General features: G+C 49.7%; 4 protein-coding genes across 4 annotated transcripts; 1 reads left to right on the top strand and 3 right to left on the bottom strand.

The window, feature by feature from the left end:
• Positions 1–11,929: 11,929 nt before the first annotated feature.
• Positions 11,930–12,865, bottom strand: FOXL1 (forkhead box L1; the record flags this gene model as incomplete). Its single annotated transcript, XM_084270298.1, has 1 exon — positions 11,930–12,865. One exon carries the CDS (start codon positions 12,863–12,865, stop codon positions 11,930–11,932), a length of 936 nt encoding a protein of 311 aa, XP_084126424.1.
• A 7,107-nt stretch (positions 12,866–19,972) lies between these two features.
• FOXC2 (forkhead box C2) lies at positions 19,973–21,445 on the bottom strand (the record flags this gene model as incomplete). The annotated part of the gene is made up of 1 exon (XM_084270156.1): positions 19,973–21,445. The coding sequence occupies one exon, from the start codon at positions 21,443–21,445 to the stop codon at positions 19,973–19,975; it is 1,473 nt and encodes a 490-aa protein (XP_084126282.1).
• A 6,830-nt stretch (positions 21,446–28,275) lies between these two features.
• MTHFSD (methenyltetrahydrofolate synthetase domain containing) lies at positions 28,276–42,853 on the top strand (the record flags this gene model as incomplete). The annotated part of the gene is made up of 8 exons (XM_084270072.1): positions 28,276–28,371; positions 28,468–28,587; positions 30,024–30,137; positions 30,855–30,968; positions 32,976–33,066; positions 33,949–34,061; positions 34,269–34,394; positions 42,296–42,853. The coding sequence occupies 8 exons, from the start codon at positions 28,276–28,278 to the stop codon at positions 42,815–42,817; spliced, it is 1,296 nt and encodes a 431-aa protein (XP_084126198.1). The 3' UTR covers positions 42,818–42,853.
• A 12,695-nt stretch (positions 42,854–55,548) lies between these two features.
• On the bottom strand, positions 55,549–58,500 carry FOXF1 (forkhead box F1; the record flags this gene model as incomplete). Its single annotated transcript, XM_084270296.1, has 2 exons — positions 55,549–55,709; positions 57,441–58,500. The coding sequence occupies 2 exons, from the start codon at positions 58,498–58,500 to the stop codon at positions 55,549–55,551; spliced, it is 1,221 nt and encodes a 406-aa protein (XP_084126422.1).
• Positions 58,501–70,392: the final 11,892 nt, after the last annotated feature.

Here is a 70,392-nt window from a genome sequence, read left to right as displayed (position 1 = left end):
TTTTTATATGTCTGTGACTTTAGGATAGTTTTAGTATTCTCAATAGATTGCTTCTTTGGATGGGTTCCTCCACTCATCGTTAATATTTGGCGTCAACTGTCTTTCTTTCTCATCCATTCCCAGAGACAAGGAAAAATTTTCCCTTCTTTCCACGGATGTATTTATGTTCCCCATGGAAATTCTTCTCTGTGATATATGAACTATTTTCAGAGAAGTTTAGCAAAGCCTAAATCACAAAGGGGAAGAAAACCTCCTCAGCTCGAGTTCAGGAGGGAAAAGTTGGGATTGCAGTGACCTGTAGTGTGAATTTTTTCTCAAGTTTAATTGTTATTTCCATTCAAATCCCTTACATCCCTAGCCATAAATAAGACTTCTGAATATTGCTTAATTTTTTGGTCCCCATATCTTCCTCCAGTAAAATTAGGAGGGAATATTTAGGGTCTGTCAAGATGACAAAGTGTCCTTTATGGTGGCCGAATGAAAGAAAGAATATAACTTTTGGGAGAAAGCAACATGCTTTTCTTCAGCGTAGGATTTCCTCCACGGAGACATCATCACAGACTGTCAGAAGCTGGGCAGCTCTCCAAAGGTTAGAGACAGGGCCAAAACTTATAATTTCTGCTTTACAGAGGCCCGTTTCTGTCTCTGAGATTTTAAATACTGTCTCACCGCAGCTGTGAAATTCAGAGCTTGCAGATTGCAGCTAGTGCAAGACGTCAGCTCGCCAGCCTGGGATATTTCACGTCTAGGGCTGTACGGGCTATTTCTAGTAAACCAGCTGGAAATGAGTTTTAAAGCGTGAATGCCAGGACAAACTCAGCCCCATCTTACGAGATGACTTGAAATCGCTGCAACCACCATGGGAAAGCACAGCCTCCCGCTGCCCTCCCTCTCCTTCCCACCGCTGGGAGACGCGTGGACCTCTCCACGGAGTGCCCACACCAAACCAGCCTCAAACCCGCTTCCCCGAATAACCTCCCCTTGCCCTCCCTTTGCAGAGCAGAGTGTGGTCTGCTCGGTCGGGTGCGTACCTCCGTGCTGGGGGAGCTGAGTCACCTAATTGTTGTTGGGGTGTTGTGAGCAGCGTGGGACACAGGACCCTTTGTGTGAGAGCTGTGCAGAGACACAGGAAGACGTACGGTCTTGACTGTTTTTCATGTGAAGTTTCCGCAGTCTATAAGGTCACTCTCTGGATCCAGCATCCACTTGAGGCTCAACTCCTACGCTTGCCACCATGCCTAAGGCAGAGAGGGATGACAGAGAGGAGCCAGGCTGTTCTCAGGCCACCCAGGAGAGATGCACCACGTACAGGACCCAAATGATTCTCCCATTAGCTGAGCATGGGGTAGGGTGTGACCTCACCTTCGATGCCAGGGCGAGCCGCTCTCATAAAAGCAGGGGGCATCATCTGAAGTTATGGCCCTCACAGGATAAAACACCACATCCATACCTCTGCATCATGTATGCAGGACTGCACAGGACTCTGAACAGCCACGACCTCAGTTTTGCATTCTATCGATGTGATCCAGCAAGAAGCTGAGCCTGGGAAAAGTCTGTGTAGCCCAGCCCAGCTCTGCAGCAGTCATCCTTGGGGTCAAAACAGAGCTGCCGGTCTTACCCCCACTGGGGCAGAGCAGGCCAGGATTTGTGCATTCACAGATGCTGCTCCAAGTGCTGCACACACGCACACATGAACAGAAGGGATCCCCCAGTCCATCGGCTCACAGATCCTTCCCAGCCTTAGGAAATAAGAGGAGATGGATTTTTCCCTTAGACATCGTTACTGCGATAGAGTTTGGGAGGCAAACGCACAGCCCTGGCACTGATCCAGCCAAGTAAGTCTGGGATAGGTTTTCTTTCAAGAATTTCAACCCATTCGTGTACTTTCTTAATGATCCAAAGTCTTTAAGGAGTTGCCTTTTAGCTTTAGCTCCCTTTCAGTATTTGTCATGTGTGTCAAAGTTGGTTCTTCATGTTTCCTCTGCACCTAAACCCTCTCAAGGAGAAACTTAATGTCTTAGACACTTGAAAGATATTTTTCCCCTATTGATTTATTTTATTAATGGAGGAAGAGCTGGTGGCTTTTAAAGTATGCAGCAAGAATATAAAAGTGTAAGAGCAGAGGCAGCATACCTCCTTTGGAGACTTGATGCTAAATGTCCTAGCATGAAGAAATCTTAAACAGTGACAGGCAAAGGCCATGGAGTCACTTATTCCTCATTATGGTTAGACAGACAAGCCAGTTTTGGTGCAAAACTGATTCCTTAAAGTCATCAGAGTGGGGAGAAGGGAATTTATTTTCAATTTTTGGAGTGGGATACTGTTGGGTAGCTCGTGCATGTGTTGCTCACATTCACCAGTGCACCTGTATGAAAGGTGAAAGCTCAGTGGGCCATGCTAGGATGGAATCAAAGCAGGGGCAAAGGGAACCAGAAGTCACACGTGGGACGACGTGTGTACCCTTCACATCAGTCTGAGGTACCAAGAGACTTGGACCTTCTGCAGCATGATTGGTTTGCACGTACCTATTAGCAGCGACCACTTGTCCAGGCTGCTGAGCTCTTGGAAACCCTGTACAAATGCCCTAAACTTGGGGATCCTGCTAAGGAACAGGAATGGGGAGGAAAGCCTCCCACCCTCTGGCTTCTCCAGGAACTTTTCTCACAACATGCCCACACCATTGGAAACTCAAAGAAAGGCCAAGAGGTCTTCAACATCTGCTGAACCACCAGAGTGAAGGATGACGAGTCCTGTCTTGATTAAAGACTTGTCAAAAGCATTTGATAGAACAAGGTTGGGCAAACAATCCAACAAAGCCCTGTTAGATGCCTGCCTGGACAAGCACTCATGGAAGCTTGCCTGAGCCCTGACACTTGGAGAGGGAGAGTCCCCCCTCCAAACGCCGCCTCTTGCTCCTCTTGGCCCTCAGCCCCAAGGAAGTCAGATTGGCAGGAGCTTCTTGAGCCCAGAGCGCAGCCCTGTGTCTGGATTTGGAGGAAAGCTCCTCCAACACCACCTCCCAGTCCTTTCCTGTCAATTCACTTAACTGGGTAGTAGTTTGCTCTGCACCAAAGCTGGGATTCTTCAGCTCTCACACACCCTGCAAACACCCAATCTCTCAGCTCTCTAAGAGATGTCTCCAATTAAAATGCATATTTTTACCTCTGTCATGGGCTTGAGTTTGAGAATTTCTATCTCTTGTTTCTTTTTTTTCCCCCCCAAGCAACCAAAATCATAGATGGATATTAATAGAATTAGTTCATGAGACTTCAAAGGGCTGACTCACATCTCAGTCTGCTCTTGGGCTGTCTCGGTTCAGCCACAAACCTTATCAGACAAAGGTATTTTCTTGCATGTCTTGCTACATGATTGCATTTCACACTCCAAACAAAAATATTTTCTTAAAACCATACAAACTACAGCTACAGCCTCCTTCAGCTCTGTTTTGCTAACATCTGACCTGCTGTTTCTTATTGGTGCTCAATCTATAGGAAAAGATCTGTGAAATAAGCTAAGAAACCCGAACTGGTCAATCAGAGGTTTGAGGAGACCCATCACCCTGCAGAGGAGTGCAGAGCAGCTAGGTGCCCTGTTTTAAGCTCTAGCTTAGTCTGTTGCTATTTACTCTCATTAAATCCAGAGTCATCTGGCTTAATTTGGTTTGCCAGGAATTTACTTTAGGATAATTTAGAGTAGGATCGTAGTCACCAGGCTTTCCCCATCCCCCTCCCCTCCCTTTTAGGACAGAAGATAATAATAGAGCATTTTTTTTCCATGAAAGCATATGCAATTTCCTCTATAGCCATCCAAAACAAATAATCAGGAGATTTCCCCATGTTTACAATGGGGCTTTCTACTGACCTTCCCTGCAAAGCACTTTAGGAGAAATCAGTGAAAAGCACTCCAGAAGTGGGTCACAACTGCTGTTGTTGTTACTTTGAATTGATGTTGGGTCTAATCTGAAACCAGACACAACAATTAAGTGCTTCTCTTTGCCGTTTTCATAACAAAGCAATTCTATTGAACAGTAGGCACAGTTAAATTGGAATAAATCTAGTTTGCATGCAGAGACCTTTCATGTTTATTAATAACCCTTGTGCTCACAGTGTTTAGGCCAATTCCAAATGTAAGTTACAGTATAAAAGTGTAAAAGCTTTTCTTATTAGTAGAAGTTAGCCAACGTGACTGACTGGGCTCTCCCATGTTTTTGAATGACTGTAACCTTGTCAGTGAAAAAACGGATGCTTGAGCCTTGATTTGTAGCAAAGCAAAGATGGGCAGAAGTGAGGGAAAGAGATTTATCAGGCCCATAATTTGATGAGTCTGCGATTTTCTTTATCTGGGACCTCTGGTTGGGCAAAGCATCTACTAGGACACCTTCAAGTCAGGTCACTAGTGGTCTGTTTTGGGAGCTCTAAATCATCGGTGGAAGGAAACTGATGACACCTTACCTCCACTCCAACTAAGAATGGCTTGTAGGGAAAATGAAAGGAGCCTTTTGGGTGAGTTTAGACAGGATACTCTTCAGGCAAGAGTTGCAACCAAGCTGACAACTAGACTGGAAGAAGCAATGTACTGCAAGGGGACTTTACTTCCCCCAATGCTCTAAAGCCCAGACCTTATCTAGCTCCTCATATATAATCAAAGGGAGATGTCACTCACCCTAAAGCTTGTGCCTCAGCTGGTTGGAAGTTCAACTCTCTGAAGGCACCTTGCTTTCCTCACAGATTCTGGAGGTAGCTTCGATGGCCAGCTTAGGTGAGGTATTGAGTTGCTAGGTGACTGGTGTTGATTGAGCTGAATCCCATGCAAAGCGCCCTGCCCAGGTTTGCATGAGTGATGATAGAGGTGTAAAGAGATCTCTGGGAACCAGTATCCTCACCTCTGTGCTTGAATGGTCCACATTGCCTTCAGGACTCAGGTCCTTGTGATGGAAACAAGTCAGTCTGTCTGCTGAGCTAAACAAAAAGCAACTTGAGGATGCTGTTATCAGGGCATGGCTGATCACTGAGTCCCTGTTCCTGCAAAAGCCTCCAGGAAGATCTCGCTCGTGGGAAGCTCTTAGTGAGACAGGGACAAAAAGAGAGACTGTTTATAAATTATAGCTAATTGCTATAAATGAGACATCTTGAGATTTGATGTGGCTCCAAACAGCCCTGCTAGAAAAGAGATGTGCTTTGTCCTGTGAGACTGATGCTGGGACAGGCAGTGGGTGCTGGTATAGGAACATGCAGGACTAGACCTCTCACGTTCTGCAGGACTATCTCTATCATTAACATCAAAGCCAATGCTGCAAAGCTCAAAAATACAGAGGAAGGGATGAAAAGAGATGAGAGAGAAAATGGATGGTGAAATATTACCTTTTGCTGTTCTAGATATTGACTTTTAGGGAGGTAGATGCTGTCAGGTGCTTACTCAGCATCTCTCTCATCAGGCCTCTGCTGTGCTGATGGATGTGTGCACGAACAGCTGGGACAAGTGGAAAGACAACACCAGCTCTTGCGAGAGATGAAGAGCTCCTTACGCACTGCGAGATGGCGAATCCATCACACAAGGGCTAATGAGGGGGCTGAGCCAGTACAAATACAACTGTTTAACAGTTTATTTTAACCATCCAATGAGAATGAAATTACTTAAAAGGCTTCATGTTGCCAACAATCCTTCTCCTTTTTTTTTCTTCTTTCCCCTCCTCCCCTCCTTGCATGGTATTTGTTAGAAATCAGGATTTTCCTTCACTAAATGTCTTGTGGTCTCCTTAGCTTTGTTTCTTAACAGGGTTGTCTTTATGTTAGTTTTCTTTGGCTTCCCAATAGAAGAGTAACAGATTTCTTTTGAAGTTTTTATTGATGAATGAGCTCCTATAAATAACTCTCTGTGGCAGCAGCTTGATCTCAGAGTTTACTCTGGAATAGTAGTAGCAATGGGAATGGAGGAAATTTATGGCAGCATGACATGAAATAGTTTAATGGGCTTCATACTGTTTAACTTAATCTTTACAGATGTAGAAACAGAAATACAATTATTTTAACAACTATTATTACATATTGCTTTCCTAATGAAAGCAGCAACTTAGCAAGCAGTTGAAGATAGGTAGTGAAGAACTGAGGAGTCCTCTCCACTGCAGATTCAGGAAGTAACGTGTTGGGACAGCGTATTTGCAAACCTTCATCTGAAGAGCCAAGGGAGATTTGAGGTGGCTGGGCAGGTCTGCAGGTGGGTCTTGGTACTTGTATGTAGAGCTGAGTCATGGTGCTTCAGGACGTAGATGCTTGAAGGTGCCTAAAGCCAGTAGAAGCGGTGGAGCCCGGTCTTGGAGGAAAAACAAAATAATAAAGACCCTCAGTGTTTTCTTCCATGTCCCCTTATTTCACCTACCTGCTTGGTGAGGAGCTGATCCCAATCCCACCAAAGTCCTTTGACGACACTGGGGGACATTTGGCCACATCCCTTTTGTCCTGTAGTCCCATGAGCAGTGCAGGTGTAATCCTCCCACCTGCGGAGCAGAAACAGGTATTACACTCACATGAAGCAACGGAAAGGATGGAGGGAGGTGATGAAACCTGAATATAATTTCCAGGCTCCAGCCCTTTGATACCGGCCCAATAAAAGAAAATTTAACTCCTTACCATCTCAAGTCTGCTCATCTCTGCTTGTTTCTCTAAGGCAATGCAGCTTGACATAAAGATGACCCACACGTGCCTCTTTCAGTTATATAAACTCAGGAAGGTGATGCTGGAAGAAAGGAAAAGTTCAAAATCATCTATCTTCTCTCTAAATGCTCAACCCACAGCCAGGCTGGCATTGAACCCCACTCAGGATCTGGCCAGAGGACTTTGTGAACTGACATGGGAGGGGTGGGTGTAAAATCCAGCATCGTAATTAGTAGGACGAGCACAAGACCTAATTCAAAGGCAAGAATTCCTTTGCAGGGGTTTGAATGCAGCTTGTAGCCAACCGCAGCTCCATTGAGCTTATGGGTGCTTTGCAAAGAGCTTGAGTAAATATCAAAACATGTCAGGGCTCTGTGCAATTTCTACAACAATAGCTGACTGCTAATAGTGATGTTTCCTCCTTGAGAGCGTCATCTGCAATGAAACTGCAATGAAAATTATTAGCACTGTGTTTCCAGCTGCCTGCTTAGTGGGAAATTTGCATTATTCATAAGACTCTCCCATCCCCAGAAATCGCCCGTGCAAGAAAGAACTTGCAAATTCTTACTCCATTTCCAAAAATGTGGGAAAGTTTATTTATTTCTCCATGCATTCCTGATTTGCAATGTGCTCTCTAAAAATGTCACTAAGATTTAGGCTAACCAAGCTCATGCTAAATTTAGCAACTATATTTTAAATAAACATTCTTTACGCTTTACTGAACCGGCTTTGAAGCTGCCTTAAAACAAATTGTGTTCACATGAACATTAACAATGTTTTACTTTGCACTAAGAGAACATCTGAATAAGTAATAGAGAGTTACTCGGTATAACCTGAAAATGAGATTTGAGAGATCTAATTCAGGCAATTTAGGAAAGATTCCTATAAGGAATAACCAATCAGACTGGGATTTATTTCTGGAAGAGCCCATTCTGACCTCCTCGACCACACAAAATATTCTTCTGGTGTCTTATTAGACACTGGAAGCTGGGAGCCCCGGTGAAATCAGCTGTGACTTAGCACGCATTGCGTTTGAGGAATCTGGCCCATTTTAAAGCACTTAATGATTTGTCTGGATAAAGCACTAAAAATATACTGTGGGGAGCAATTATGCAACGTCCAGACTGATGGATTGCATAACCTCATAGACCTTTTCCATCTGTAACTTCTCTAATTCTGTGATCTTGTCTTCTCGCTCTTTCACTTAAAAATCAAGTATGTGATCTGTTTAATATCCAGAATGCTGTCTTCCAGGAGACCTCTTTTCTGGGTGTGCAGGGCTATGAACCAAGCAGCGAAGCAGACCCTTCTCCCCTTCTCATTTCAGGAATTGGCTGCTCTTCACAACAGGCTTAGAAGCAATTAGCAGGAGGCTGGTGGGTTTTGGTGCAGAAAGGGATGCTCTCTCCATCATGTCTTCCTTGGGAAATTATAACTATTAAAAGTAACTATTAAAAGGATGGAGTAGAAATGGTTATAAAGTCCCTTAGAATAACATCACCGTGGAATCAGTCACAGACAGAGGTGCATTTTGAGTGACAAGTCCTCAAAGTGGCTTCTGCTCCTGCGTAAAATACTCAAAGTTTTTTCTTTTTAATATATATATATGCTATGGGACCAACTTTAAGAGAACACACACCGAGTGTATTTAAAGACTGGAAGCCCCATTTATGAGAAATTAAATTCCTGAATGATTTTAATACGCCAAATTTTCAGTTCCTCTCATAGGAAACCTGTGTTTGGAGCGAAGCTGCTCCATGAACCAGATGACTCCTCTGTGAGGCTCTCATACTGTGCGGCTCTTCTCTGCTCCTATGAGTTAAAATTGGCTGCAGACCTCAGAGACGTGAAACCTTGCTTGGTTGGGAGAGGTCATTCCTCTCCAGCGGGACGGAAAGGCATATATATCGCCCACACAAGAAGTATGCTGTTTATACTGCATCATAGGCTATTTTCTACATTTCTTCACAGTATTTCAGGCTTGTGTTTATAGCCAGCCCTGAGAGGTTGGGAAAGCCAGGAGGGGGAAGATTCCAGGGATGAGTTAAATACTGGGTGGCAGTTTAGCGTTTGGCAGCTGCTTTTTTGGGGGGGCTGGGAAACAGGTGTGAAACCTCTGACATCAATTATTTGCAGCTCATCAAGTCCTTTAGACACGTATTCTGCTTTGTGCACCAGAATTCAGGTGATGTACAGAGGATTAAAGCATGCTCACTCACATCCAAGTGCCAGGTACTGTCGTATTGCCATGTACACTTACTTCCCCACACTGAAGTGGTGATGTTTTTGTTGTACCATTACTTCTTCTCCTCTCTATATAAACAGATGACGTGCAAAAGCTGTGTGTGGTTAGTCATTCCTCGTGCTGGCAAGGAGACCCTGTTTCTCTGTATTCATCCCCCTGCGAGTTGCATCCGTGGCCCAATCCCAATTAATTCCAACTTGCCACTCGTAACTATTCACTGTGTGCCGAGTTCATTCGAGTTAGTGCCACTTTTGTGCAGAGCCTGTTAAGTTTACTGGTTTTATTCTCTTAAGTGAAATCAAAATCAAGCCCAGTGTGGCTTTTAATTACAGCAGCTGCACTTGGTCCTGCTCCACTACAACGAAACAGAAATAAAATCAAATGTCATCATGAGCAAAACGTCATGAAAAATAAATACCCATTGCACAGAAACAGTTGAATCTTGGAAAATAAAGCAAAAATACACATTGTGTACAAATAAAGCTGCGGTCCTTATGTGAGATGATTTTTTTTCTTGTTTTTTTTTGGTGGGTTTTTTTATCAAGACCCACCACTAAAAGCTGTTCTTGTACAGAAAATGCCCTGAGGCAGAGGGGTTACACCTGCAAGAGAAAATAAAGGAATAAAAATCCCAGTTACAGGTCCAAAAAGGGACTTTGGTAGCTGAAATAGGAGTTGAGAGGTGCCAAAATTGGAGGGTTCAAGCTGGAGTGTCAAGTTGGGGGAAAGGGAAGCAGAGGAGACTAAAGATATGTGCTAAAACTACCTTGATGGGGATTAAATGGGTTTTCCTTTGTGTGGGGCTTGCAGAAGCAAGCCCTCAGCTGCTGCAGACACCCAGGGGTGGTGATGCTGGTCCATGCCCCGTACTGCTACTAACGGCAGAGCTCTCCCCATGCCCGATGGGAACATCCACAGCTCCTTCAGGAAAAGGGTTTTTAGAGAAGCATAAAAGGTTTTTCTAGGAATAACTGAGAGTAAAAATAACCACTATCTGGGGACAAAACTCTCCCATGGGCCAGGCTGTGGGGAAACCAGGGATGCAACATCCCCACCTGTGGGATCCAGGTCCAGAGCTTGATGGAGACTCAGCTTCACACATCCTTGGATACAGCATTAACCTCCCATTTCACCCACATGCCCAACTCCTAGCACGTGCAAGCAGCTGGGGGTGGAGAGGTGATTTGAGGTCTCTGCTGAGCAAGAACTAAGCTGAGATTTTATTCTTCAAAAGCCTACCTTGCAAATCTATATTAAAAGCCCCTTTCTCTTTTTTTATCCTCTTTTTTTTCACAGTGAGAAGCTGCAGCTCTGCCTATCTGAGGATCCTTTTGGGAAACTCAACATCAGTTCCCTCCTTTCAGAGTTTTTCTGTGCTTCCCCATGTGAGAGCTCTTTGTCTTATGTTGAAATGAGCCCTCCTGAGCTCCTGCTCCAAATGTCAAGGCAGTTTGATGCCAGCCATCCTTTGCAAAAAGCTATATCACAACTCACCTGAGAAGCCCAGATTTCCAGTAGTCCAGGTGCTAATTTAAGGACAGGCTTTGCTAGTGAGATGGGGTGGGATGGAAGAAGAGAAGGAGAAACAGAATCATTTTGGGAAACATTATCTCACTCACAAGGAATGAGTAGTTTCCCAAGCTCCTCTTTTTAGCCTCTCCCACCTTTCCCCTCCTCCCAGCAGCGTGGTCCATCATACCATCACCAGGACATTTACACCAGAGCTCACTGCTGCATCCAGCAGCAGCCCCGCTCCTCAGCCTTCCAGCTGCATGAGCCAAGGCGTGTTTTACAACACATCAGCCACAGTCTTGAACAAAATACTTTTATTGGATATAGGTTTGGTTCCATAATGAAAATTCAGAATATAGAAAAAAAAATTTTTCCAAAAGGGCATTTTTCCACTAATATACAAAAAGCCTCTATTTATGGCCAAAAAATAATAATAATAATAATAATAAAAAATATCCTGATTGCTTGTAATGTGTTTGGATTCTTCCTTCTTTAAGAAAAGAAGAAAACTTCAGAAACACAGCTGATGCCTTTTCTTTTTCCTGGTAGTTGTCTGGGTTGTTAACACAGCTCCTTCAAAACGCCAAGACCAGCCTCCACAGCCCTGCTTCAGTCTTTTTTTGGCCAGAAGCAACTGATCCCGGCAAAACATGGAAACCAGCCGCATCTCCACATTCACAACGTGTTTGTTCATCCATCCCCTTCTCTCTGGCCAGACAGAAATGCTATCACGATACTGGAGAAGCACAAGCACTAGGCAGGAAACCAGCTTGCATTAACGCCGTGAATTATGTACAGTGCTGGGTCCAAGCAAGCAGGATTGTGCAGAATAAACCTGAAGTCTTTGGTCTAGCCTTATTTCAGCTCTGGTTACCTGCCTTTTACCCACTCAGAAGACTGGGTCAGTGGGGCAATATCAGGAATTGTTATGTGCAGGCACCTCTGGGTATTAATGGCAAAACAAAACTCAGCCTCCTCCCCCCAGAGATGGAAGGGGTGGGTTTGGTTTTCGAAAGGGAAACAAAAAACAATGATAGAATAAGAAAACCAGAGACCCAAAAAGCTTGGCAGAAACCAGGTCTGAGAAAACCTGAGGGATGCAAAGACTAAAGGTGCAGAGCAAACCCAACAGGGCTTGGAAGGCCAGCATGGGACACCCCACCACCACCACCACCCCTGCTGCCTTTCCTGTACCTCCACCACCCAAGGGAAAAGAAAACTGCTTTACCTTTAAAAGTCGATCTGGCAGGGGTGGTGGGAGGCAATAGCTAAAGAGAGCTCCGCAGCAAGATGTGCCTTGAAAATGCCCTGAAATCCTGAGACACCTTTAACACCTTTTTTGGGGGGGCTTTTTCTCTTTTTTTTTCCTTTTTTTTTTTTTTTTGTTTTGTTTTCAGTCTTTACCCGCTTGGTGAGGTCTGAGTCCGGTCTCTCCCTCCCATCGCACTCCCGGGACGGGGCTGGGAAGGGGGAGAAGTGGGGGGGAGGGAGGGAGAGGGGGGAAGGTATAATTAAGGGGCAACTACTGAAAATTAAATACCGCCTCGGAAAAGTGGAGGGGGAAGCAGGAGAGGAAAGGGATGCCGATGTGATAAAGCCTCCCGTGCACCTGGGAGTCGAGCATGAGGGAGGCATTGAGGGCCGGCCCGAAACCGCCGCTGGCGACCAGGGACCCGCCGAGGCAGCTGACCGGGCTCTCCCGGGCCGCCTTGGGGGCTGCCCCCGCGGGCGGCTGCCTCAGCCCCTGGGCAAGGATGCTCTCGATGCTGAAGCTGCGACCCCGAGGGCCGCTCTTATACGGCGGGGCGGCGGCAGCGGCGGCGGCGGCGGGCGGCCGGGGCGCGGCGGGGGCCGGGGCGCCGCCGCAACGGGGGGAACCCCCGGGGGGAGCCGCTTCCCCCGCGCCAGGCCTGGGGACTCCCTCGTCTCCCGAGTCCGCCGCCGCGCTCCCTTTGGCCCTTTTGGGCTCGTCGGGGCGAACGGCCGGTCCCGGGGACCCACCGTCCGCGGGGGCCCCGCCGCCCTTCGCCTCCGGCGGCCCCGGGGCTTTGGGCTTCCTCTTCCTCCGGCGGTAGTTGCCGTTCTCGAACATGTCCAAGCACCGGGGGTCCAGGGTCCAGTAGCTGCCTTTGCCGGGCCGTCCCTTCTCCCGCGGCACCTTGACGAAGCAGTCGTTGAGGGAGAGGTTGTGTCGGATGCTGTTCTGCCAGCCCTGCTTGTTGTCGTGATAGAAGGGGAAGCGGTCCATGATGAACTGGTAGATGCCGCTGAGGGTCACCTTCTGCTCCGGAGCTTCTTTGATGGCCATGGCGATGAGGGCGATGTAGCTGTAGGGGGGCTTCTGCGGGGGGTCCTGCCGGGAGATCGCACCGCTGGGGGCGAAGCTCAGGGCTGCGGGGAGATACACCATGGATGGGCTGGCCATGGCGGAGAGGTGGCTGCCGTAGATGTGGCTCATCGCCGGCGGGCTCGTAACTCCGGATCTTCCACCTCGGAGCCGGGCGAAAGGATGGGGAAGGGAAAGAACCTGGGACGAGTCCACCGGGGAGAGATTTGTGCGAGCTCAGATCCCAGCCCTGCCTGAAGGAACTCGCTCTGCCTCTGTCCCTGCTTCATAGCTCTTAAAAAAAAAAAAAAAAAAAAAAAAAAAAAAGGAGGAAAAAAAAAAGTTAAATAATTGTTGTAAGTTTGCTATTATATGTTGACTTAGCACTGGAAAATAAATTGTCTCTGATAAACAGTCGTTTGTGTTCTCAGCCCACCCACATTAATTAAAATTTCATTGCTACAAAACTCCAAGCTCTCTCCACGTGTCTTGCTGGTACCAGCCAATGGTCTCCGGGTTATTCCTTCATTTGTTTATAGAATTAGTCTGTTGATAAGTCTGCCCACCCAAGTCGAATCAAGCTGTGTTTATTTGGAAAAATTTCCGGGCACCCAATATATAAACGCACTGATCTGATGTTTGAAATATCACGTCCACCCTTTGACGCTGTAAGCACACACAGCAGAGCAGGATGTACACTGCTGGAGCTCGGGGAGCAGCGGGCAAGGATCCCCGCAGGAAAACTGGGGCATTAAACAACACCAAAAAAAAAATCCTATTAAAAATTAAAAGGAAAAAATAAGGGATGGATGAGAAGAGAAAGCAGCGCTGCGGCGGGGAGGGAAGAAGAAGAAGGACTGTCTTCCCGGGGAGGATGGGCGGGGGGGGGGGCAGGTGTGGCGGGGGTCCCTCACCGGTGCCTGCAGCTTTCCCATGCCGGGACCCGGCTGGGAGCAGCGGAGGGGCCCGGCCCTGTGTGTGTCGTGTCCCCCCCTCCTCCTCCATCCCCGCGTCGCGACAGGCCACCCGGGAGCGGGCGGAGGGCAAGCCCCGGGCTCAGTCCCGGGCTCAGCCCCGGGCAAGCAGGGTTGCTCCGGGGGAGACACCCGGGGGCTGCAGCGAGCTTCATAAAAGGGGAATTTGGCAGGCGCGGGGAGGAGGGTCAGTATTTGTGAATGCGGGCCTGTTGCTTTATATTATGTACTTTCCTGTTTATAACAAGGAGGGGGATTATAACAACTTTACAAGTGCACACAGCTGGCCGGTGCTTACATTAGGAATTTGTGATGCTCTTTTTCTGTATAAACGTCCAGGTTTGGGGCTGTGTTTTCTGTTGTTGGAGTTGTGGTGTAGTTTTCAGTTGTGGGGTTGGGTTTTTTTGGGGCTTGGGTGTTGGGGTTTTGGTTTGGTTTTTTGTTTTTTTTTTGGGGGGGGGGGGGGTTGGATTGGTTTTTTTCTTATTTATTTGCTGATGTAACAGCTTCAATCCGAGGCCCCGAGGGATTCCGACGCAGTTGGAGGTGTCGGCTGTTTCCCCAGCCCCCTGCGGCTCAGACCTGCGTTAGACCCCGGGGACACACCGTGGAGCATCATTTCTGCGAGAGAGAGAAGAGAAGGTTTGAGGGGGATTCCTTCCTCCTCCAGGGAGAAATATCCCACCAGTGCAGCTCCCAGGACCGCTGTGGGACTTTTACCTGGCAGAGGAGGAGGTGAAAGTCGGGTTCCGGGGTGTTCCCCACCCAGCATCGCACCGCCCTGGCGATGCCCACTCCCACTGGACACTCCCGGACTCTCCTGCGAGCTTCCCTTCACCCGTGGACGTTTCTCGCCCACTTCTGCTCCCGTCCTGCCGTTCCCCCAGCAAATCACCGGGCGAGGGGGTTTCACCCCCGGGGTAAAAACCCGCGTGACGGCTGTGGAGCCGCAGCCCGGTGCTGGAGGCTGCGAGCCGCCATGCGAGCCTGGGAAACACAGCCGAGAGGTGACAAGAGGGAGGTGACTTCTCGGGTGGAAGCGGGTGGGGGGGGGGGGATTTGGGATATTTCCCTGCTCACTGGCTAGCCCCACGCGTGGGAGGGAAACCCACACCTCTAACACCGCCCTTAACGGTAATGCCGCATCCCTCCCCCGCTGTCCACACAGCCGCCGGTCCCCGGGAGCTGCAGGACCCTTCCGGAGTGTCATAAATGAAATCAACCCCCAAATATATAAAAAAGGGGAGGCAGAAGAAGGGTTTGGGCGGGGGGCTGGTGGAGGGAGGGGCTCCCCTCGTCTCGACACTGAGGACCAGTTCTCCCGAACATCCCCCCTGTAGCATCTTTGCCGGGGAAGGTTGAGGCAGAGCCCGGCTGGGGCATCCTCAGGGCAGCCTGCTGAGGGTCGCCACCGCCTCCCCCCACACAGCCCACTCTTCTCCCCACCTCGGGGATTCCCCCTCTCTTTGGGACACTCCAAGCACGGATTATTAAAACAATACTCGCGTGTACAGCAGGAGACAGGCACACGGGCTCCCTCTCACTTCCCGAGTTCCCTCCCCCAGGAAAATTTCTTCCTTCCTCCTTGTTTTCCCTCTCTCCTCCTCCTCTTGGCGGTAGGAAATCCTTGGAGGCGGGGATGCGGCTTTTCTCATCGCTCCTTCTCCCCAGCTCGTGTGCTGCATGCTGTTCCTATCCCGCCGGCGGCATCGCTGGAGCTGGCTGCGTTATCCGCCCGGGAACAGCCCTCCGAGCGGCTCCGACGGCTGCGGGGGGGCCGGGGAAGCTAACGGCGCGACAGAGAGAGGAGTTGCTGATGTTGTTATCGTCGTTCTTCCTCTGAACGGGAAAAAAACCCGCGGAGCCGGCGATGGAGGCGCTCCCGAACGCGTTCCCCTTCCCCTCCAGCTGACAAGCCCCTTTTAAAGCACCAGCGAGGAGCGCTCCCGTCCGGGGCCCCCGGGGGAAGCGGGGGGAGGGGGGCGTGGGGGGGGGCGTAAATCAGTGCTCCCCATTCCTTGCTGCATCCCAGCTCAGAGGGGATCAGGGATGTAAATCAGTGCTCCCTACTTCTTGCTGCATTCCAGCCCGGAGGGGACAGGGGTGTAAATCAGTGTTCCCCACTCCTTACCACATCGCTGCCCAAAGGGGAGCAGGGGTGTAAATCAGTATTCCCAACTCCCTCCACAGCCCAGCTGGGACTCCCTTAGACACAACGTCTGTAGGGGCCCAATGTGAGCTGCCCACTCCTCACCCCCTCACTGTGCACGGCCCTGTACAGGTGTGAGGTCGCTGGATATCGACCTGGGCTTTGGGGTATACTTCTTTCTCCCCTGGCCTTTCAGTCCTTGTTACGGGCTTTTTGCAAAGTCCCCTGCAAAGTGACAGAAGACCTAGTGGCCTTCCCCAAAAACCTCCTGTCCAGCACCTTCCCACAGCGTGTTGCCAAACTCCAGGGAAAGCTGGGATAGTATTTTGGGGGTATGAGGCAGCTCCATGCCTGGGTTGTGCAGGGGCATGGGAGGGGGAGAGCTTCCTAAAGGCACTGTGTTTTACAGCAGCACCTGGGAAACGCTCCCTTGGCCAGGCTGCTGGGACATCCTATGAAGGGACTTCCCTGGTGTGGGCAAGCTGAAAACCCACTGTTCTTTCTCCTCCCAAAACCTGGAGCTGTCTGGACTTCCAGGCAGGTTTACAAACCTGTAGTTTAGTGGAAGCTCAGCAAGAAGGGGGAAAAAAATAGCAACAAGAAAACACAAAACCATCCACCATCCTCATCCACCACTGGAAACTGCACTGGGCCCCAACCTGGTACAACCAGGCATGCAGCAGCTTCAGCAAGTCCCCGCTGGGGCAGAGCTTGACCCTTCTGATCTGCTATGGGGAAGGGTCCTTCAGCTGCAAGGGCCCAATCCACCATGGCTCTCTGCAGCAGCTACTCTGGGCCTTCGTCCTCCCTTCCTCTCCCTCAGCTCCATCCAGGCTGAAGTCACCTGTCATGACAGATGCCTATCGTGTTATCAACCTCCATATCTCAGCTTTTTAAATACAACTCTGAAAAAATCTCTGCCCCCACCCCAACTTTGCTCTCACCTCACCTTCAAAATCAGCCCCCACAAAAGGGATCCCCTCACAATGATGGGGGTGACTGGGGCTCAACAGAGAGGGGCAGATGGAGACTGATATCCGTCATGCCTCCAACCCAGGATGGGCCACAGCAAAGGGGTGATGCTCTCAGCCCCCAGCCCCTGCCCCTGGGAATGGGGCTGGATGCCCACCCTGCCCCGGATGCGGTTCCTGATGGTGGGAAGGCCCGATCCTGCAAGCTCCCAGGCCTGCACTGCTCTCAGCACTTCATAAAGGACTTTTCTTTTTCTTCCAAGCTCCTGAAATCTGGAAATCCTGAAATCCCAAAATCCCACCACCTCCAAAGCAGGAGAAGAGCTCCAAAGAAGGGAGAGGAACCGGGAGCAGTGCAGACCTCACAGGGAGAGCATTGCACCAGGATGGGATGGGATGGGATGCAGAAAAACCCTACCAACAAGGTGACCCCAAGGCCGGTTTAAGCAGCCCTCCCCTCCCCAGGAACTGTCCAGCAGCAGCAGGGAAGAGGGGCTGGGTTTGCAGAGCCACGAGGGGACACCCCATCCCGCAGCACCGAACCCCTCAGCATCCCTACCCACCGTCGAGGGGAAGGATCCCCGTGTGCCTGGCACCCTTAGCCAGCATGGGAAGATGCAGGAGCATCACCAGCCCGGGATTTCTCCACCTTGAGGGGGGAAACCCACGGCAGCCAACTGACTTTAGCCCCCTTCATGAGGGCAGGCACACACCCGCTGCTCCCTTCCCAGAGAGGGGAGAAAACTCGTGGGGAAGCAGATTTGGCACAAGGAAGAATTCTTCCCCTTACTGGTTTTTTAACACCGTTTTTTACCCTTTACATGTTCCTTTTATCCTTTACCCTATTTATTTTGTCTCTTTAAAAATAGCAGTTTGGATTCTGTTGCCTTAAAAAAAAAAAAAAGAAAAAAGAAAAAAGAAAAAAGACCAAAAAAAAAAAAGGAGGAATAAAAAGAAAAACCACCCTCTGAGAGCCAGGAAAAATGGCAAGAGTTTTACAAGAATGTTCCTTAAAATACAAATCAAGTGAGGCTCGGACCTTTTTTCTCATTTAAATCGAGAGCTTCGGTGCCTTTTGCCAGTTCCCTCGCTCATGCGGAATTTACCGGATCAAAACCAATTTATATCATCGATTTTAACAACCCAGCCAGGGTATAACCTCTCCCTAAGCCAGCCAGGACTACGAGGGGTATGATGGGGGGGTGCTGCGGAAGGTGGAAGGGGGGGCATAGCTGGGAAATATCGGACGGCTGAGCCTCTGCAGAGTCTGGGCAGCTGGAAAATGAGCCGAACTCTGGTAAACTGGGCTTGAGAAGTCCCAAAGAGCCCTCCTAAAGTCCGCTTCGGGCTTTGCCGGCATTCCCACATCTTTAGGGTTGCTATATCCCCCTCCAGCCCAGCACTTCTGGGCTCGGTTAAAGCTGCTTTAACAGGTGAAGGTTGATTTGGGGGGGAAGGCACGGCATCTGTCAACGAGCGGCATCGCGAATAGAAGCTCCAATAGATACAGGGAGGGTTAAAAACCGGCCACATCTTCACCCGGGAGAGGAGTTGAAAAAGTTCCGTATGATTCCCAAATTAACGATCCCCCTTCTTTTAGGCTGCGCTTGGAGCTCGGGTTTAAGCGATCGCTCGTAATTTTTCAGGCTTCCTTTTGGGTTTGTTTGGGGTGGGGTTTTTTTAACAAAAAAAGAGGGATTTTTGGTTGTTTTGGTTCTTTTCTGTCGTGGAAAGAGCCGGCTCCGGGTGCCGAGACACGCAAAGCCCCGCGCAAGGCCTGCGACTTCAGGGAGGGAGCAATGGAAGCAGAAATTCCCCCCCCCTCCCCCCTTTTATGCCCCCCCCTCCATTCTCCCCTTCGGAGGTCTGGGAAATTTCCCCAAATTTCCCATTTCTCAGGGATTTGGGGATTAAGGGTGCTCAGACCCCACCGCCCCCTTCAATACCTATTCGTTCCCCCCCCCCCGCCCCAGCCGTCGTGTAATCCCAGCTCTTCACGTGAACTAAACCTTTTCTCAAATAGTAATAAAGCTTTAGGCTCCAGGAAAACGACTTTGTTTTAAAAACATCCAGTTTTCCGCATGAAAGAAAGGGGAAAGAAGGAAAAAAAAAACACAATTGGGAAAAAAAAATCCCCACGTATATACACAGACAAGCGCCAGACTTGGAGCAGAAAAAAACCAGCATGGATTTATTTTAAGGTAAGTACAACAATTAGGACCACATAAAACAAACGAACTTTGAAGCAGGTTAAAGCAAATAGTCCTTAGGAATGGTCAAGGTGAAATCTATTATACAAAACATCACACGTCGTAAATAATAATAATAATAAAAAAGTATCAGATACTTTGTCTTTTTTTTTCTTTCCAAAAAAAGAATAATAATCCACCAGCAAAAAAAAAAAATAAATTATTTCCTCGTCTTGTGAAAAGAACAGCTCTAAACCGAAAGAAACTCTATTGCATAATTGTACAGAGAAGAAGAAGAAGAAGAAATCACTTGTTATTAATTTGGAAGTTAGGAATCGTTGGGCGAGACAAAAAATAATCCAGTGAATGCAACTTTAAATATTATATTAATGGCTCTGAAAATCAGCCTGATTAGAAATCCACACATTTTTTACAGCACAACAGAGAACTTCAAAAAATACCCAGGACATATATTTATATATATATATTCATATACTTTTTTTTTTCTTTTAAAACGTATAATGGTCGTTGTGATATTGGTCCATAACTTATTTTTTTCTGAGACCCCCTATACTTTAGCATATAAAAATTGCCACTTTTAGATAGACATATATATATAGAATTATTCCTTTATTTTTTTAATCTTAATTTTTTTTTTTAAGGAAAGATCCCCTTTTTCAAGTAGAATTTACTTCTCTGGAATTTAAGGAGGCCCAAAATGGGGCTTGGGATCTACAAACTCTGTGGCCCCCCAGGTCCACGGGGAAGCTGTCAGATTTCATTTTATTTTCCTCCGTCTGAAGCGTTTGGTGTGGTTTTATTTCTCCTGATTTATTTATTTTCCCAATAATTATTATTATTAATGGGGGAATTTTTTTCATTCTTAATTTTTTTTCCATTTTCTTTTTCTTTTTTTTTGGCGGGTGGCCCTAGACGGGGGGAGGGGTCGCGGCTACTCAGTACTTAGTGCAGTCGTAGGAGTAGGGGGCGGCGTGGCGGTATAGGGAGGGCGCGGATCTGTAGGGGATCTGACAGGCGGAGTTGCTGCTCACCTGGTGATCGCTGAGCGAGGCGCTCTCCATCCCGAGCCGGTGCGAGGTGAACATTTCCCGGACGTTGGGAAAAGTCTGCTGCTGAGAGCCAAAAGTGTGCCCGGGCAGGTGGCTCAGCTCAGCCCCGTGGTTGAGGTACCAAGAGGCGGTGGGTTGCCCCCCCGCCGCCGCCCCGCCGCCGCCGTGGGGATGCCCGGTCCCCAGCGTACCCTCTTGCCCCGACGGCAGGCTCAGGGTACCGAGGGGCGATGGGGCACCGGTGGGATGCTCGGCCAGACCCTCCTCCAGCGGTGCGGGGGGCACGCACATGTGGCCCGGCCTCTCGCCGCTGTAGAGGCTCATCGCCCGCATGCTGCAGTGGTAGCTCCCACTAGTGTCCAGGGCCTGGCTGCACGCCGCGCTGTAGCCCGACGGCTGCCCCGGTGGGTAGCCCAGCGGCATACCGGCGCCGGTCCTGCCCGAAGCGGCACTCACCGGGCTGAGATCCCCCGCGGGGGAAGTCCGCAGGGTCATGATGCTCTCCACGCTGAAGCCCGGTAGCCCGTTGCCGGCGGGATGATGCTCGGGCAGCGAACCCTCTGGGGAAGCGGCGGCGGCGGGCGAGGCGGCGCTGCGGGGGCTGTCCCGCAGAGCCCCGCCGCTGGCCGGGCTCAGCGTCTCCACCTTGGTGATGACCGGCAGCTCGGGAGACGCCGTCTCGCTCTTGATCACCACCTTCTTCTCGGAGGCCGGCGCCGAGGCGGAGGAAGAGGAAGAGGAGGAGGAGGCTTCCTTGGGGAGGTCGGCGCCGGGCAGCCCGGGGGGCTTGGGCTGTTCCTTCAGCAGCCGTTCCCGGGCCTCCTCCTTCTCCTTGGAGACATCCTTCTTCTTGAAGCGTCTCCGGCGGCGCAGGAAGCTGCCGTTCTCGAACATGTTGTAGGAGTCGGGGTCCAGGGTCCAATAGCTGCCCTTGCCCGGCTTCTTGTCGTCGCGGGGCACCTTGACGAAGCATTCGTTGAGGGAGAGGTTGTGACGGATGCTGTTCTGCCAGCCCTGCTTGTTCTCGCGGTAGAAAGGGAAGCGGTCCATGATGAACTGGTAAATCCCATTGAGCGTGATCTTCTTGTCGGGGGCGTTCTGGATGGCCATGGTGATGAGGGCGATGTAGCTGTAAGGTGGCTTCACCAGGTCCTTGGGGGCGGCGGGTTGGTGGGGGTGGTAAGGTCCGTAGGAGCGCCCCATGCCCGCCGCGTACTGCTCGGCGTGACCCGAGTAGACGCTCATGGGGTTGCCCATGCCGCCGTACGTCCCCGCCGTCCGGTAATAGTTCTGCTCGCTTAAATACGGCACCACTCCCAAAGCGTTGGGGTCCGAGACGGAGTAGCGAGCCTGCATCATGGAGAGGGGCTTCCCGCCGCTGGGGAGGAGAGGAAGAGGAGGAAGAGGGTGGAAGGGCCTCACCCCCGTCCGGGACCCCTCTGCGGAGAAGGAAGAGGGGGGGAGAGGCAGAGAGCGGGAGAGAGAGAGTCTCAGAGACGAGCTAAATCCCAGCGTGTCCTCTAGCAGCGGCACCGCAGCAGCATCCTTCGGGTCGTCGGGGGCAGGGTGGTCTCTGGCGGCCTCTCCCTCCCTCCCTCGCAATTACTGTGATTCTTGTCTACACACCTACGGCGCTGCTGCGGAGCGGGAGGCGGGGAGCGGGGCGGGAGCGGAGGGGGGTGGGGGCAGCTCTCGCAGGAAAAGGGAATTATTTCAAAAAAATAAAAAAAGACAATAATAGTGGAAGGGGGGGAAAAAAAGGGGGGGGTGGAAATAAGGGGAAAAAAATTAAAAAGCAGCCTTGCGGAAACCCAGTTCTCGTCACAACAACCGCCCGAAATCTTCCGGAGCCCGCGGGGCCCCGCCGGCTCCTGGCGAGGGGTGCGCGGGGGGCGCGGAGCCGCCGAGCTCCTCGGCCGCGCTGCGGAGCTTCAAAACTCTCCCCGCGCCGCCGACGAGCTTTTACTCCCCGCTGGCCCCGCCCACCGCCGCCGCCTCCGGCCAATGGAGAAGGGCGCAGCCGCCGCCGCAGCCAATGGGAGGTTCGGCGGCGGGATGCGGTGGCGTTGGCGAGCATCACACGCAGGCACACGCCACACACACACACACACACACAGAGCCACACACACACATACATACACATACGTCCGCCTCTCCTTACCCTAAAATTATATATACACGTATAAAAAATTATATACATCCCCCTCCGTCTGTAATTCCAGCGTTTTGGCCCCAAAAGGAGCCGGGGCCGAGCGGCTTTACCCGGGGGCTCGGCCCGCCCGCGGCACCTTCCCCGCGTTTCATCAAAAAGCAGAGGTTTTAAGCTGTTTTTTTTATTTTTATTTATATATATATATTAATTTGGGAGCCAGGTTCATCTCAAGGAGTGTGGGAATCGCGACACCGCGCTCATCCCCGCGCCCGCGATGCCGACGTAACGGTACCCCTGTGTCGCGATGCCGGCATAACGATACCCCTGTGCCGGGCAGAGCTTTCTTCCCCCTTTTCTCAATTAAAAAAATAGTGTAATAGCCCGGCGGTTCCTCGCCTGACGCCGGGTGAGGCCACCGGGTCCCTCCCCACGTTGCTCTCCCGGTGGCATCTCTCCTCGCTTTACCACCCGCATCCCGGTTCCATCGTCTTTGGAGGGGGCTGAGAAGTTCTTCTGCGGCTTTGGGGAGATTTGAGGGTATTTTATTATCATGATTTTTAAAAATACACATAAATAAATAAATAAAACAGTGAGCAAACTGAAGTCGGTATTCTTTTTTTTTTTTTTTTCCCCGAGGTGGATTTTCTTGTGTACGTGAAATCCGCCCCTTTTGCCTTTTCTCTAATGATTTCATTAGAGGCAACCAGAGCGGGACAATTAGGGACGCATGGTGACCAAGTGTAAACTCAGGTATTGGGAAAACTACTACAAGCTGCCCCGTCCCACCCGAGAGAAGCGTGGATCTGCCCAGCGAAGGAATGAAGGTGGGAAACTGGGATTTTACCCCCCACAGCCCCTTCCCCGCTCCCCCCCAAAAAATTAATTAAAAATTATAATAATAAAAAATAGTCACTGCAAAATCGATTCGAGCCCGAGGAGACCACGATAAGATTGAAATTAATTAGCTGTCACTTCGGCAGGGCTCTTGCCCGCTGCCTCCCCCGAGCCCGGCTGCTCCTGCTCTGATTTCTAAGCGATGATTTTTTGGTTTCTTACACTGTAATTCTGCCTTTCCCTCATTGCAATTTGTGGGGCTTCGTAAGGCTTTAAACAAAGATTTTTATATTATTTTTATTTTTTTTTCCCAAGTCAGACTGTGATTTTAGGGCTTTTTTTTATTTTCTTCCCCTTTTTCCTGGCTGCTGATACGAAGGGTCCGGTCTCCGCTCCCAGCCGGGGCGGTGGGGACGAGACCGCAGCCGGCTCCGGTCGTGGGAACTCGTCGGTGCTGTTAATTACCGGAGATTTTCTTAATAAGAAAGGAAACGATTTTATGCTGTAGCCGCGGAAATAAAAAGAAAAGGCAAATAGGAGGCAAGGGAGGTATGGCTAAAAATGATCTGCGGGGGGGGGGGGGGGGAAGTGATTGGAAAGTTTCACCGGACGCTTCGAATTTGTTATTTAATTTTAATGGGAATAAATGTAAATGTTCTGAGGGAGGAGGGGGTTCATCAACCCAGGAAACGTCCGGGGGACTTTATATATATTTATATATAATTTTCTTTTTTCATGAAAACAAATAGTAAATTCTTCGAGGTCTGTTGATACTTCTCATGTAAACGTATTACCAGCGAGAAAACTTTTCTTTTCTTTTTTAATTTCCATTTTCCTGGAATAATTCGAGAACGACTTCACATTTTTTATCTTCCTTTTTTTTTTTTCAAATAAACCATATTTCTCACTAAAAAAAACAGCGCTTTTTCTTAGCGTACGGAAGCACACGGGATTCCTTAAACAATATAACTATTTTAAAGGCAGGAATTTGTAAAAGCAAAAGCCTGACCAAAGCCACCCCTGCGGCGTCCGAGAGCTGTCCCTTCCTAGAAGAAGCTTGGGACGCTCTCGAGAAATAACCTCGTTTGAATCTTACCTCTCCTCGGCTGAAAACTTTACCGAGATTAATTTCTAGAGAAAACCAAGACGCAGCAATAGGTCTTTGCTTACTGCAGCTGGGGACTTTGCTGAAACTAAAATCAAGGGGCTCGGAAAAGCCCCAACTTCAAACCGCAGGAAGAAAAAAAAAAGGGGGGGTGGGGGAAATATATTTAAAAATAATTATTATGAAAAAAATAGCCAGCTTCCAAACGGGGGAGAGCAGAGAGAGGAGTCCTTCCAAGGGAAAGAGCAGGAGGCACGGGGGGAAACGCGCTCTCTTCCCGGGCACGGTGGGGTTTTCTCTCCCTTCCCCCGCGGGGCTCCGGCAGCGGCTTTGCCCGATGTACCCCAAAAGCCACGGGCGGGAGGCGCCGGCTTTCCGTCCGCAGCTTGAATTTGCCTTTGGCGAGCACCCGAAAGCAACAAGCCGAACCCTTCCCCTCCGCGGGAGCCTTCCCCACGCCGGGCGGGAGGGTGCTCGGCGCTGCCGGTGCGGCGGCGCTCGGCGCGCTCGGTGCCGGCGGCCGGTCTCCGTTCACCTGCCCGCCCGCTCCGAGGGCTCTGCGCGGGGTGTGCTGCCCTCCAGGGGACACCCAGGGGCTTGCACCGCCGCACCGGCAACCGGCTGCCCGCCCGGGTCCCCGGTTGTGCGGGAGTTCTGAGCGGGGGAAGGAGGAGAAGGGACAGGGAGAGGAGGAAAAGGGACTGGGAGACAGAGAAGGAGAGATGGGGAGAAAGGAGGCGAGGGGGAAAAAAACGAGAGAGGAGGGAAAGCAGGCAGCGGATAGAAGGAAAAGAGGGTGAGGGAGTGAGCGGGCTGAAAGGAAAGAGCAAGAGGTATGTGAGAAAGAAAGGGAATGGAGAGTGGGAACGAGAGGGGAGGAAAGCATGAGAGGGGCAGAAAGAGAAAGAATGGAAAAAAGAGAGAAAAAAAGGAAAGAAGGGAAGGGAAAGGAAGGGAAGGGAAGGGAAGGGAAGGGAAGGGAAGGGAAGGGAAGGGAAGGGAAGGGAAGGGAAGGGAAGGGAAGGGAAGGGAAGGGAAGGGAAGGGAAGGGAAGGGAAGGGAAGGGAAGGGAAGGGAAGGGAAGGGAAGGGAAGGGAAGGGAAGGGAAGGGAAGGGAAGGGAAGGGAAGGGAAGGGAAGGGAAGGGAAGGGAAAGAGCTATGTCTTGGCAATGCAAACAGTGGCATCAGTCCAGATAAACCTCACCGATGCACATGGCTTTCTGCTCATTCACCAGTTTGGCATCTGTACTGGTGACTGGCTCAGGGGAGGGCACCCACAGGGGCTGACACAAGCCCCACACCTATTTTCCAGCAGCAGTGGATGTTGTCAGTGCGAACAGGTTAGTCCTGGCCAGCCCCACCTGCCCTGATGTGTCTTTTTCACCAGGTTATTTCGTAAGCACAAAAATTCACTCATAAACTCTTTATCCATTTCTCAGTGGTCCAAAAGTACCCAGCTAAAATGTTGTATGAATTAAAACCTCATTAAAAACTGTTGCTCTTAAAACTCATGGCCCATCTTTGATTTTCAACACTGAAAACCGAGTGCTATCGCCAGTTTAAGGCTCCTCTTTGGGTGCTTTTTGTCTGTTTTCCATGGCTGCCCCTGTGCATTCAGCCTGTGCTTCCAATAAATGATTCTCACAGCACAAGAAGTTTCTTTTCTGCATTGCTCAGAGGTCCACATTAATCTAGCACTCCCTTTCTCCAGGTTTTTCCACAAATGGTGGGTGTTTTGACTGAGAGCTGCATGTTGTGTTTCATATGAATGCCCAGGGTCCTTTTTTTAACCTCTGTCACTAGAGTGTTTTATTCAGTTTGCCAAAATGGACAATAGAAGAGATGCAGGCACTTACAATAGACTAATTCCATTTATAGGGATGTTGGTGGCCATACCTGCTTCCTGCTGAAAAGAGACACTTTCCAGTGGCACCCACATGAGCCACACTACGCTGCTAAAAGGTTGCAGTATGTGTGACAGAAGAGGCCCTGGAAAAGTAATTTGGAGCAAATTTCAGACCTGTAGAACCAAAGCAGATTATTGCTCCAGCAGAAAAGATGCCACTTACTAGCAAACTCCTCATTTGCTTAAGGCAAAGTACCCTGATTTCTACAAAGACAGCTCAAGCTCTCTTCTTTGGAAGCCAAATCCATGTAAGGAATGGCTTTACTGAGCATTTTGCATGGAGGTTGGGTGGAGATGTTGGTGGTCTGGTAGGATCTCAGCCCCACTTGAGTGTAAATGTATTCATTAACAGCCCTGTTGCTACCTCACTCGCTTTCCCTCCCTCAAAGGAGAGGAGGAAGAGGGCACGTTGGAGCGGGAAGAAGCCCCACAAGCTGCAGAGTGGTGATTTTAGGTGACAGTGGACAGACAGACAGTGTCAGCACTCACAGCCCAGGAGCGCAAATCGCAACGTTGAATTACAGAGAGGTTGTAAATTGCTCACCAAAGGCCTGATCCTGAACTCCCCGCAGAGATATCAAAGTCGCTGGGAGTTTTCCGTGAGTAGGAAGTGGAGGAATGAGCTTCAAACATTTAGGCCCAGCTCCACATGGGTGGTCTATTATGCCTGGATGGATTCCCACTGGCTCCAGCAGCACTCCGAGGTAGTGAAAAGGCTCTTCCTAAATGCACCCCATTGCAGAACCAGGGCTCTAAGTACTTTCTTTGAATGCTTAGGAGGGATTTTGGTGGGAAGGTGAAGCCTCAGGCTCACTGCAGCTGCTCCGCAGCGTTTAGCCCAACATGTTGATATTAAACCAAGTCTGAAAAACGCACATAGTTGGAGGGGGAAGAAGCCCTGAACCCAGCAGAGTCCTGGCCTTTGATTCGCCCTGTGAAAAAAACACTTCAGCAATCAACAGCAGCCAGCAGAGAGAAAAGGCATTTGCATCTGCCCAGCTATACATCTGTAACTATTCAGAGAGGAGCATCCCAATTTGTTCCGCTTTTTGGTTGGCAGAGCAACAGTCGGCTCTGACGGTGGATGTGTATCGGTAGCATCCAAGCCAAGCAGATTAGAAACCCAATTCAAAAGCCATTTATCCCCCCCCTTTCCCCGACACACTTTAAAATAAACCTCTGCTTCATTGTTCCCATGACCCTTCCATCCCACTCCGCTCAGGAATGTCGGGATTCTCAACGTCCTCCCTTTTTTTGGGGTAACTGTCAAGTATGTTAATTCTATAAATAATAAATCATGCAAACAAATAGTTTGTTCTCCTATTAAATCCGAGCAAGGAGCATACTTTCTGAAAGCTGGCAGACCTGGAAGCCCACATAAAGGCTGGATATCACTTTATTCATAACCAATCAATTTTAAACAGAAAAATAATTGAGATGAGAGTTTATTTCATGCAAAATGGGGGGTGTCTCCCTCCCTGGTTATAACACAGGGTGCAAAGACCACGGTATTTCTATAGCCTCAGGGTCACTCTCATGATGAAGGCACAGTCCCTTTCCATGCCTGTCCAGAGAAAGATGGGTGGTGCCACGGCAGATTCTGGGGTGCACAATTCCTCGCAGAAGACAGCCCCTGTCACAGCCTGAGAGCCACCCACCAACAGAGACACCCAGAGTGGGGAGCAGCGGGGAGCAGCAGCTCTCCCCAGCCCAGGCCGCAGCTGCCCAGGCCACCACAGCTGCCCAGGCCGGCCCAGGTCACCACAGCCACGGGCCTGCCCCAGCCCAGGCCGCAGCTGCCCAGGCCACCACAGCTGCCCAGGCCGGCCCAGGCTGCTGCAGCCACGGGTCTCCCCAGCCCAGGCCGCTCCCGCCCGGCCCCTCGAAGCAGGCCCGAAAGACCCGGGCCGTCTACCAGGCCCACGTTCCCTCACAGCCTTCACACCGCCAAAAGGGCGCCCGGCGGCAGCGCGGTGCCCTCTGCTCGGAGGCTCGCCCAGGCGAAGACAGACCTAAGCGCTGCCCTTCCACCACGGCAAACAACCCCCCCCCACCGCCTCCATCGCTACCCCTCCTCCCGTCCCTTCCGCCTTCGGAGCTTTTTCGGCCCGCCGGCACCGCCGTAGACGCGTGCGGGAGGGGCGGGGCTAAGGCGTAGGCTCCGCCCTTCCCCGCCGCCGGTCGCGCCGCGATGGAGGGGGGCGTGCGGCTGCGCGCGGGTGAGCGGCGGGCGGGGCGGGGCGTGACGTCACGGCGGGGCGAGTGGCGGGGGGGCACGAGCGCGGCCGTTGGTCTGAGGGAGGGAAGGAGGGGATGATGATGGAGGGCTCGGCCCGGCGGCGGTCGCAGCGCTCCCCCGTGAGGCGTCCGGCCGGGCCCTCAGCTCTGCCCTTCCCCAGGTGCCTCCAAGCAGGACGTCCGGGAGCAGGTGTGGGACTACCTGGAGGCCAGCGGCCTGGCTGATTTCCCGCGGCCCGTGCACCGCCGCATCCCCAACTTCAAGGTACGGCGACCCGGCTGCGGGTCTGGGCCGCGGCCTTCTCTCCTAGCAGCCCCGGGCCCATCCAGCTGGGATGCTGGAGCCGGCAGCCCAGCCCTTCCCCTCAGTTTCCCTGCCTGTGGCTGCAGCCGGCAGACAGGGCTGTGAATCGCCTTGTGCGGCTGGTGAGCGGCAGCAGAGCCCTGAGAAGCGCCCTGGCTCAAGCAGCACACGAACACAGCTTACAGCAAGTGAAGCAGGGCGGGTATCTGCCCCTGACAAGGGCTGGCAAGTGTGTGCTGTGTTTGCATCAGTGGATACGAAAGCACCTTGTGAGTGAGTGGAGTGTGTGTGGGTGGGGAAACTGAGGCACTCTGAGCTGGATTTCCCTCCCCCAGGGCCTTGGGGATGGACAGCTGACATCACCTATCATGTAGGAATGTGCAGCTGCTGAGGTGTGAATGGTGACTGAGTTATTGGTGGCAAAGTGTTCCTGGGCAGTGGTGGGAAAACTCTTCTTCCTCCTCTGACATCACTGTGTTCCCAAGCTTGACAGGTTGGAGGAAGAAATAAGAGGACTTAAAGTGTTCAGTTGCTCTGGCCACTGCTTACCATCTGCCTCTTTTAATCCAAACTTGAGGTGTGCAGACATGTATCTGGTGTATGTTGAAGAAATTATGACCAAAATAGCACTGTGGGGATGTGTGTTGGCTGTTTGAGCCCACGAGCAGCATTAGGAGATGGGCTCTGTTTTTACCCAAGGGACTGGCAGAAGCATTCTGCCTTTAGTGCTGAAGCAGATGGAAGAAGCCTGAGACATAATCATACCCTTAAGCGAGGGGATGTCAACTTAAATTACAAGATGAGTGTGTCCTCTGCTAAGCTTGAGCATCTTGGTTAAGAAGTGATTGGTCTGAGTTCATTATAGGCTCTGTAAAGAGAGAGCCTTGTCCAGAAAGCCTTTATCTAAAGGGTCTCTGGCAATGGCTTGTGTTTAAATGAGCCCGTTGACTAAAAAGGGAAACTGGTCTCCAGCTTTCAGTTAGGTGTGAACGATGGTGAGACCAGGCAAAGTGGCTGCACTTTGATTCCCTCTTTTTCTAAGGCCTGTAAGATGCTAGTCAGGTGCTCAGCATCTCTTGGCATGTGAGAGTTTCCCATAGAAAACTTTGCAAATGTAATGGTACATCCCTTGTATTTAAAATCTGGGGAAATCAGCCTCTCTGTAGGATGAAAGATTGTCATTTTCCCTTTCCTGCTGTGTCCTCCTTGGTGATGCACTGATATCTTATGAAAACAGGGTGCCCCCCACGCTGCCACAAGGCTTCTGGGTTTGCAGGAGTTCAAAGCTGCCAGTACTGTAAAAATAAACCCTGATGCTCCCCAGAAGAACGCCCGCTTTCTAACGCTGGAAGTAAGTGTATGAGTTTTCTTCTCTCTCCATTCCTTTCTCCACGCAGGGGTCTCACCAGGCTTGCTGCTCTATTAAAGAGCTGGATGTGTTCAACAGAGCCAGTGAGATTAAAGTGGATCCTGACAAACCTCTAGAAGGTGTTCGGCTAGCTGCGCTGCAGGTAACAGCACCCTGAGGGGGAGAGTGTGACAGCAGTGCAGAGTGTGGCAGCTTCTGCTGACAGAGCCCTTGGACAGGCTGCCCAGGGGGGTGTGGAGTCTCCTTCTCTGGAGATATTCCAGCCCCATCTGGACCCCGACCTGTGTGCCCTGTCCTAGGGACCCTGCTTTGGCAAGGGGGGTTGGACTCTATGATCTCTGGAGATCCCTTCCAACCCCTGCGATTGTGTGAGTCTGTGATCTCATGGTTACAAATCCTGAGCCTTGAGAGGTTGCTCATGTAAGGATGTCTTTGCCTTTTTGGTAAATGACAAAGGTGCCAGTAGGGTTTGGGAGGTTCATACATTTCAGTGGAGCAATAGCTGTTTCACCATCATTGTATTCTTATTCCCAAAATGTGTAAGGTACCCCTGCCTCAAATTGTCTCTCATTCATCACCAGATGAGCATGTGACAGACTTACCTTAGACCTATTCATGTTGGCTAGCTTATAGGTGTAGCTCATTTATGAACATGCTCTTTAGATCTATTTCTTAATTAGTACCATGGCTGTAATTTTGCTGTACTGGGGGGAATTCATCTGCAAGCACTGCACAGTCAACAGTGTGAACTGCTCTGTAGCCAGTAAGGAGATTGACCACATGGAGACCCATGGGACAGCAAAAATAGTTCTTGAGTGGCCCACCTCCTTTTAATGTGGTAACTTCTTTTGTTACACAGGCAAGGAAGACTCTGTTGGTTCCCACACCACGTCTGAGAGCTGGGCTGTTCAATAAGATTGTTCCACCTCCAGGTGCAACTAAGGAGATCCTGCGAATCTGTGCTACCTCTCAAGTAGGAATGAGGAATGGGGGTGGTAGAAAAGTCTTGTGTTATCATAGTCTGACTAAAAGTTGGAAAACCAGATGCTACCAGAAATACTTTTCTGCTAGCATTGTTATTCCTGGTTTAATATGCCATTGATAGGGGTTTTTTGTTGTTACTTAGTTCATGAGGAAATTTAGTCTTTTTGCAGTATTTTTAACAGAATTGTATCAATATTTTGTGAGTGCGTTTTGGAACGTTATGAGTTACTTTCATAGGTGAGTTAGATCTTTAGATTTCTAATAAATAATACTCCTATAATCTTCTGCAGCTTTGAGCCAGTGAACCCTTTAAGAAATATTTTAGCGTTTCCATTTTTTGCATAATCAGGTCAATAAAATATTAGGCTTTAATAAATATGAAAGATCAGTTCTTTTAGAATCCTGGCTAAATAACCATTAATTCTGTCGTTTGCATCAGCCGAGGTGCAAAAAGAGAAGTGTTTTGTTTCGAAACGTGGTGTGCTGCTGCCCTCTGGTGTTCAAATGTCGTAGTGTACAGCTCCAGCCTTTGCAGCAAAACCTGCCTTATTTTATAAGCATCTTTATTTGATAGGAAGATGTCCAGCAGTATAGGGTTTACGTCGTTCTTTATCTCCCGCTAGAGGCAATAAAGTTCTACAGTAATCCTGTATACAACCGGGGGCTGTAAATGGATGCTAATTAGTAGGACTTTCTTTGCTGGAACTTCTATTGAAGTCATTAACTAATTAAGCTTTTCAGGGTGGAAGAGCACCTTTGAAAGAGGGCTTTCTCTTGACCTGCCTCGGGCCTCATATCTGATCTTACCACCATGTGTCTGTTTTTCTCCCCCAACCAGGCCTACTAATGAATAAATGCTATTAGCTGTTTGTATTTACAAAGCCCTGTGCAAATACTTCATACTGTGCTGCTGTGAAGTGGATAATGAGCGTTATTACTGATAGTCAGCAACCAATTACTGATCTTTTTGGGTTTGTGCTCTTCACAGAAAATGTTTGGCTTTTTTCTGTGAGGATTAACATAGCACAAGGTTGAAATGGTGTGAGGGAGATTTACATTATGCTGTACTCTGTGTATTAAGAGTGAATGAATCACAAATTATCTTTTTAGCAGCTCTAAACCTCTGATGTTTGAAAGCCTAAATAAACACTAATTTTAATTTCCACAGCTCTGAACAGAATTGTGTTAGGATATGTTCTTTAGAGAGGAGCCTGAAGAGAGGTGAATGGGAATTAACAGAGAGAAAGGGGTTGGGAAAAGATGACAGGGCTATTTAAGGCCTTTCTTTTCATTTGTCAGTATGCTGTGTTTCTCTGTTAGTGTCTTAGAAGGCTGTGGTAAAGATAGCTTAGCTGGGCAATGGCACACCCTGAATGATGATCACAGAGCAAAGAGTTGAGGACTGTAGTCTCATGGAACATGTAGGCATCTTAGGAAGGTGCTTTTAAACATACAGATGTGGAAAAAGTGGCAGTACTTTGGGTGTGATGGAGTGGGATCCAGCATGTGTTCTGATTGTGCTTCAATAAAGCTTTTTGTGTGACTTCAGATGATCAGCTTGACATCTTTATGCTGTAGCTGTCTGTGTCTAAATTAACAATGTGAGAATTAATTTAAGAATTTGTAGTGTTCAGATATTCCTCATTACCATGAATTTACATAGTATGATTTAAGATTTGCCCTCATTTTTAGAAACAGATGTCCACTAAAGGGTTTCAAAATACAGGGCTTTGATCCTAAATAAGTAACCTTACTTTAAAAAGTGCCCACCTCCCCCTGCTCTCCTTGAAGTGTGCCAAAATTTTTGTCACTGTAGTAGGAAATGTATTCTAGGATTCCCTAGAGAACTTTCCAGACATGTACAGCTTGGCTATACATGGAAGAAACACTTTGAAGCGTGGGGACTTGCTGGGACTTAGCAAAATATTCTGGATTTCTGCCTCACTGGTTGGAAGACTCTGCAATCTGCAAACCTAAAATGATGTTTCCCTTGCAGGGTATAAAAGAACACAGCGTGCCTGTGGGTCTCGATGGGAAAGCGCGAGTGGACTTGGTTGTCGTAGGATCAGTGGCCGTCTCTGAAGAAGGTAAGATAAAGCCTTGTAAGCTTTTCAAGAGGAGGGTCCTATGTCACCAGTCATGTCCCTAGGCCACACTACATGTTCCTTTTGGCACACATGAACATGTCTTTGGAGCTGAATTACAGTCTTGAGTTCTGTCTGTTCCATGTGACAAGTCACTAATCCCAGTCCGAGCAGGAAGAATCAGTGCCTGCTTAACAGCAATGCCACCAGCACTTAGTGGGCAGGCAGCAGTGTGGCTTAGAGTGTGCAGGCCAGTGTTTGGGCCTTCAGCAGAACTATTCAGGCAAGCTTATTTATTTATTTTTAAAATTTTATTTCATTTTAAAAGAATCAGAGGACTCCCTGGCCAGAGGATCTGCTCTTCTCTCTCAGGGTGTGTGAAGGGACATATGTTAAAGCAGCTGATTCAGTATCTATTTGGGGATCAGATTTTGCATTTTCAAGCATTTTGAAGATCTGCTGGTGAAGGATTTTCCCCTGACATTATCCATTGCTAAAAATAAAATACTCTTGTGTGTGTGTGACCCTGACTCCTCTTTACCCACATGAAGTTAACCTATGTTCAGTATGAACAGAGGGCTCTAATTAGAGTGGGTAAATAGGCTTCTATGTTACTAGACTAAATTTGGTTTACTGTGAATGAGGAGCTCCTGGAATCCTTCAAGAGTTCATCAAAACTAATGTTTTATTTTAATTTTGGTGCTGATTACAGGGAAAGTTGCATTCCATAAGAGATGCTGATCTGAATCTTTCCCAAGTTACAGTTCTGTGCTTGGTTCATGTGTTGCAGGCTGCTTAGCTTAATTGCATGGTTTTGACAGTTACCAGCCTTTCCACTCTGCTGTTTCTGTGTGTGCTATAACCATTTGCTTTTGTGTATTTTAGGATGGAGAATTGGAAAAGGGGAAGGTTATGCAGACATGGAATATGCAATGATGGTATCAATGGGCGCAGTGCAGGCAGATACACCTGTAATTACTATTGTGCATGACTGCCAGGTAGGTTAAAGTATCCACTCTCAAGTGATGAGTCCAAACTCTGTGGTACTAAATGGTGTGTCAGAAGAGGAGACTTGGAATGTTGTTGATCTTTACCTTGTTTCCCTTGTCACTGACAGATTTTCCTATGTTGTGAGACATCAGGAATGATGTGCAGTTTTAGTAAATTTGTTTTTAACAGTTTACCAAATCTCTTTTTCCTTGCAGGTGGTTGACATAGCAGAAGATCTTCTTGATGATCATGATTTAACTGTGGATTACATACTCACTCCCACAAGAACTATCAAGACTAATTGCAAACGACCGAAACCTCAGGGGATAATATGGCATAAGGCAAGTTACCTCTGCTAACTCTGGCTGTTACTCTGCTGTTCTGTTGACAAGTCCCATGTTTTTACATATAAACACATTTGTTCTATTAGAAATACTTGGAAATGGAGTTGTTTGTGCTGTAATAGTCTCTGTAAACTGAGGGGCTTCTCCACCTTATGTATTTTATTCCTCAGTGCTCATTGAAATTGGCTCAGTTCATTTTCAGGTGGCAGTACCACAGAGGGAATTTTATGGCATTAGGCCATGTGGAATGGGTGGAATATGTGGTGTTCTGGTTGTGAAAGGAAAGGGAGACCTCTTGGCTGGTACATTGCTGTTTACATGGTGGATGTATGGGATTAGCTTTCAAAGGATTAGATGAATTTGTGGCTGGAGCTCATTTTCAGGTGGAGGAATAGTGGTGAGTTTATACTGCTTTAAATCACAACTTGTTATTTATTGCTAAGTATTGCTTTATGGGTTTGGCCTTTCCCCCAACCCCCCAAGATTGTCAGAAACTTTAGCAGCTTCACAAATTGTTTCAGAAAAGCATTCAGTGAATTGTTTTACTGGAAGTTCATGCTGGGAAAACTTTGTCATTAGATTTTCATTCCTAAAATCATCCCATCAGGGAGCAGACACAGTCCCACATGATTGAGTAACAGTAGGAACACTGAAATGAGGAATAGTATGCCCATGTCTTGCAGAAACCACTGGGGAATTATTAATGAATGCTTCTAGAGGAATCAAGAGTTGTTTGTTAAGCACTTGCCAACCACCAAAAAGAGTTAAATTTGTTAAGGTAATGTATCTACAACAAACAATTCAAGCCAGTACTATTTTTATTCCTGTGGTGGGACAATATTTCACCCTGCCTGTGGTTGAGGATTTGAGGTTATAAATAAATAAATAAGAGCTCTGTCTGTACTAGTGCATTTTTTCCATTGAATTATTTTTGAATGGTAATTTTTTTTTTTAGGATATTATTGAATGTAATTGTTCTGAAGGGCTGACCCCTTGTGCTCCAACTGTCTTGCCAACATACTTTTGATCACAGTCCGTCTGTCTTAATGTCAGACCTCAGTTTGAGTAAATGCCCTTGCTAACATGTTGGGTTTTTTTTTAAATCTGATTCCCTTTAGCAGTGAAGCTTTCCAAAGGTCTGGGGAACACAGTTTCTTGCAGGGGCTGTTGAAGCTTCTGTGCAGCTTTTACCACTAAGGAAAAGTCAGTCAGTCCCAAACAATGTATCAAATGTGATGTTACCTTTGGATTTCTTTGCTTTTTAGAGAAAAAAAAAATCAAAACAGGTGATAAGAATATACAAACTAATGAATTACTTGCTACAGCTCCTTTGTGTTTGTGTCTAAAGCTTGAGATGCTTAGTGGAGTCAGATCTAAAGGTTGCATCTCACTGATTTCAACCAGTTTGCATGAGACAGGGAAACATTTTTCTGTACTAATCTCTACATAACTGGGGTTGCCTGAAAGAATCCTGCTCTTGCTGAATGTTGTACAGCTTTCACTGAGAATGATGTACATGATTTGCACTTATTTGAATATCTGAATGTTGATACAACACCTAACACTACTTTTGGCTGTTCTTCAAAGCCTGTTAGTTAGATAAGAACATTGAAGAATACAAGCCAGAATAGGGATAATCAGATTTCTGTTGTTCTGGGACAAGAACGTGTCTGTATGAAGAAAGAAAAAAAAATAGCATTATTCTTTCACAGGGAGCTGAGTGACTTGTATATGTTTGTGTTTGTGGTGGTAACTGTATGACCAGCTCTTGCAGAGAGGGTCTTGGAGGTGGGAGGTCTAGTTAATCAACTGGGTGTTAAAAATGCAGGATTCGATAGGGGTTATTTAAGTGTTTGTCCTTTGACTTTTCCTGGCGGCTTCCACATCCTTTTCTCCTTCAAATCCTGGCTTTACTGGTGCATTCCTGTTCCTCAGAGCAAAACTAAATGAACCAAAAGGTAGTGAGTAAATAAATAGCCCACTTTTAAATACGGTGTTTTGTCAACAGAAAGTAGCTTAATTTTATTGTTGTGTGATCTGTAAAATACATTGGAAAAAAAAAGCTGGTCCTTCAGGAACATGGCTGGATCAAGCCAAGACAATGATTTAAGACCTTAAATTAAATGTGTTTGCAAACATGGGATTACAGCTAAGCATTGTTGTAAAGGCTGTGCTTTCCTGAAGCTGTTAGGATAGATACATGCACTCTGTTTTCAGCTCCAGTGAGGTGAGAAGGTGCTTAGGGGAACCAAATGTATGTCTCCAGGCTACTTTCTGAGCTCAAAGGGGTCCTGCATTTTCCCGAAGTGTTGTTCTTTGTTGGGTGCTATGTTAGGAAGAGGTGTGTCAGATACACAGAGGTGTTCCTCTGAGTAAACGATTCACTTCTCGGGGTGATTGGCCCGATTTGTCCTCAGTTGCTTCTTTTGGGTTCTCAATGCAGCGTTTCCAGCTGAGCTATTTCTTGCTGTCAAGGTAGTATGTTTTTCCAAACAGGAAGAGGTAAATGAATTACTTGCTGTGATTTTTGTGGCAGAAATGCTGATTTAAACACTTCCAAGGATGTATAGGCACTACAGTATTATGACAGAAGAAGCACTATCAGTATCAATAGCTCTCTAGAAACACTTCTAAATACAAAGGCAGTGCTGGAGTGCATTATGTGGGTAAACTTTCTGCATCTGAGTTCAGGGTTTTGAGAAATCAGTGTGTCCCCTTGAAGGACAACCAGAGCTGCTAAGAGCTGAGCATTCTGGAAAACTTTATTTGGATGCCAAGGGAGAATTATTTGGCTTCATCTGCCCTGAAAATCTAATCCATTGTTTCTGGGAACTCTAAATTCATGAAACGACTTACTTTCTCATTTAGTATTTTGTATGGGTAGCTCTGATCTTTATCTGTGTCACTGTCTATTATGTTTGTCACAATTCTGAAGTTATTTATGCTGTGCTGTGTCCATTTTAAATTGAAACTATACAGCCTAATTAAAATATTTGAGGTCATGAAGAGGGAAATGAGACTAGTTGGTGGAAAAATCACTAGATTCTAGTAAGCTTTTCCTTCTGCTTCTATAATCATTCTTTTTCTGAGAATTTTAGAGAAGTAGGAAAACATTTTTTTTCCCCAAATGAAATGAACTGGGAGGAATCCCTGGGTCTCTTATTGGAAGAGTTTACTATGCAGTTGCAGAGATGGGAACTACCTGACAACAAGCAGCTTTCAATTCAGGTTTGTGATAGAATATTTGGAAAATAATATTATGTTGGTTTAAATCTCAGAAAATTCACACTTTGAAGTTGGCAGAAGCCTCAGCAGGGCATCAGTGTTGCCATCAGAAGAAAATTGCTGTCAGTTTAGCCAAGGTTTGTTTTGGGTTTGTTTTTTGGAGGGATAGCATGAGCAGGGCATGCTTCCACACATGGTTAAACATCTCAACACCTTTGCAAATCTGACCCTCGCTGCAGGAATCAGTTTTTGCTGATGGATTCCAAATGTGGGTTGCGTAAGTTTTTCTCCTGAGGGACACTAGCAGACTTCATGGGCTGCCAGCTCCCAGAAATATGCCCTCAGATTGCCTGCACATATTTGGACATTTTGTGCAAATGAATGATAAAATGTTGGACTGTGCTGGCCTGTCCAAGCTCTCTTGGCTTTGTCTGTGCTTTACACCCCTGTGAACTCAGTGCTCCTTGAAACAAGCAGCTGATTAATGAGATAACACTGGAAGTGGGATCTGTCCTGGAAAACTTCATGAGGAGTCTAAGGTCAGACACCCCTCAGGGTGAGCAAAGATGACTCTTTGAAACACTTTCTCCCTTACCAGACCCAATACTTGGTGGCTCTGCTGTACTGAAGATTGCTTGGTCTTGTTCACAGCCTTCCACTGCAGGGCAGCAGCATCTTCTGTCTCCACCTTTAGCCACGTGCTCTTATGTCAGTGGGTGTGTGCAGGTGGGTAGCTGTGTGAAGCAGAATTAAATAGCAGACCTAGCAGTCTCTCCAATTTATAGCTGTCCTTCCCTCATCTGCCCTACATCAGAACCATACCGCCTCTGCTGCCAGGGAAATGAAAGTGGTGTTTGGCTTGGCCTGCACTGTATCAGGGGTCAGCATTACTCATTCTGTCAGAGGACAAACACATCTTTCATTTTCTCCAGGAAAATATTGAAAGTGGCTGCATTCACTGCTCTGGAATAACAGGGGTTGAAGAGAGACTCAAGGTTTCAGCAGAGATGTTGCAGAAGTCCATCTGCCACTATGTTGTTTTGGGACTCAACCAGGTGTCGTAAGAGTGGATGTTCAGGGTTAAGTGCTGGCAGATTTGTCTTGCCAGTCAGCATCCAGGACTCTGTTTTCTTCAGGTTTCTGTCAGAAAGGGGCCACGTTTTCCCTTCTCAGCTCCTTTCTCATAGCCCTGTAATTGTGTGCCAGAAGAATTCATCTGCCTTGCTGTCCTCTTTCCCCAAGGCTCTCACAGCTATGGCAGGGAACAAGCAGGATTGTTAAGTGATTGATTGCCTTTGGTAGGGTTATTTTTAACCTGAATCACTCTGGTTACTGAATTTATAGTGCAGACCCACAAGCGCTTCTGTTGGCCAACCCCAGAGGGCTGAAGTATGGAACTGGCCTGGAAATTGGTGGTCAAGGGATAATAGAAAACTTCTTCAGCTGACTTCACTGCCAAAGCCAATCATTTAGCTAAATCCCAACACTCAATACAAAGTTTACAAACATCAATAAATGGTTTGGCCTTGACTTTATTGGGATGAGAGGGAGTAAGGGAAGAAGCTTCTACCACTGGGTTTACCCAGGTCTGCCTAAATGGATCAGCCAGCCTTGGGGTAGGACCCAAGTCACCCACCTTCTGGCTTAGCCTAAAGCAGTAGGCAAGGCTGAGCAGGAGTGTCCAGCCAGCACACGACCAAGAAACGTGCAGCTTGTTTGAAACAGGAGGAATATCTTTGGCCTCTCTCCACATGGAAATAAATCATTGCAATCCTCCACAGCTCACAAGACAAAAGAGACTTTTTGCATGATTGTAATTAGCAACACATTGTACTACCACAGAGTTCTTTTGTTTGCTATTTTGCAACAGAGCAGAGCAAGCTCTTTCCTTTCCTCTGCCACCCGCTGCCCCCTTTGCCCTTTTGGCTCTCACCCCCTGCACCCCAAAAAAAGAGAGTGAATTGGTTTGTTGAATTGAAACTCTGAAATCCCAAACGGAGTTTCTGCCTTTCCTTGATGTAAAAGTGGAGGAAAGTAGGGAAGGATTCAAAAGCTTCGGCCCAACCAAAGGATTCTCCAAGGCCACAGGGAAAACAACCCTAAGGTAAATCATCTGTCTCTCTTTTGGGACAGAAGGATGTCAGTTGACAATGTCAGAACTGTCTAATGTGGGTTTTTTACAGAATGTCTTTATTACAAACACATCTGAGTGCCAAATCAACTACCTTTAGAGATAACAGTACCAAAGCAACACAGAGGGCTGAATTTAAGATAAAGATAGGTTTGCCTCACGGGGTGGTGTTTGAGAACGAGTTCATAGCCTTTATGAAGACATATATGTGCTGTTGTAACTACAGCTTCCTGAGTTTGCAGGGAGCCTGAAACCATTGCTCAAAGAGCTCCAGTAAAATACCAAAAACTACCTGTCACTCTAGTGAGAGGAGAGGCTCTGTGGAAGCCTGGCCAGTAAAGTCCCTTAGAAAGTATGCTGGCCTTTGGTTTATCTAACTCCTCTCCTTGATTTGCCCTTCAAAGGCTGGGAATTCCAGAGATCATCCTCTCAGTGCCCATCTCCCAGTCCCTTAATCTACACAGTGGTGAAGGTTTGCCCTTAGTAGCACTGATGGTTCTAACCAAGCAGCCAGTCCAAGCCTTGGGAACTGAGTTAATTTCAGGGTGAAAGGAACTGGATGTGTACTTGGTAAGAGGTTGAGGTGGTGCTTTGGGCCCAGGAGTGTTTAGTTGCATGAGAACAGAGAAATGTTTTTCCTGTTTGGTTTAATTAGCATAGAGCTTGCATGTCACATAGAAATTTGACAGAAGACAACAAATGTTCCTAATTGTTGGCCAGTAAAAACAAAGTAAGATGGCTTAAGCCATTGGTTTGATGTTGTATCACCTAGGGAAGGGGAGTTTGCTGTCTGAATTCTTGGCTGAGAAAAACAAATCAGTCTGAGAATCCACGGAGCAGCAACACTTCAAAATCTGAAAATGGTGTGTACCTTTCAGAGTGTGAAGGCTCCCAGAGCCCCAGAGGAAGTCCTTGCCTTTCTGTACTGGCTGCCAGAGCAGGCCAGATCTGTTCACAAATTGTTCTCAGTCCTAAAGCTTGCTTGTTTAAAGGGCCTGATCCCCAACACCTTGACTCTGGGCCTGCAGTGTGGCAGAATGGAGGTGGCCTCTGTCCATACTGGTTAGGCCTAGTCTGCTGTTTGATATTATTATAACAAGATAGAGCTGGGACAGGCTTTATGTAAGTTACATTTTTATTTGGTTTCAGGCTGAAATAAAACTTTCTTGTTTGCTGCTCAGAAAAGGAGCCCTGGGAACGTTTACAAGACTTCTGTTGGCTGTCTTTCCTGTTACCTAAACCTAACATTGCCCCCACATTGTCCTCTATTTTACTCAAGTCACTTCAGAGCTGGGCTTCCCTCCCTAGAGATCTGCAAAGTTTAGATTTGCTGTGGTGCAGCCAGATCCAAACTCACTCTGCCCCAGGAATTCAGGGGCTCTGAGATGAGAGAGATCTGAGCAGGGAGGGTCTGCTGCTGCTCCAGCACAGACTGCTGAGAAGGAGTGGCTCCTATGTCTGGGTGCAGTGCACTGCTAGAATGCATTGCACACTGTGTGGGCTACTAGCCTGGGTCCCTGCTAGCTCAGGCATCACTTCCTTAGGCTCTGTTTTGCTCCCTAAATTTAAGAATTGGATCTTGTGTTGATGGATGTTCTGTTTGTCCAGCAGCCAAGTACGAGTTATTCCTCCTTCCAACTGCAGTCTGCGAGCCAAGAGCTAGACCACATTAGCTAGGGAGCCACTGCATTTCCTGCCAGTCACTGAGTGCAGCCTGGGGCATCTCATGCCTGAGATGGATAGGGTTCAGCTGTTGAGAGGAAGAGCCCTTCCAGAAAAGCTGCTTGTGAACTGAAGATGGATAGAAGGGATAGAGGGTTCAGGGTTTTGAAGTGCAGTGTTCAGGCGCCCTTCCGTTCTGTGATCCAACCCAGCAGACTGGTGTGGGATCCGATGAGTAGCTGCGGGCGGTGTGGGAGGTCAGATGACAAGAGGGAGGCTGTGGTGATGTGCCACAACCAGAGAACGTGCCTCCAGCTGGGCCCACACTCATAGGAGCTCTGCTACAAGGCACGCTCCCTGGCTGCAGACCTAACACCATCATCCCTCCCCCCAGCCTGTTGTATGACCCAGCCTATGGAATATCCTGTTTTGAGCGGAAAAAGAGCGCAAGGAGGTCTGTGGGATGAAAGTGCCTGATGGTATGATGAATTGTAGGCATGTAGGATTCTGCCAGAGCAGGAGCACAGGCCCTTGGTCAAAGCAAATATTAAAGGATAACAATGTGACTCTGAGAGCACGCTGATAAATAAATGTCAAAATCGAGTAGTTCTGAGTTGGGTTTTGATTTTTCTGCTGGATTTACATTGTGCTGCTCGCTTAAAGAGTAACTAATGTTTATTTTTGTCCTGCAGTGTGTATTTAGGGAGTAACTTCAGAGTCCAGCCAGCAATTAGTGACATTTTGAATGCTCTGGCACTCTGAGTGGTAGCAATATAATGAGGTTCCTCTCTTTTTATGGCACAAAATGGGTCTTGATGTTTTCTGTCATTTTCTGGAAGGCAAGAAATCTCATAATTGTATCTGATTCCCTCCTTTTTAGGTCAGCTATGAGATGCTGGGAAAAATCCCCATCCTAAAGAGCCTTCGATACAAAGAGAAGCAGACTGGCAAGGACGTTACCCTCCAAGATGAACGTTCAGACTTGGTGAATGCCAACCCACCAGCAGCATTAAATGAGAAGGTGATGGCTGAAAACACAGGACCACAGGCTGCTGTGGGCTCAGCTCAACCAGGACAACATTACATTGAGAATGATCCTTTAAGTCACAGATTAGAGGGATCTGGTGTGATTACTACTGTGTATGTGGGGAACATACCTCCCAGTGTAACAGTGAGCGAGCTGAAAAGTGCTTTGAGGGAATTCCAGGCAACTCCTTTACGACTGAATTGGCAGGGAGCACAGCACAGGGCTTTTCTCGATTACAAGGATAAAGCAACCGCAGAGAGGGCTGTATCCTCTTTGAAAGGCTTGAGCCTCGGGGGTAATACTTTGCGAGTTGAGCTGGCCAAGAATCAGAGAAACAAAGGGCAAGCAGAAATCAATAGTCAGAAATTAATATGAATAGAACGGGGAGGGGGGGGGGAAATAGACTTGTTTTCATTGTTTCGTGAGAAGTTGACCTAAGTTTTCAAGGATATTAGTATAGCCTCTGATTTCTGCAGGCTCAACAACAAAGTGCAAAGCCAACTTTCCAAAGGCATGAGGCATACCTCTCACAGCTGACTTGCCTGCCTTGTTCCTGCAGTTGTACACGCAAAGTGTGTTTGTCAAGCCAGATGACAGAGGGGCCATTTCTCTAAATGGTGATTCACAGAGCCCCCCACACTCTCCGTATTTGTTTTGTCCTTGGCCGTGGGTTGATCTGCTGTTTGGTGTCTACATTTGTTAGGCCTGGATCAAAAACCCACCCCTTGGTAGCTGTGTGCAGCCACATGTAGCGAGGTGGTTATGGTCTGTCATCTAAAGGTTGTACTTGCAGATTTGTACTTGTGAGCTCAAAAGCCAGCTGCACAAAATCTGTGTTAAGGGTTACAATCCTGTTTACTAAAAAATGGGGATGGCCTGTTGTTGGGAGTTCTCAGCATATTTTTCATAAAAATGGCCAGGGGCAGAGATGGCCCTTTTTGTGCTCTTGAATAATGGCTGTGGAAACGCTGGCTCAGTCACCAAGTTCTAGAAATAACTAATAATATCAGGAGTTAAGAGATGCTAGCTCCTTTCTCAGCTTTGTTTTGTTAATTCAACCCTTTGTAAAAATTATATTTCTTATTTCAGTCTGGTAGAGGAAAGTGAAGACCAGTTTTCTCCTCTGCTTTTCCCCAAAATGCTTCAGGTGGCTTTTTATGGATGCAGATAAACCACATGCTTTTCTTGATTGTCTTGTCTCTTAATTTGGTGTGATTCCATTGCCTCCATGAAATTCCATTAATAATAATCATTGTGGTGGAAATGAAAAGCAGACAGACCACGGTCTAAAACTTGTGGGTGACTGGTCTGACATGGAGTTGTTTGAAAAGTTGCTGGGCATAGTAGCAAAATCCATTCCTGCTGTGCCTTTGTCATCCCTGGTGTGTTCTTCCTGCACCCACATCAGACAGCGATGAGGTCAGACAGCAGCACTGTCAGCATTACAGTGTGGAAGTGCTATCAGGTACTAGCTTGAGCTGTAAGGTTTGCACACACGTGAACATTCACTTAGGGTCTAAAGGAGAATGATGATTTATTTGCTATGGCTTTTATTACTTCTTTTTTTTTCCCTTTGGTTTCCTATTCCTGAAAAACAAGTTGAATTTTGGCTGAACCATCCTTTCTAAACAGAAGCACTTTTGCCATTGATGCTGGGCACGTAGTCAAAGTAAGCATCTAAATGGATATTTTTCTAAGTATGAGTTGGAAACTTTTTTTAGCCAGAGGGTACTGTTAAGTATATTTTAAGCACATTATTATGCCTCCAGGGTCAGATGTTTCATATAGTATTAAATAAAAAGTTCTCATCATTATCATGTACCCTGTACAGAGGGGCTGAAGGAAAGCATTGCTTCAGCATCTTGTAAGATCAACAAAAGAAAGGTTTCTGGAGAAAAAAACAGTGGCATGCTCTAAAATGCTCTTTTTCTGTAGCTCAAAATTATTTTCAGTATCACTTAGTCTGAATTAAAACATAAGCACTGCAGAGTCCTCTGCGTCTTGTTTCAGAGTTGTGCTGCTCAAGGGTAAGAGTCAGGGGTTATGTTACTACTTAAACATACTCATTACATCATGAGCTTAGAAAGCAGAGGAAAGAAAAGCAAAAAAAAATAATTATCCATCACTGCCTTCCCCTGCCAAACGATGGCAAATTAAGTGACACAATCATTTGATGTCCTTTTTGACTCTTGCTGTGGTGAAGATGCCCAGGTGACCTCAGCTGTTAAAAAGCAGTTGTTCTGCCAATGAAAACTTCCAGCATCTCCAACTTCTCTTGTTGCATTACAGATTGAACTAGCCTTTTCTGGGCAAATCTGTGGGAATTTCCTCCTCTAATTTATTTCCATTCTTAACATCTGAAGTTTCAGCGCAGATACACCTTTACCTGTTACATGATGTCATAAGCCCATCACTTTTTTTCTTGGTATGTTACAATGCCACATCTCACAGTACTCCCTAGTATCTTGCTGCTCTTCCAATGGGCAATTCGCTGTCCAAACCCCACTGTGGAGAAAATGTTAACTAGATAGGGGTGTGTAAGTGAAGTTAAGCTCAGAGAAGAAAAATAATTATGGTAAATTTAAGCTAACTCACTATTCATTAGCATTTTGAATGGACTGGAATAATGTTGTTGATGCTACAATAGTTGTGTTTCAAACCTTAATAGTAATTTTTTTTTTATGCAGGCTGTTAATAAATGGCAAGGTTTCTTGAGCCTTACCATCTTCAGGTCATTAAAAAGTGGTTTTAATTCAAGGTAGCAGCTGCTCCAGGTCAGAGGCAGGCAGCCTGTTGCAAACCCATCTGTACCTGCAGTGAATTGGTTACAACAGAAGTGCAGGTACAAGTTTGTTTCCATCTCTGCTTCAGGAGCAACAACCTGCAGGGAAGGAATTGGTACAGGCAAATGTTGAAAAGGGAACCTGAAGCTGCTGAAGGCTCACCAAGGTTCAGAGCTTCTGCAGAAGCGTGGTAGGGAAGGGCTACACAGAGGCAAAAGTGTCCTCAGAAATCACCTCTGGGGTGCTGTAAGTCCCCACAGGGAAAAGCAGAACTTGGGTATTCACATTCTGAAAAAAAAGAGGGGGGAAAAAAGCATGCCTGGCAGTGAATCTGCTCTGTAAGCCAACCTGTGAAGAGGAGGGTAGAGCTTTCTGGAATGTGTTGTGTATCAAGGCAGCAGGACTTAGAGCCTGTGTGCTCTGAGGTCGATGCGATTTCTGTCTTGGACTCAAAGGAAGCAGGGACAAGGACAGGGCTCTTGAGCTGCTTGGGGCGTTGCCCTTTAGCTAAAAGACATACCAGTGCAAGATGCTGAATTGCTGTTTAATGAAATAATGTGAGACTGCCCAAGGCACACACCTCCATGGCCATCTGGAGGCTTCAGCTGTATGATGTGGATTGTTTTTTTGTTGTGTGCTGACCAAGTTCCTACTTGAGGAAACAGCAAACTGAAGAAAAAGTGAATGGGGCAGTCTGCATCTCTTAGATCTATTGTTTCCAGCTCTCTGCATGCTCAGGAAGACATCAGTTACACCAGTCACTTCTGACTTCTCTGTGAATCCACAAAACTGACATGCAATACATTCATTGGGTTCTGATTTCAGAATGAAACTCGAGGAACTGAAGGCTGCTTGTGTCTTACTTCAGCCCAGACCAAGGCTGTGCAACATACCTAACCATAAGGTCCATGCCATGGAGAACTTAGAGTCTGCACTAACAGGCTTTAAAGATGAGAACCTTTAGTGATAGTTCTTCATTTTGTACCAGTTGTGGCTGTTAGCATGGAGGTTGAACTTGGCTATGTCTATGTAGTTTGTGCCTCAGCTCAGGTGGATTCCAACCCTTAGCTCCCCTCTTTCTTGTGGTGACTGAAGCACCAGTCTAGGACTCCTCATGCCTGCAGCACTGGGGAGAGGGTATCTTTAAGCACTTAACCCCCAATCTCTTTCTGTAAAGGCAGCAGGACATCCCTACTGCTTAAGCCTCTCATGGTAAAAACATCTTCACTGACAAAGGCTTGCCTGGACGCTGCAAAAACCCTCTGAAGCCCTGCTGATAGATGGGTAGTCTGCTTTCAATGGGGAATGAAGTGATCCCTAGCACAGGCTGGGTTTGTAGTTCACTTGCAGCAGCGGAGGAGCCTGCGTTTCACTGCTGTGTGACGAGAAGAAAAGTTCAGCAGGACAATGGGAGAGACTTTACTGAGCCAACTTTGTTCAGAAGTAATTAAAAATGAGGCCTTTCTATTCTCTGCGCAGCCTGATGTCCTCGCTTGTCATGTGGTTCAGTGCATTCTTTCCAGCTCCTTTCATGGCACAAACAAAGTTAGGATGTTGTTATTTGCACGCCTCCCTTTTGGAGGGTTCAGTGGGGAAGGATGCTGGAGACTGGTTGGTGTGAGCAAACCCAGGTCCACTTCTCATGGCAGCTGGGAGGATGTGGGAACCGGCAGCGACCACCCTAGGTGTTACAGCATGGACTTGAGCTTCCCAGGGTGATTCTGCCCTTCTTCTCCTCACTTGTGAGAGAGAAGCAGGGAGAAAACAGCATTGGATGAAGGGAACCTCTACCAGATCCATTAGGCTCAAGAACATGGTGACTTTGGAGGGGATTTTCTTTTGTTGGATGGTATTAGTCACGACGTGGTGTGTGGCACAGAGCAGTGAGGCAACATGTAATCTGCTAACAATAAAAGCGAGGTGGCTAACTGCCACTCAGCACTGAAAGCTATACAATCATTAGGGTTTTCCTTCAGACAGCTATGGCCATGCATTTCCTGGAACAAGGACAAGGCCACACAGCTTCAATCCACCCAAGACAACAGCAAATAAACAAGCCATGTTGCTGTGTAGTCTTCTCTGAGTGACAAGAGTCAGAGATCGTTTGTTTCCATGGACAGAAAAGGGGTGTGTGTCGGGGGGGGAAACCCTCTCACCATCAGGGTGGGATGAGCGTAAAGCCCTCTCCTGCATCCCACAGCCAGGTCCTCATCCAGCCCTCCAACATCTCCATGCGCATCAGTGCCTGGTCCACCCCCCAGAAAACAGTCTTTAAGGACAGAGGCTTTAGCCCATTATCTTTGAAACCAAAAAAAATATCTTGGAAAAGGGATGGTTAATTACAGTCTTCAAGTCTTCTATTATTATTATTATTATTATTATTATTATTATTATTATTATTATTATTATTATTATTATTATTATTATTATTATTTCATTGTCTTCTACTACTCCAAAGGGAGAGACAAATGTTTTTTAAGGGAATGTTTCCATTGAAAAATCTAGCACTGGGAGTACGTATTTCTCTACAACTGGAGTAAGGAGTGAGGAGGGGGAGGAAAAGCGTGTGCAGGGATTTCTCTCATTCCGGTTCCTCAGAAGGAACAGCCCCATGCAGCAGTTCTGGCTCTGGAGGAAACATCTGTGGCTGTGGCCATGTCACTCAGGCAAACATACCCCTCTGTGAGGTAGGCTGTTGTGTATGAATGCTTTTATTTCCTCGTTGCCATCTATTAAATATTATCTCCCTACAAGAAAAGTGCCCCATTTCCCATGTTTTCATGTGTAATGTCCCTGATGTCTGCTGTAAACATCATGAAACGGTTCCCTGCCCCTACACTGACATAGGTAGAAAAGTCACTGCTTTTCATCTTTCAAAGCACTGCAGAACTGTTTAGGGTCGTGTATCCTGCCATTGTTCTGGGCTGGGCATCCCACTGAAGTCCCTGGGAGAAATGAGTTCAGGATATGGAGCTATCTAGTCAATCTTTACAGTGGCCCCAGTAACATCCACGTTTTACAGATGGGAAAATGGGGAAGAGGGAGATGGCTCCTGATAGGCGAGATGCAACGGGCAAACACTCCACTTGGGAAAACAACTGGAGAGAACAGGCTGGAAACTCATCAAAAGTTCTCAAAAGGAAAAAAAAAGCCAACCCACAGTGTGGTATCCTTTGGACTAGTCTGTGTGACAGGTACCTGCTGTCCCAGCCAGGCATCTTGTGCTTCCCAACAGAGAGCTGCAGCATCACGGTGGCTCTGTGGCTGGGAACTATGTGAACCTGCGGGTCCTCCTTCCAGTTGAGGCAGCCCAGCATGAACCTCTCCAGCCCCAGGACAAACCACAGCTCTCTTGCCCAGTGACACAAGATGCAATAGCAAAACAGATGCTTTGCCTGAGATGTGCCTCCTCCTGAGACATAACAGGTCACATAAGCGTCTGCCCATCCCACGCAGGAGCACGTGAAGCTAAAGCAGGGTGATTCTTTCTAAGGAACAAGGCAAACATACAGGACTGTCAGATGGGAGGGGAAAAAGGGCAGGGAGAGAAGGGAAACATTCACCAAATGCTGCAAAAGCTTCTATGTTTCTAGGCTTTAGTGTATCCATTGCTGCCACTCCTTGGTATTTCTGAGGGAGTAATTGTTCAGACAAGAGTAATCCTTATGTTTTTCCAGAGGGATATAGTGTTTCCAGAGCGTTCCCAGGCACCTGCACTGCTCAGGCTCCCAAGTGTGGCATTTCCATCTCTCTGAAGGAGGTGGTTCCCCAGGTAGCTGCTCTGCAGTGGCTTTTCTTTCCCACCACAGAGGAACACAATTGCTGTAGCAAGTTCTGCTCTGAGTGAACTCTTGGTCCTGTAACCTGCAAAACTTTCCAGGCCCTGTCATCCTGCTTTCCCAGGTGTGTTTGCTTATTTTTTCAGTAATTAGCCTGAAGCTGAGCCCAGCCACAGAGCTGCACTTTCTGTACCATTCTGGGTCTTTCAACTCCTGCTGCTTTAAATAAAGAAACTCCTATGGTCAGGCGTGTCTGTTACACCGGTGTAAGAACCACTGAAGTAAAGTATCCCCACATCTCTTTCCATAATTAAGCAGAGATGTTTGGATCTCTAAGGACCATCATTCACTCTGATGCTCCTACCAGTGGTCTGCAAGCTTCCTGGGATCTCTCAGAGGACCTGCAAGGAGCACCCAAGAGGAGAGTCACATTTACTACACACCAATCCACCCTGGTGAATTTTTCCAAAGGATTTGCATCTCCCTTGAAAACAAGAAAGTTAAATAAAATTAAGCTCATTTTAAGGCTGGAGTTTAAACATTCAGCAGAAGTTGTGATAATGGGAACTGGCCTCAAAGAGCCTGTGCAAATAGATCTCCAACCCAGAAGCTCAACAGCAATAAGGTTTATTCCTTCTGTCATCTTTCCTTAATAATATTCTGATTTTAGTTCCTTACTGGGCAAGATAAATAGTGGCAGTGAAAGTAAGTTTAAAAAGCCCAACTGATGTGTGTGCCTTTCCTCACTTGTCGAGCCAATCTGATAATTGTTCCTTTGAATAACATCAGCTCAGGGCTGTGGAGCTGCTGTTAGCACTCAGGGCATCTCCTGCTCATCACAGGGGGCTCTTTAAGCCAGGCACACACTCATCTCCCTTGTCACATATTATGTCCCAGAGGATGACTCCTGATTTCTTGGAGGGGACATACAAATGCCAAGCCCACCAGAGCACCCCACCACCGTCTTTCTCTGCAGAGGTTGGTGTCGGGCAGCAGTTGTGCTTGTAAATCCACATGGAAAGGGAAACAGCTCTTCAGGTGTGGTCTTGTAAAAGCATCTTGGTGACACAGACATCCAAGTCCCCTTTTCAAGACTGATGGGAACTCTGGCTCAGATCCCCTGAGGTACAGAAGTCCCAAACTTCGTGGTTTTGTGGGAGAAATCAAGCACCACCCAGTTATCCTGATAGATCTGAGCCTTACCTGCTGAAAAGTTGGTACCAAGCTCCAAACTTGTCTTTCCAAATACCTGTTTAAAATTCAAGGTGTCTGTTCCCACTTGGTTTTCTGTGAGTCTGGGTTATCCTCCTCCCCACAGAGAGCATCATGTGCTGAGTGTCCGTATTCACGGGCTACTTTCTGCTGTCCCAGGTGTCCCCATCTGTCCCACCTGGGCACACAACAGCCCCAATCCAGAAGTGTCCCCTAAGCAAGTTTCATCTGACGTGTTCAATCATCAATCTAAGGCTGACATAGAAATGATAAATACCATAAATGTGATAAAGGGATGCTCACTTTCAGAGCTCTGGATGCCGGGGGGAGAGGGGGAAAATAAATATATTTATATAGATAGATAGGTAGATAGATAGATAGATAGATAGATAGATAGATAGATATTTTTATCTGTATATATTTATATATATACTTTGAAATACATTTATTTATATAATTATATATTTATTTATATATATAAAATATATATTTTATATATTTTTCTATATATAAAAAAGAGAAAAAGAGAAAAGGAAAGGGAAGCAAACCCGTAACTCCCATCCTGGGGCTAAAAGGTCGGAAACCGCCGGAACCTGCCCGGTTTTAAGGCCGATTCGGTGAAAACCGTAGCCGGGCGGGGAGCGGGGGGGCGGTGCCGGTGGCCGACACGAGGTGGCGCTGCCGCCAAGGGAACGGAGCCCCCCCCCACTCCCCCCCCCACACCCCACCGACGGGGCTCCCCCACCACGACTGGCCCAGCAAGGATCCCTCCAAACAATCCCCCCTTCTCCCCCTCGATGGCATCCCTGCCCAGATGCTGCACCCCCATAAGGACCACAGGTTACCCCAACGCCCCCCCCCCTTCCCCCCCGAGATGTTTGTGTGTGTGTGTCCCACGGAGGACCCAGCCCTACATCTCCCTTTGCGGAGGTTCCACAGCTCATGTCCCTGCGCTAGGGTCCCTGCGGGATGCTCCCTTCAGCTGTGCCCCCAAACGGGACCCTGTGTCCCTCAAACACTCCTGGGGACACAAACCCACCACATGCAGGTGACACGAGTAGATGCGGAGCTCCTCCAGCTCCATGGTGGCCCTGCAAGGAGGGGTCCCTTCACCGTCTTCCTTGCACCCAGAATGGAGCAGAGGGAAGCATCGAGGCTGCCAACACACCCCACCACCCAAATCCTTGCTATGGCAGCACACAGCTCCCCGGGTGCAGCTCACCTGAGGACCTCTGGTACCCTGAGCCAGGGGCACATCTTCTGCCAAATCCAGCTGCAGCCACCAGGTCCTGTTTCTCATCGCCGTCCAAAATTTCAGCCCTGTAGAAAACTCACGGGCCTAAAATTGAGCAGCTGCAATGAGAAACTCCTTTCCTACAGCAGAAATGCCAAAAAAAAAACCCCAAAAAACCCAAAGAAAACTCTGGTGGTGTATCACCTACGGGTTGGGAAGTGGGTGAGGAAGGAGCAGGGAGCAGATCGCTGATAACTGAGCCACAGAGGCTGACCACGGGGCAGGTCTGGGTCGTTACGTGAGCAAATACCACATTTCTGAGCAAGCCTATGTCTCATCTCCTCTTCCAGGGCTCCGACAGCGATTCTGAGCAAGCTTATTTCTCCTCGCCTCCTACCAGAGCCCAACCGACCCTGCAAACGTACAAAGGGACCGCTTGTGATAGCGGCTAGGGGGAGGTTTTTAGCCTCTCCTGGGACAATATGCGCAGGGAAAAAGCGGGTTTGTCTTGTGCAGAAGAAGGGCTGGGGGTAGGGAACCCTCAGGGCTTCATCCTCTCCTCCCTGGTGTAGGTGTCTGAGATGGAGAGCTGCCTGTTTAGACTGCGCTCACTGGCTTGAGGAATATGTGGCGTCCACGGTATGCGGCAGTTCTGTTTTTCCAGGTCTGGAAACCGACGGGAGGGAGGAAAATGAATCGTGTCAACCTTTGTTGGGGGGGGACCAGATATCAAAACTTTCCCCTTCAAGCCGGCCACGAGGCTTGCAAGGTGCCTGCCTCCTCTTCCCAGCCCGGCAGAGGCCAAGCTGTGAAGGCAGCGCAAAGGAGCCAGCCCAAAATTCATCCCAAGGATGAAAATGAACCTTAGGAGTGACAGCGAGGTTTCAGGGAAGGAAGAAGCACTTGGCAGAGACTGAACTCCCAACCCTGGACCTTTATCTCAGCCACACCTAGCACAGATATGTGCTTCGGGAGCAAAAACCTCGGGTTTCAGCTTGTATATACATATATAAATGTATATATGGAGGTGTGTTGCATCCTTTATATATATATATCTCCTTTATATATATATATATCCTTTATATATCTATAAAGGATGCAACACACACATATATATACATATATATGGAGGTGTGTTGCATCCTTTATATATATCCTTTATATATATATATATCTCCTTTATATATCCTTTATATATATATATTTATATAAAGGATGCAACACACCTCCAGCAAGGATGGGGAGCGGTGCAGACAACGATGAAGGGAAGGATCAACCTGTAAAGACCTAAACCCAGGCAGACCCCAATAAATCCCGCAGGCTGATTGCCACCAGCTTAAACAGACCTACTCAAAAAAAAAAAAATTAAAAAAATTTAAAAACACCCAAAAACCCCCCACAAAACCAAAAAAATAACCCCCAAACCACCAACAAAAATACAAACACCAAAACCCTCAACCCCCTCCCCAACAAAAAAAACCCAAACAACACACCCCACCCCGCGAGAAAAGCCTCCACCAACTTTGATGAAGCTTTTCCCACCTGTCTTAATTAAAAACCATTCCTTGAGATGATTTTTTCCCCCTTGCTACCAGCTAACTTTGCTTTTAATTAAGCCGATTACACACAGCGCGGCTAATTAGCTTGCAGTAACCTGATTTCCCTGTGCAAAGACAGAAACGAGCCGCCAATAAGCAGATTAACTCCCGCGCATCTATTTGTGTGTGTGTGTGTGTGCGCGCATATATGCGCATCTTGAGCCTTGATACGGGCGTAGCGGCCCGCGGATTAAAGGAAAAATTCCTGGGTATGGTAGTATCCTTAAATTGAACAAATAAACCCCAAATTTGCAGGAAAAAAGACCTGTTTTTCAGATGAGCCGGGCTTGTGGCTCCGCTCAACGCACCGCGGATTTACCGCTGCCCAGCGCAGGTTGGTGATGCGCAGGAGTTTATCTGCTTGATTTTTTTATTTAATGTATATATATATTTTTTCCACTCGGGGGAAAAACCCGTGGGAAGCTTTAACGCGGTCCTCAGCCGTCGCCAGCGGAAGTTCCGCAGGGCTGGGGTTGGGCCCGGCCTGGCTCCGCGGGGATGCGCGGCTCGAACGGCCCGAAAAAAAAATACCTTTGTCCCTCCTGGGATGGAGGAGGAAGGAAAAGGAGCTGCTGATGCAGCCTTGTCTCCCAGTCAAAGGCAAAGAGCTGTCAAACACCGCCTTTCACTTCTCGGGGCGGGGGGGGATAATTAATAATCAATTTATTTTAAATATAAAAATTAAAATAAAATAATTCGCCTCCGGTTTTGCCCTCCTCGTTATCCTAAGTATTTTTTTTCTGAGGAGAGAAAGGGGGGAGGGACGGACACACACAGCACCCAGGACCCCTCAAAGCTGCAGCCAAACACCCTCACCCTCCCCCCAAAAAAAGACCTTTCCGACTCCGCACCCAGATGCGAAATCATCGCATCAAACACACGAAGCTTTGCAGCGACCGGACCGGGAGCTCCGCGGCCCTCTCCGCGCACTGCGGAGCTCTCCGCGGAACCCGGCGGAGGCCACAGACTCCTCAGATATAACTACGCCTGTTACACCGCATGCTCGTTTATTTGCTGCTCATACAATCGTGAAGCCCATGTACAAATAACATACATGTTTTATTTCGGTTGGAGGGTTATTTTTTCCTTCTTTTTTTTTTTTTTCTTTTCCTTTAGGGATCAGACGTACACAAAAGGGCAGGGAGCAAAAAAAAAAAAAACCAAACCAAAAACCCAACCAAAACCCAAAATAAAACCACCCAACCCACATAATTACAATTTTATACAGTGCAGAAGGAATTAAAATAGGTGTCAACAAACTGTACAAAGTCAGGGAAGGGGGAAAAAAAATATAGAGAAGGGGATGGTGGGGAATAATCCTTCATTATATATATATTTCTATAAAAACATATGGGGAGGGGTTGTCTTTACACAGAGACCATGATCGGTTTAAAATTTACAAAGGTTAACTAAAAAAAAAAAAACCCAACAAAAAAAAAAACCCCAACAAAAAAAAATCTATATGGCAAATATTGCCAACAGAGATTCACCGATTTAATACTGATCAACTGAGACTACTCGTGTCTCCATTATTAGCAACGACAACAAAAAAAGAAATGTAAAATAAATAACAGGATGAGCATGGCTGTCTCTTTTCAAAGTGCCTTATCGTCTCTGCATAGGGTCTGATCCTGCAGTCTTTATGCAGGCCAAAAGAAAAAAATATTAATAGGTAAATTAAAAATAGAAAATCCCTCTGAGAGATTTTTTTTTTTGCCCACTGGGTGTTTTGCCGGGGAAAAAAAAATTAATATATATCTATTTCGTGGAAAAAAGGGCTCGAGGTGTGACGGGATCGAAGGGGCTGGGGCAGGGGGATGCCGGCGGTGAGCCCGCAGCTCTCCGCGGTGCAGCGTGGTGGGATGCGCCGGCTTTGGGGAGGGGGTGTTTTCCAGCTGCCCCCCTCCCCGCCACTCCTCCGCCTCCCATCCCGAGCCGGCTCTGGCGCCCACCAACCGGGATGGTGGCATCACTCGTTGCCCATTCCAAAGCGGAATTAGTCGCGTTTAAAGTTTTCTTTCTCTTTCTTTATTTTTTTTTTGTTTGTTTTGTTGTTGTTTTTTAAAAAAAACCCTCGAAACCTCATTTTTCAAACCCTTAACTCGCCGTCGGGGGAGAGTTCGGGGTGGGTGAAGGAGGTGGGGGTGTGGGGGGGGATTCGCTTTTGCTTTCCTCTCAACCCAACCCCAAGCGAAGAAGCAGAAGAAGGCAGAGACCGTCTGTGATTAAAGACCCGCGTTGGAGGCCGGGTCCCGCCGATGCTCAGCTGCGGGGCAGGCTCGGCCCCGGGGCCGCACGTCCCGGTCCCCCGCCGCTCCCCGGGGCGCCTGTCTATACCTCCTGAACAAAGCCAGTCTGCGGAGACATCCCCCCCCCCGCCCCCGCCTCTCCTTCCACCGAGAAGGTCCTGGTAGGGGGGAGCTCGAGGTGTGTGTGGGGGGATGCTCGGTGCCCGGGTCAGGCCTTTGCCGGCCCCAGGAGGTGTTTTTTCCGCCCCGTATCACATAACGCACGGCTTGATGTCCTGGTATGTCACTTGTTGGTGGTAATAGGAGCCGCTGCCCGCTGAATGCATGGAGGAGGAGGCCATGGCGTTGAAAGAGAAGACGAATTCCTTTCTGTCGCACATGCTCGGAGACTGGGAGTGATACCGCGGGATGCCTGCGGGACGGGGAGGGGAAAGATTGTCAGCCGTCGGAATTATATTTAGTGGAGGAGGTCGAGCGCTGCTGGGGAGGGGGGGGGGGGGGGGGAAGGAGGGGTGGGGGGGGTGAGGATGCCGCCGTCTGGGGTGTAGGAAAACCCAAACCAACACAACAAAACCCAAACCCTCCGTAAGCCCCTGGGTATCCGCGCGAAATCGGGTGTAATTTTGCATGCACACAAATAACACGGGCAAGCCCTGGGCTCCGCGGGCGCGGACAGGTGCGGCGGAGGGAAGTTCCGCGGCCCCGGCACGGCGAGGCCCAAGGACGCTTCGAAGAGACGGGATTCGGTTTGGTTCAGGTTTAGGAGGGTGGGGTTTTTTTTACCCCGTTTCTTCCCCTTGAAGGTGCGGGCTGCTGTTTCCCATCGTCTCCGCCCGCGCGGAATACCCGCGGGGTGCGGAGCGGGGAAAGCTCGGTCCATTCGTTCACTGGGGACCGGCGGCAGAGACCGGGGCGGAAAGGCCGAGGGCGAAACGCCGCCAAGAGCGGGGCTGCTCCCGCCCTTTCTGTCGCCAGTCGGGACTTAAAAAACTCCCCGAAAATTTGGGGTGCGCTGGGGACGAGCATCCGCTCGGGGACCCGGCTCCGGCGCCGTCAATTCGGGTGTTAACCCGAAGCATTTCGGTTAAGGCCGCGGGCGGGCCCGGTGGCTCCTCGGGAAGGATTTTCGCTCGGGTTTTCCAGCGGATCCGGTGCGCTCAGCCGGAGCCGGGCCCGACCCGGGGGCAGGGGGGTGTCCGCAGGCAGGTCCCGGCCCGGCCGGCGCTGTGCCCGGGCTCGGCCGCTCCGTACCCACCCGGCTGGTGATTTTTTTCCCCCATCTCTCTTGGTGGGTTTTGACCTGCAAACGATCCGTTTCGCGCCCCTTTCTGACAGGCGCTTCTGGCTCCCACGGAGGCCAGGGGGTGATGTGCAGGGAGCCCCCCAAACCCGCCCCTTCACCCGGCCACGGCTCCAGGGCTAACCGTACCCCGAGGAACCCCCCTCCCCGAGGTCAACCTGGGCCGCAGGACGAAGCTCAGCGCCGGCCTCGTCCCGTCTTAGGCCTCCTCCCGGCCGATCCAACACCTTCCCCCACCGTCCCCAGGAGCCGGGGGGCAAATCCACCCCCGGCAGCTCCATCCCGGGGCTGCGGGACTGCGGGGGACCCGGGCCACCGACTTCCGCAAGGGCGGAGGGCGGCGATGGGCCTGGAAAACACAACCCCGAGATGGCGGGGGCCCGGGGACGGGAGGGGACAGTGGACACTCCGGTGGGGAAATATCCCTCCTTCCCTCCCTTTTTGTTTTAATCCCTTCATCCAGGTCCCCGTGAAGGTGAGAGACCCCTCGGGCCCATCCCCGACCTCGCCTTCCCGCAGTTCCCCGCCTGCCGTAGCCCACTGGTCCTAGGCCCGGGGCAGCCCCGGCGGCAGAGCAGCCTCCCGGGGGAGCGGAGCTCCCAGCCCCGCAGCGGCGGAAAGCGGGTCCCCCATCGGGGCGAGCCCCGACGGCTGCTCGATTCCCCCCCCCGGGAAGGAGGGCGAGGAGAGGGGGGAGCCGGGGTGCGTTAAATCAATCCGCTAAGCGGGGCGGCTCGGCGGAGATCCACGCGTGGCCGCGGAGCGCACCCTCCCCGCCCGCAGCCCCCGGCCGACCCCCGCGGCGGCGGTCTGGGGTCTTTCCCACGCGTGTCCGCGCCTTACCTTGCAGCTCGGCGGTGTTGTGGCTGTTCTGGTGCAGGTAGGGCTGGTCGAGGGAGTGCGTGGAGAGGCTGGAGGAGAGCGGGTTGGCCGCGGGGTTGCAGGGCGAGAGGGGCTGCTGCTTGATGTAGGACGCGCCGGTGTTTAAGGCCGCCGAGGCGGACGGAGCCCACGCCGAGGCCGAACTGGAGTAAACCGAGTGGGGCTCCATCACGCCGCCGCCGGCGAGCAGCGGGGAGGCGGGCACGGAGCTCTCGTGGTGCGGGTAGTCCCCCGCCGAGGAGCCGGTACAGCTGCCCATGTAGGAGTGCCCGCCGTTGGCGGGCAGGTGGGGCACGGAGTGTCCCGCCAGGCCCATCCCCTCCACGTTGCTGGACAAATGCCCGTTCATCATCCCCAAGCCCCCTTCGAGGGAGAGGCTGTTGGGGGGGCAGGAGAGCCCGCCGGCTGAGCCCTGGAAGCCGTAGCTCTCGGGGAGATGGTTGAAGCTGAGCCCGTTCATCATGCTGTACATGGGCTTCAGCGCTTGGCATTTCCTCCTGAAACCGCGGGGTCGGCGGCGAAACGAGCCCTCCTCGAACATGAACTCGCTGGCCGGGTCGATGGTCCAGTAATGGCCCTTGCCCGGGCGTCCCAGCCCTTTGGGCAGCTTGATGAAGCACTCGTTGAGCGAGAGGTTGTGGCGCACCGAGTTTTTCCAGCCCTGGTAGGAGCCTCGGAAGAAGGGAAAGCGGCTCTGTAAGAACTGGTAGATCTCGCTGAGGGTCAGGCGTTTGGAGGGCGAGCTCTGGATGGCCATGACGATGAGGGCGATGTAGGAATAAGGCGGCTTCTCCGGCCGCCGGATCCCCGCGTTAGTTTTCTTCGCCTTGGGACCTCCGCTGCCCGGGGCGCCGCCGCTGCCCGGAGCGCTGCCGGTCGCCCCGCCGGGAGCCGCGGAGGCGGCGTCCATGGCCGAGCTCTGCGGCTGTTTCTCGGCCACGGAGGACATGGGGCCGTAGCTGCTCTGCACCGGAGGAGGAGGGGGCTGAGAGGACAGAGCCTGCTGCGCTTCTGCAGTCATCTACGGCCAGGTCCGCGGCGGCCAGCCCCGGCCCTCCTCCGCCACCCTCCCCCACGCGCCCCCCCAAAAGGCCACGCTGCTGGGGGCTCGCCGCCACTCACCCCCCCCACCCTCGGCCTCCTCCCGGCCCCCCGGCGGGGTTTCTTTCCACCGGGAGACTTCAACCCTCCGTGGATAAACAAATGGAAGCGACGACACCCCTCACCCCCCCCTTTTGCCTCCTCCTCCCACTTTATCCCTAAATCCGAGCCCGGTTGCAGCAGGCGAGCGAGAGGCGGAGGGTCGGGGGGGGGGGGGGGGGGGGCGCAGGGAGGCGGGTTGGGGGGGCGGGTGGAAGCGATCTCAGCTCGGCTGCTGCGAAAGAGAAGCCGGCGGCCGCCGCCTGCCCCGCTGCCCCTCGGCGGGCCGGGCTCCTGGGGCCGCCGCCGCCGCCGTCCCCCCCCCGCCGCCTTCCCCGCCGCCGCTGCCGCCGGCTCTAGCTGGGTTGGCGCTGCCGGTGCTGCGGGGAGCTGCTTCCCATCGCGGTGGCTGTCGAGTCTGCCCCCGGTCCCGCCGCTCGCCTTTTACTTTATCTCTTGCAGCGGCGTCTGCCGCTCCTTGACAGACGTAAGAGCGGAGAGGAGATCCCCGCCCCGACCCGCTCCCCCACGCCCTCCCGGGCGGCCCCCTCCGCCGTCCTGTCCCGGCCCCCCTCCGCTCCCCGCTCCCAGCTGCTGGGCAGCTTTTAAAGAGCCCTTTCCACGCCGCCCTGACCGACACGGGGGCTGCGCGACGCATCCCTGCCCACCGCGGGGGGAGGGGGTGTGTGTGGTGTGTATTTGGGATGCTGAGTGTGTGTGGGGGGTGTATGTATGTGTGTGCCACGCGTGACCGCGGCGCTGCGTGGGGCGTCCCGACCTCCCCCCCCTCCCCCGCACACACACCCCCGTCCCGCTCCCTCCCTCCCCCGCTGGCTGTGCTGAAAATCACGGGGGAGAGTAGGAAGGGCCCCACGCGGGCTGTGGAAGGGGCCGGGGCGCGGCAGTTCGGGCCTGCGGGCAACGCGGAGCTTCCGCGGGCGGCGCAGGGTTGCGAAGGCGCTGAGCGACGGCGCGGCCTCCGCACAGCGCGGAGCTTCACCCACTTTAAACCCCCTCTTCGTGCGCTCTTTTAAGCTCGGCGGGCCCGGGCAGGATGTTTATACTGCGCAATGTAAACACGGGCTCGGGGGTGCTTTAATAAAAAGAAATCGGCGAAAACTCTTGCTGCCTCTCGAAATGCCCTTTTCTGCCTCCGCCGCCGGTCCGGGGATGGGAACGGGCTTCGGACCCCTCTCCTGCTCCGTGGCTGCCTTAGGGATGAGGGTGGGTTGTTTTTTTTAAGTTTAGGGGGGTTGTTTTTTTTTGTTTTGTTTTGTTGCGGGGGTATATAAATCTGTGCTGAAGGTTTACTGTTGAATGCCAGGAGCCTGATGTTCAGCTCCGGCAGATGCCACGGGTACACGCAAGGGGTGGCAAGGGGAGTGGGGGTGGCAGGGAGGAGAATAGGAAGTTGGGGGGGGGGGGGCAGAGACCCCCTTTTCTCTTTCCCTACCCCAAAAAACCCCCACCAAACCCACACAAAACACGCTTTTGTGAATCTCCCCATCAGGAGAGCTGTCACTCGCTCTTCGAGGTAAGTCTCTTTAAGCCTTTGTCACCTTCTTATGGACCGCGCGTGGAAACCTGCGCTCCGGAGTGGGGGTTGGGGGGTTGGGAGGGTGGGTGACACGGCTGCTGGAGCCTGGGCTCCTTAGGGATGCTGGCTGGCAGCAGAGCAGATGTGCTGGCTGTTGCTGCCTGCTCGCTTTCAAGATTAGGGAAAGGAAGAGAGTGAAGAAGTTGGGGGGGGGAGGGAAGAATAATACTTTTTAAAAAAAGATGACAAAACTCGTCCCCCCCCCCCCCCCGTTGCAGGCCGCAGGGCAATGCTGTGGGTCCGTCCCTACTGCACCCTCTGCAGAGAGAGAGGGCACACCCCGTCTTCGAGATTCGCTTTTAAAGTTTTTAATGATAATTTAATACCTTTTAAAAGAAAGACAGATACCGATCGGGTTCCCAAAGCCCCTCCGCGTTATTCGCGAGCAGTTGTGAGCAGCCTCCGGGGCGCCTGTCACATCTGTGATACAACCAAGAGGGATTTGACATCAGGGGCTTCCCTCCCCCTCCCCCCCCCCCCCCCCCCCCCCCCCGCCCCGCTTCCCCCTTCCCATCTTCTGCCCCCTCTCCGCAAAATAATTCCTCTTGCAGAAAGCACCGGCCCTCCTGTTCACGGGACAAGGGGAGAAAATTTGGGGACGGGGAGAGGCAAGGGGGAGCCCTGGGCAAATCCCAGGCCAGGCAGGTACCTGGGGAGGAGGTGGAGGAGGGAGGGAGCAGTTATTTCTGGAGCTTTTCCTTTGAAGAGGAGGAGGAGATGGGGCTGCTCCGGCTGCCCGGAGAGGCGGCGACCGCTGTTCCCTCCCGTCCGGGTCCGCCGGGCGCGGAGCGGAGCGCGGAGCGCGGAGCAGAGCGGCTGCTCAGGGAGAAGGGGAAATCATCCCCAAAATCGCTTTTTTTTCGGGAAGATATTACCTTCTCCGGGTGCTTATAGCTGACAGAATACACACACCCTCCCCGCTCCTCGCTGGATTTTTAAAATCATTATTTTCGGGGGAGCGCATCGTTGACCCTGAGCTTTGTTCCCCATCGAGTGTCCCCCCCATCCCCCGGAGCGGGAGAGGGGCGGGGCTGGGTGCGAAACGGGTGTTTGTCTTTGTTTTACATCTCTCTGCGCCTTGAATGTCCCCTACCTGTCCCCAAAACACTCGGGGGGATGGAGCTCGAAACACCACACAAAGAACTCGTGTGAAAACCACGGTCAAAACCGTCGCCACCGGCAGAGTTTCCACGAGGAAAGAAAGTATCTCCGGGCAAAAACACCCCCATCCTCTCTAAAAATCAAACCATTCGCCTTCAAAGAAATTCAGTTCCTGCAGAAGTGCCTTTCCCCCACTCCACCCACCCCCCCACTCCCCCCCCCCCCCACCCCCCGGCAGGATCTTTTTGGTGGTTGAAGGTTTGTTTCCAGATGTATTTATTATAGCCAGCAAACGTTACAATGGAAATATGTCACCCCGGGTTTTACAGGCCTCGCCGTGGGAATAGCAGGAACGTTGGAGGGTTTTAAACCGAGCCCGTGAATTAGGGAAGGGAGAATTTAGGGGAGGAAAAGCCGTGTCTGATGTACGAGAAGGATGCTGGTGTGCGGGGCCGGCTTTGGAGGGATGGAGGAGAGCGAAAGACGCCGGGAGAAGGGTTGGTGGTGACACTTTATTGCTTACAAAACCTTCTCGTAGGTCCCAGAAGCACTTCCCGATCCGAGAAGATGGGCCTCGGATGGGTTTTTGGAGGGGAGAGGACGGGACTGTTTCTGGGTGGAAGATGCGGGTTGGCGCCCGCGGATGAACGGGACTGATTTTGCTGGTGGTTTGGGTGGGTTAATCAGGTCCGCCCCCAGCCCCCGGCGGGGGACGACATGCAGGAAGGAGGGGAAGGGGGGAAGAAGGAAAAAAAAAGACCATCTAGAACAATTATCCCTGCTAATCCCGGCACTTTTTGGAGCCCGTTTTGCCTGCCCGGCCCCGCATATTCCCCGCGACCACCCCCGGCCCCGCTGCGCTTCCCAACCGGCTCCTTCCCAAACCCGCTCCCCTTCCCCCCTCCCCGCTCCCCCACTCCCCCCGCCCAACTCCCCGAAACTCGGCAGTGTTTTGTGTAAAAATAGACAAATCCGAGCTTTCTTCCTTTTCCTGCGCCGAAGGTATTTTTACTAGCTAATTGCTTAAGTGAAGTCAACTTTGCAACCAGGCCGGGTGTAATCCGAGTATGGAAATGTATATAGGTGGTATTGTTATAGGCGGGCTGGGTGCTGCTCCGAGAGGGGCCGGGGTGTTCCTGCGAGCCCGGACCACCCAGGGCGAGGGGAGTGACCGCCTCATGTCCCCCTCCCCGCTGCCCCTGCTTTGCATTAACACCACCCGCAGGACACCCCCCCCTCTCTTTTCCCCCCAGCACCAGACCTTTTCCCTCCGCTTTTATATATATATATATATATATATATATATATATATATATATATATATATATATTTTTGCTGTGGGGATTTAGTTTGGGGTTTGTTTGGGTTATTTTTTTATTGTTTTTATGGGGTTTTGGTTTGTTGGGTTGGGGTTTTTTTTTTCGGCCGCGGCCATCCCCGTGGCCGCTGGCCCCAAATCCGCCGCAAATTGATCCCTAAATGTTTATTTAAGGCCGAGGAGGGGTGTGTTCAAGCGAGGGGGTCAAGAATGGGGAGAGAGGCGCCGGAGTTGGGGGGTGTCCTGTGTGTGAACGGGCCGAGGGAGAAGTTGTATTTAGGGGGAGGCACACGCACAACCCTCTCCTCTCCCCGCCAAGAGGTTTTTCGGGTCCATCATACGGCAGCGATTTGCCCCACGCGTGTGTGTGTGTGTGTGTATGTGTATGTGTGTGTCCGATCGCGGGCCCTTTCCCGGTGACACCCGCAGACCGGCCCCTCTCATCCTCGGGGTACCGTGTGGGCAGAGTCCGGAATCTGGGACCGAGCGGAATCTGGGAGAGATTTTAGGGGGGAAAAAACAAGCTGAACCCGGGAGCGGGTGCGGAGCAGAGTGGCTGCGGGGACGTGCGGGCTGGCGCTCAGCCTCCGCGTCTCAGGCAGAAGTTCAGGCTTTGGTCAGAAAAAGGGGGGGGGGGGGGGGGAAGAAAAAAAAAAATGTAAAAAGAAAAAGGAAAATCTTACATTTCTCCCCCCTTTGTCTCCCTTCCCCCCCACCACCGCCCGTCCCGAGACTGCCTCTCTCCCCCCCCCCCCCCCAACCCACATTTTCCATGACGTCCTTCGATGAAATATTACAGCACAGGAATTTACAGCCTTCTTCAGCGCAGGATTTTTTAGGAGTTTTCTGGCAGGACCCAGTCCCTGCAATACAAATCGGTTCCAGCGATAATAAGCTCCGAGCGCTACCACTTAGACACAATCGCTTCCCACAGAGATCTTCCAAATATCTCCGGGTATTTATATCCCTGCTCAGGGATGGATAGCTAGAATACTTTCCCGGAGGGATGCTATTTGGTTGGCTGGGATTCAGCCCCGAGGACCTGGGTACCGAGAGAATCAGTGGGGCTGAGCTGGAGCAGAGCTGGGACACGGCGAATGATGCCCCGGCCATTCCTCACTAAGCAAACTAGTCCTTAAAAGCATTCCGAATTGTAAATTTAGGTGTAAATCCAGGTGTAAATCCAGGTGTAAATCCAAGCTGGCGCTGCTGAGGCATCCGTGGCTTCTCGGATAAATTTTCTTCCTTGGAGGTCTCCTCTAGTGACCGCGCCCGGTGCTGGGGATGCCCCCAAACCGAACAGGACCCTCGGGAAGGGACACCCCCTCCTCTCCCAGCCCCTTGGCAGAGCAGTGTGGCACTCAGACAAAACGGGGAGCCATTTCCACTTTTTTCTAGCCTCAAACTGCGGCGATTAAGCGGCAAAATGGGGACGGCGATGCGGGAGAAATGATTTTTGTGGGGATTCGGGAATCCTTTCCAATTCCCGACGTGTCCCGGAGCGAAAACCCCGTCCGGGTCGAGCCGGGCCAGGGAATCCCCTCCAACCGGGGAGGGCGAGGGGCTTCCATGGGACTTAGCCTTATTTCCAGGCTTATCGAATGTGGGTTTTTTCGTTGTTTTCTTCCCAACTTTAAACCAAAACCCCGTCGAAAGTGCCCCGGTGTGCCGATGCTAGCGAGGGAGGGCGTTTTTAGGGTCGAGCTGGCGAGGGCCCCCGGCCCCCCGTTTCGGGGTGTCACACAAAAATCCTTCTGTAAGGAGAGGTGACAGAAACTAAAACGGAATTGCCCAAATCAAGGAGGAAACCGTTATTTTCTTGCTCGGGTGCTAAAAGCCGAGGGGACGGTATATTGTCGGGCCATATCTGGCGGCTTCTTCTGCACTTCGATACGGAGGGAGATGCGGAAAATAAACCCGATGTGTTTTGGAAAGGATACGGCCTCCTTGTGCTGCCCTCGGTGCTCAGACACGGGGAACAGCAGTGTCTGGATGTGCCCCCCCCTCCCCGGTGCGGAGGGATACCCTGATCCCCTGAGCTGGGGGTGAGGGTAGGGGGATCCCTAAGGAGAAACCCTGGGACGGGGTATGTGGGAGAACCCGCGCGGTCCCCCCGACCGTGCAAGAGCCCCGGGTCCGCGTTCGGTGTTGCTGGTCCCGGTGGGCTCCTCGGAGGGAGAAATGACCTTGTGTAGCATGGTCCTCCCCGGTATCACCGAGGCAGGAGCATCACCCGGGGCGGGAGTGGGTGCGACACCCGGGATAGTGTCCCTGGGGTCTACAGCATCGGGGTTCTCAGCAGCAACCACCCCTTCTGCCTTGTCACCTGCCCAGCGGGGACAGAGGGCTGCAGCCACAGAACCATCCACGCAGGAGGCGGCGGTTCCCCGTGGGGAGGGATGCGGCCAGCGAAGGATGCTAAGGAGAGTAAGGAAAGGCTGGCACCATCTCCGGGTAGTGACAACGACCTGTCGGGAGGTCCCGACCTGCGCAGGTACCTGGCCGGGAGGAGAAAAGCCCCTGGTTTGTCTCGGCATGCGAGAAGGCCCCTGATGCAGCAGAGGGGCTTTGTCCCTCCAGTGTTTGCCCACTGAGGTCCCACGCTGCCCCGGGACCGGCCAGGTCCGCCCCATTTGCAAAAGCGGCTTTTGCTGGAGGCAGCCCCGGAGCATCCCCCCGGGAAACAATCAAATCAAATCAAATCAAATCAAAACCAAATCCACCCGTGGACGGTTCTTTGGGTCTTTAGCTGCAGGGATTGGGACCGGGCTGCAGAGCGGCCTTGCAGCCCCCAGGCAGCATATGGAGGGCGGAGGCGGGGGCTGCACTGGCCAAGGATAAAGGCCCGCGGCCCGGGACAGAGGGGTTGCAACGGGCTTTGCCTGCCCGCCCCGGGGATACCCTCCTGTCCGGACCGAGGTCAGCCCGCACAGCTAAACCCTGTGTCCCAGGACAACCTCATGGTTTTTGGTTGGGTTTTTTTTTAAACCTTTTTTCTATAGTAAATTCCGTATCCAAACACCATTCCCTCCCTTCCCCAACCCAAAGCGGGGGAGGTTCAGGACTCATGTTCACAAACAACGTGAAAAATCCCCGCCGTAAACAGCTGCAGTTCCCATCTCCCTGCTCCCCTCTTTGCCGAGGCGTGGGGACGGCTTTTCTTGGAAGATCTCCCGGCAAAAAAACCTGTTTTCCATCGTTACTATTATTATTTTATTTTTTTAAAAATGAATAAACTCCCATCTAATGATATATCTCTTAATTGGGGGACCTTGGCTGCTCTGTGGTAGACTAGCGGGCTGGGCAGCCACACTACGGGATGCTGCAGATTCGTGACCCCCAGCGCAAACTGTTAAAAGACATCCAAAATCGGTTAATCATCTTTCCTACCTCTCATAAAACGATGCCTTTCGTACAACCTCTCCCTAGACAAATAATATAAGCGATATTTTTTTTTTTTTTGGGAGAGGGGCTTAAAAAAATTTCTGCAGGGAACAAAGTACTCGGTTGGCATTCCCGAGAAAGATGCTCGGTGGGTATGAGAAATACCCGAGCCGAGGTGGGAAGGTTTGGAACTCCGTAGCACCCATTATTATGGTCCGAAATTAACAGATTCCTGCAGCAAAGCAGTTGCTTTTTGCGAGAATCAGACTGATAACGGGAACGGAGACATTAATCTCCGTTCATCTCATGCACATCAGATTTTTTGGGGAGCGGTAGAAGGGGACATGAATTTGTGAAAGCTGGAGAAGAAAGGGGAAGAAATCCTTATTAAAACCTCACCAAAACTGGCGCGGAACTCCCTAAAATAATCGAACAACGAGCCCTGAAATAGTTTAGGTTTTCCTGCTTTCAAAATCGCTCGCTGAATTATAAATCCCCCCTCTCTCCCCACACGGTTTTTGCAGAGCACCCTCAGCTCCGCGCTCTTCATCTCCCTTAAATTCCAGTTCTTAAAACACAACAAAGTCATTTTGCATCTTAAACCCCCTTAAAACCGTGGAAACTCCTGCCTGGCCCCAGGATGCTGGAACAAATCCCTTTCTCCCGCAGATTTTGCGGGCTACCTGCGGGTGGAAGATGCTGCCCGAGGGTTTGAAGTTGCAGCATAATATTTTTTTCTTAGAGGATCATTCGTTTCTCCTTTGAAAACGATCGAATTCGGATCCTTCGCTCAAAGCACCGCCGGCTCACGGACTTTTGTGTCCCCCCCCCCGCCCAGTGGTATTTTCCCCCCGTGAAGGGAAGGTGATGCCGCAGCCGCGGAGCTTCTTGCGGGGACGGAGACGGGGAGAGCTGCCGGTGACCGGGGCAGAGGCAACCGTGGGTCGCCTGTGTCCTTCCCTATGTCCATCCCCACGCGTGGGGCGGGGAGAGCCACGGCCGGTACCGTCGGGACACGGTGCCGAGCCTTTAAACTGTATCGAAACAGCCCTGGCATCCCCGGTGAGGTTAAACTCCTGTGATTAACCCAGGTACAGGCGCGTTGGATAAATTTGCGCTGGTATTTCAGGAAAAGTCATTTTTTTTCAATCGGGAAGAGGTTTTAGAGCAGAACTGGAGTAGAGCCCTGGGACTGGTTCCCCCCACAGCCCCAGAATGGAAAACAAAAGTGGGTCCGTATATTGAAACAGTTAAATGGGTATAGAGAGACTGACCTGGAGGAGAAGAACAAGAGAGTGAGGAAGGAGACAGAATAGACTGAAAGTTATAATAAACCACAGAAAGAAAGGAAAAAAAAATAGGGAAAGAAAAAGAAGTATAGAAGGAGAATAAGAAAGAAAGAGAATATGAAAAAGAGAGAAACAGAGATAAAGGAGCGAGAAAAAAAAGAAATTGTGTCAGAGAAAGGAAGAGCAGGAGAATGAGAAAGAAACTGGGAGTGAAAGAAAGAAACGGAGGAACTGGGAAATTGAGATGCGGAAAAGAAGGTAGCAAACAAAATAAAATAGAAATGTATAGAGAAAGAGGGAAACCTGGAAAGAAGGAAAGAAAGGAAAGAGAGAAAGAGAGACAAAGAAAGAATGAGAAAGAAAAAGATAAAAAGAGAAGAGAGAAAGAGAGAAGAAAAAGAGAAAAAAGAAAGAAAGAAAGAAAGAAAGAAAGAAAGAAAGAAAGAAAGAAAGAAAGAAAGAAAGAAAGAAAGAAAGAAAGAAAGAAAGAAAGAAAGAAAGAAAGAAAGAAAGAAAAGGGGAAGAGAGAAAGAAATAAAGAAATAAAGAGAAAGAAAAGGGGAAAAAGAGAGAAAGAGGGAGAGAAGGGAAGAAAAAAGATAAAAAAGGTGAATATTAAAAGAGCAGAAGAAAAGAGAAAGAAAAACATAAAGCAAAGAGAAAGAGGAAGGGAAGGTTAGAATGAGAGGACGAAGAAGAATTAAAAAATCAAGAAAGCAAGTCCGAAAAGGGAAATGGGTTTCCCGCAAATCCGATAATCGGGCGTTTTTCCCCGGAAAGCCGGGCTGAGCCGGGGACGCACGTTCCCGCGGGCAGAGCAGCGCGGTACCTGCCGCCCCCGCGGCGGGCAGCCCGCTCCCGTGCCCGCGGCCGTTAACCGCTCCCCCCGCCCTCGGACACCCCAAAACGGGGGAGAGAAGGAAAAACACCCCGGCTTTAGGTTTAGCTGCGGGTTATTTGGTTCAATGTTTTATTATTTCCCTATTTTTTAATCTGTTATTTCCCAGAGAGGTGGAATTGCCGGTGCGTGAGCGGCTCTGTCCGTCCAGCTCCCCCCACGTCTTCCCCATCCCCATCCCACCCGGGGCAGGAACATGAAGGAGAACAACGGGTTTAACCCCGATTTTCGCGTGATTTTTTCACGCAGCTCCTCTCCCGCGGTTCGCCGGGCTGCGCGGCCGCTCCAGCGCAGGTTTACGCACGCCGCTGCGCGCCCGTTAAAACCCGGCTTAATACCCGCACCGAAAGCGGCGCGACCGGCTCCCCAGTTACTTCCCCGGCTTAGTAGGTGGCCGTGTATATTTTTGTTGAAGTAGTGTTTATGTTAATGAAAAAGGCTGAGATTACAAACAGACCACTGAATGCCCGGGATGTTGCTGCCGGATTGGTCTAAGCTGTGTACTTTAAACTTAATCAGGGTTTTTTTTTTGGGGGGGGGGGCAAATATGATTTTTTTAAAAATTTATTTAAAAATTTATTATTTTTAGCAGAAAAAAAAATATTTGGGAATCTTTAGGGACCCCCGTGCAGCCCTTTCCCCCGCAGTTTTGGGGCTGTTGCCCGATGTGGTGGGCAGGAGGGTTGCAGTGAAAAAAGCATCTTCAAAAATTAGCTATAAAAAGACCCCAACGAAAACGAGCCCTCTGCTCCTGGAGGAGGGCAGGGGAAGGGGGAATTCAGCTCACCCTCCCTGAGTACCCCACAGAGGGGTGGGTTCCTGGTGGCAGACGGGAGCTTGTCCCCCCAAAACCTGGGCTGTGGGGGGGACACTGTAGGCGCGGTGGGGATGGGGTGTGCTCTCGGGTTTGTCTTTGCTGGGTACAGCTAGGCAGAACTTGAAATTATCGCCTGCTGTCTACCCTTTTAGGATGTTAATAATAATAATAATAATGACTAATACTATAACAGTAACTAATAATATAATGATAATAATAACATCCAAAACCACCACAATGATAACAGCAGCAACAATAATAAAAACTATAATTCCAGTCCTTTAAAATGCTAAGCAGGAATCAATTAATTCCTATAAAAATACTGAAGGTGGTGGGAGGGTTTTTTTGGAGGGGAAGAGCAGAAATCATCAGCCTTTTACTTTGATTTCAGAGTCTGGTGTGGGGGTTCAGCCTCATTTCATTTTTTCCTAACCCAAATCCCTCTCTCCAAAACTATTCCTGCCACCCCCCCCAAATTGTTTCTACCTCCATCTGCATTTGCATGCTTCATCTATTGATAGCAACAGTTAAAATAAAACCAGATTTTTCACACTTTCCCCCACATAAAGACTCAATTTCCCAGCGTGGAGGGATCCAGTTTGGATCCCAGTGAGTAGACTCAATTTCCCAGTGTGGAGGGATCCAGTTTGGATCCCAGTGAGTGGACTTCTCCCCGTAGGAGTTCTGTGAGCGAACATGAACGCAGCATTTGGCATCTCACTCCTTTTCAACACTTTCCTTTTGTGGGCAAAAGCTCTCTGCGGAGGAGCCTCTCCTGCAGAGCAGAGGAGACCTGGAAGATTTGTACATTCTCATGGTTTACTACTGTTATGATTCCTCATTGACTAAAGCAGGAAGAAAAGCGGAGCGTAAACAAGTCGCTGGTGGAAGGGGACAGAATGTGGGGCGAGTGAAACTTTAGCAGGAAGGGGATTCAAGAAAACAAGGGGGGAAAAAAAAGGGAAAAGGAGAAAAACTTGACCCAAAGTTTTCCCCGTGCTGTGCTGAACCAGAGCTGTAGGGAGGATTTCCCTCTGGGTTTTGGTGAGGCAGAAAACCACCCCCAAAACCACCTTTTTCTTCCTTAAAATATCTGTAGGGTATCAAACCATCTCCCTGAAGAAAGATTTCCAGTGCAGGGCTCTGGGCTGGCCGCAGAGGGGGTTTCTTTGTTCTCTCCTCACACCTGGAATTAACCTTTATTCCATGAGGCTTTTTTTCTTTCTAAATTTTTTTTAGGAGGGAGAGGGTGACTTTTATTTTCCCCCAGTGACATGAAATGATTCTGTAGGTGGGATTATCAGGGGGAAAAAAACCAAACAAAAAACCCAAACAAACCCAACAGAGGAGATGCCTTTGGAGAAAATGT

The sequence above is a fragment of the Gallinula chloropus genome (assembly GCF_964237585.1).
Source record: "Gallinula chloropus genome assembly, chromosome: 13".
Classification (NCBI taxonomy): domain Eukaryota; kingdom Metazoa; phylum Chordata; class Aves; order Gruiformes; family Rallidae; genus Gallinula; species Gallinula chloropus.
This window is presented reverse-complemented; position numbering and strand designations above follow the sequence as displayed.